At 33.0% G+C, this 72,089-nt stretch overlaps 2 protein-coding genes across 2 annotated transcripts; one reads left to right on the plus strand and one right to left on the minus strand.

Annotated features, from left to right (window-relative positions):
- Positions 1-5,872: 5,872 nt before the first annotated feature.
- LOC133334503 (cAMP-dependent protein kinase catalytic subunit 3) lies at positions 5,873-40,654 on the minus strand (the record flags this gene model as incomplete). Its single annotated transcript, XM_061542819.1, has 7 exons — positions 40,139-40,654; positions 13,944-14,112; positions 13,142-13,251; positions 12,768-13,013; positions 12,511-12,692; positions 6,981-7,031; positions 5,873-5,983 (listed from the first exon to the last, which is right to left on the minus strand). Coding segments are annotated over exons 1-7 (1,326 nt in total), but the record flags the coding sequence as incomplete, so codon positions are not given.
- A 19,344-nt stretch (positions 40,655-59,998) lies between these two features.
- On the plus strand, positions 59,999-71,720 carry LOC133334504 (group XIIA secretory phospholipase A2). Its single transcript, XM_061542820.1, has 2 exons — positions 59,999-60,260; positions 71,302-71,720. Exons 1-2 carry the CDS (start codon positions 60,014-60,016, stop codon positions 71,718-71,720), a joined length of 666 nt encoding a protein of 221 aa, XP_061398804.1. The 5' UTR covers positions 59,999-60,013.
- The last annotated feature ends 369 nt before the right edge of the window (positions 71,721-72,089 follow it).

A 72,089-nucleotide genomic window follows, 5' to 3' on the forward strand; every position in this document is an offset into this window, starting at 1 on the left:
AATACCGAAAATCGGTAGATATCATATGGGTGCTAGGCCTAAATGCGAACCGATATATTTCATTCTCGAACCTGACGTTTTAGTTTTTTATCTCGATATCCTTCGAAGGTACAATGATTGCAACAGATGGCTAAATTGTCTTAGATGTCAATACTTTCGGGTACAGAATCTCCCCTTCAATGGTGAAATACGGCTATATAGATATAAACCCCAAACGCGGAAGATATCTGATAACTATTTTAATATAAAAAGGGTTTTTAATGGGGACCCGTAAAAGGGGCGAATATTAATAATTTTTGGGAGGGAGATTTGTTACCATATACGACTACAAAAAACAAAATTGCAGCCAATTCGGCCTAAAAATACGCCAAAACAAAACCCCTCAAATAGTGAAAATTGGGGTACCGTTATAGGATGTTACCAGAAAAAGTGGACCTATATTTATAATTTTTAGTGAAAAATTTGGTTCCCTTCACCACACTGTGGTACAGGGTATTATGTCTTTGTGCATATGTTTGTAACAGGCAAAAGGAAACAAAATACCAAAATCCTAAAAAAGTTGACTTATATCTATAATGTTTATTGAAAGGATTTGCTATTCAATTAGAACTCAAAGTAATAATTCGAATTCGAATATTTGGTGGTACCCTTATATGGGACTATACCATTATCGAACTTGATCTGAACGCATACAAAAGACAAATCTATGCAAAATTTTGGCTATTTATCTCAATTTCGTGAGGTAATCAAAAAAGGCATGGCAAAATATTCCATTTTTAACACATTAAAAAGCATTCGGATTAGGATTTTTCGAAAATCTTGCAGTTTAGGTATATGATGTATTTGGTAATACTAATGATATAATTTTTTTTATTATAAATATTATTTTTGTATAATGTCATATATAGTTTCGTCAGATTTTATGTAAATGGTGCACCAAAGTCCCTATATATCCTTCCATTTGCAGGAAATTTGGCATAACGTACTGAATTGAGCCTAGAGTGATGTCTACCAAGTTTTGAAAAAATCGGTCCTGATTTAGATAAAGCTCCCATATATAGTTTCCTGATTTCATGTAAATGATGCACCAACGTCCCTATATATCCTTCGATTTGCACGAAATTTGGCATAACGTACTGAATTGAGCCTAGAGTGATGTCTGCCTGGTTTCGTGAATATCGGCCTAGATTTAGATATAGCTCCCTTTTATTATAGATTGATTTTAAGTAATTGACGCACCAAGGAACCAATAGGAACAAAACGTTCTGAAGTTAGTATAACCTAACCTGTGACAAGTTTGTTTGAAATCGCTTAATATTTGGATAAAGCTTCCATATATATTTTCGCATATATAATTTATCATAACTGCTCATGTTATAGATTGACATCAAATTTTGCACAACTTACAAAATTTGCAATTATTTTCATAGAAGATATAGCCCAACGGATGACCTATTTATATTTGTTTGAAGTCGATCTACATACTTTTGTCCCATTGTAACAAACGAATGACATGTTTATGGATAGATCTAGGTGTTATGGTAGATCTAAATGTGAATCTACATTTAGATAAATATCACATATTTTATTTCATCCAATTTCATGTTAATAGTCCTGTTTAATATACCCATAGTGGTGAAGGGTATCAAATCACAGCACTTTAAACTGGTTTATTATAAATATTATTTTTGTATAATGTCAGGAATATACAACTCTTTGAAGGGGTCTTTTCATTCCCCTCCTTTCAAAAATTTTTGAAAACTCTTTTAAAAATCTTATAAATATAAAAACTCATTTTAGGGATAAACCCGATCTTATTCCCAGTTTGCACAATTTTTTCTTACTAGATGTCGTTTTAGAAAAGTGGCCTAAGGGACAAAAATATTTTCCATTAAATTTTAGTAGATGTCACTGAAAATGAGCAATCGGTATATATATATTTTATATAACGAATATACAGACGTCAATTTAGGACAAAAACAAAAAATATTTGCATATATTCTCTGAAGAATTAAAATGCTCTATATCAAATTTCAAACACTACGCGTCCTTTTCGGTATGTTCAAGGTAATAGTCCAACTTGATTGTGTGTATTTTGGTAATACGTTTTCTCTTAGACCGCAATATTTAACACACCTCTGAAAGAATTACCTAACTACAGAAACTTGGACCTACCAAAAAAGACGCGCGATGATTGAAATGATGTCTGAAATTAAAAATAAATAAATTTCGAATGGTGTAATATTTATTTCACGAAAATCCATCTATCAAATTTAAAAATCGATTCTTGTCTTTGCCCTCACCCCGCACCTTTCCAAAATTCTACAATAAATTTATGAATCACGTGGACGTCAATAATGCAGATGCCTTCGTTAATGTTGATGTTTGTTAAAATAATTACATGTAATAAAATAAAAATCATTTAGTGTAATAAAAATACACAAATAATTAAATGTAAACAATTCTAAAATAGCAATTTTTTTGTTTGTTTGCTATATATTTTTCGGACATATGTAAACATTTGCATATAATAGTTGGATCGTGAAATTATAAATTTGAAATATTTATAATTGAGAAACATTGATATGGCCAAATGAACAATGTAATGGTCGATGTGATTAATAGCATAACGAATGGTAAGAAGTGCATCCGACCAAGAATAAGACGCTTGGCTCTGGCAGCAGTGAATCGAACGTTGCAATATTTTAATATATCTAGAGAATCGGGGAAGAGAGCAACATTTAAACATTTGAAAATATTTTCTTTTGTATTTCAAACATTGTTTATGCCATACTATAATAATTTTCAATTTAAAATTCAATAATTTTAAAATATAGAAAACGAATATATATATTTTTGTTTAAGTTTGAACGTTTCTGCAATATTTCGCATCACTCATCACGGTGTGTGTGTGTGTGTGTGTGCGAAGGCTCTCCCTTGTTAATTGGCTCACGCCACTTCATTCTGCAGCCCAAAAGGCAAATCGATGTGGTTTCAGTGTGAAAAAAACTAGGGAGGGTAGTATTTGCAGAAGAAAATACGTGGGCAGACATATTTACGTATGTCTGTGTATAAAACAAAAAAGAGAAACACGTTTCAAAACAAAAATATATATACATACATATACGTATGTATAGGAATATACACAATCAAAACAAAGATCGATGTATTACTCAATTTTAAAGATTGGAAAATGGAAAACCCTAGGGTATTAGTTTATGTGATTTATACAAATATTTATATAACCAATATCACTGTGTGAATCATCAACATTATTTTATTGTAGACCTGATCATCTTTTAAATGAGATGAAGTGATTTATAAACGATGGAAGGTTAAGCTGGTGCTTAAATTCCTTTAGTGTATTGTAATTTTGAGTTCCGTGAAGATCTTTGACACGTTTTCAACCGGATTATCTATAGTTGGATATTTCGGTTTCTCATGGAAACAAACAAATGAAACATCGAAAAATGCGTAATTATTGCAAGAGCTCCATTCGGTTTATACGAAAACCGCATTAGCATCAACTGATTTCAACGAATACGCGAACTATATGATTTTATTTGTTGATAATTTTCATATACTGTAACTGTATAATGGTACGACTTCAACAAACCGAAAAATACGCGAGAAAAAGATGTTTGAAATTCTCAAAATATCTCATGGTGGGGCTACCGTTATATGCGGCTATAATGAAACGGAGATCAATATTGATATTTTTGGTAGTGAGATTTGGCAGCCAATGAGAATATAATATACAACACCACAGTCAATTCGGTTGATATTCAAATTCGGTTTCTCAAAATACTAACTTGGGTCAATATTAATAATTTCTAGTGCGGAGATGTGGTGGTACCGTTACGAGAACTCAAAATATCAAATTACAGCCAATTTGATTATACAACGTGTCAAAAACCCCCACATTGCGGGCCTACAACAATTAGAATACTTAGGGGCACCGTTATATGGGGCTGACTCGAAACTTGGGTCAATCTTAATAAATTTTGGTACTGGTATATGTTATTCAATTGGAACCCAAAATATAAAATTACAGCCAACTGGGTTGGAAAACCTGTCCAAAATCCCTAAAAGCACAGAGTATTGGAGAGTACCGTTATGTGGGGGCAATCCTGAAGCATGCGTCAATATTAATAATTTTTGGTACGGAGATATGCTATACAATGCGAACCCAAAATACCAAATTACAGCCAGTTCGATTGGAAAAAGTGTCCAAAATACCGTATATTTGGGAGTACCTTCGTATAGGGGCTACCTTGAAACTTAGGTCAGTGTTAATAATTTTTGGTACGAATATGTGTTATTAAATGAGAACCCAATATACCAAATAATAGCCTTCATATGGTGGCTATCCTGAAACATAAATAAAATAGTTTTAAATGAAAAGAAAAATAATTTGCAAAATTTGGTTGTGGCTGTTTTGTTGTTGTTTTTGGTGATTAAAGAAAAGTCCTTATATTTGATGGCGGGCATGATAACTCCTCACTGGAACATCGGAATCCGGAAATTCCAAGGGTGTTAGAAAGAGATCATGCCAGGCTCTCGTATGAACTAGGATTATTGACTTCGCTCAAAAATTTACAAAACGGTAGACCTTTAAAAAATGTTTTTGGAAATTCGGATATTTTTTTACCATAAACTATGTTAAAAAATAAGGAAGTTCTTTATCGATTGGTGTTATCATAGTTCATACGAGAGCTATACACTCCCAGAGAAACGTGTAAAAATTTGGAACCGATTGAATTATTAGTTTTTGAGTTATCGTGCCCGCCATTAGTAAAATCACTTCTTCGAGAAAAATGCTTTTATAGTTTTAGAATCACTCTTGCCCTCAATTGATGCTGACACAATAAATCGGCTATATCTTAAAGAGTTTTTGAGATTTTCACTTAAATTAGTGTAGTTTCGAAAAACTAAACTAAAAAAATTCCCAATTTGCATAAAATGGATAGAAACCAATTCCAATATATTTCGTCATTGGACCAAATAAACGAGCTGTGCGACCTGTACTTGGTTTACAATTTTAATTATATCAACAGACGACAGACATGCATATATGGACTCAGCTTACTTGTGAGTGAGTTTTTGACCAAAAACAACCCCGTTGTCATGCCTCAAGCACAATATTCATCGGACTTGAACCACGCTGTTTTTTCTCTCCAAAACAAAAGACACCAATGAAAGGAAAGCCTTTTGGTGCGATTAATGAGATAAGGAGTACTTTGAAGTAGGGCCGCCTGTTTCTTCGGTAGAATTGGTCTTATGGCGACTTTTTGCGTGCAGTCTTCGGGGAAATTCGAAAACCGAACTGGATAAGACGAATTAAACTAACATCCTTTTGGCGAGGAATTTATGGGTACTTCGACGTACAGCCTTAAAACGCAGCCTGAACTAAATTGAAATGGCAACCGTAATTAAACTCTTCGATATACAAAATATATAAATTTAGATACACCCTATATAACTTCAATGAATCTTGTTCTAAATATTCCGGAAAGAAAATATTTTTAATTTATTCAAATCATACTGACGTCTTTCAGTATATAATCGATGTAACATGGAACACTTTCTTCTGCATATGAATATTTTATCATAAGCTAAAACGTTCATATATACATATAAATATAATTAAGAAAATAGCCACTTGAAGCCTATTAATCATTTCTAATAATCCAATACCTAAATGGATGCACGTGCGTACATCTTTTTGTTATAAACAATTAATTTTTTTTTTGAAAAGCAAAATGTTTTTCTATTTGTGGGTGTGTACTAGATTTTATTTTGGTTATTTTTTCGTGTTAGCAAAAGCATTTCAAACTTAAAATTAAAATCATAGAATAAAATTAAATGTTATTTTTGTTGTTGATAGATTGTTCAAACGCCATACCTTAAGCTTTTTGTTGTAGACGTCATCCCAATTCAAATCTTTAAACCATCGATGCCTTTTAACGTCATCAGCCCCATTCTGCAAAGATAGAAAACATGGCAAATACAATCGGTTATACATATATGTATATATTTAAATCAATAAAGTAAATAAATAAATAGAAAAACATTGAACGTAAATGGAAAAGAAAACATAATTTAGAAGCCGCAATCATCATTAATTATCATTCGGACAAGTCTAAGTATCTATATACGTATGAATGAAATTCATCTACACATCTAAGGATAACTTTTTTTCTTTCAGTTTTGAGAATGTTATTATACAAATTGTTTATCTGTCATTCTGTCAAAGTGAGAAAGATAATGGCTCAAATATTTAAAAAAATATTATGCACTGAACTTTTGCATAATATTTTTTACAACTTATGATATAACTAGCAAGTGAAGCTGTATGGTCGGTCGGTTTACACAATGTTATACCCTAGAGGGCAACCTCTGAACTATATATTTTTGCTGATTTAAATATGTAGACCTCTGTAAAATATAGTTGATATCAAAATGTCCACTTTTATACACTGTCACACTACGTATATGAAGTTCGAATATCCGGAGGGAACATAAGAGTAAATATATGTTTACGGAATAAAAATGTTGATAATTGACCTACTAAATGTTGTCCATATAATCCCTAAAATATTAACCGATGATTTCAAAAAATAAATTCAATATACAGTGACAATTAAAATTTACAAAAAATTACATTCGAAAAAATAGCAATCCATTTAAGAGTTTTGAAACATATATATAAAATAAATAAAATTCGATTTATGTACTGAAAACTTAATCATTCGCTTGATTTAAATTAGAAAATCATGCAAAAATTAGACTTAAATTAAATTTTATTTCTTTAAGACGTGTACTCTGCACTTCAACACATTTGCGAATACTTTTACTTAATTTCACCTAATAATTTAATGAATTAAGCCTCTTTCACATCGAACAGAGTACTTGCCTTCCGATAGAATTATTTACATTATTAAAATAAAAGCTCGATAGATGTGTCAAAGTTTACTCACTTTGATTCTGTTCAATCCAGAAGCAACTGTCGTCGCAGTTTTAAATTTTTTCTAAGAAAAATATGAAGTTCAAATTATTTGTCTAATGTGATTTAAAAAAACAAACAGAATGAATGAAAAGGATTCTGAAACGTTTGGATTGTTTTTATTGACAGCTGGTGGTATATTTACACTTTCAGTTTTAACTTCAGGTATTAATATACATGACGGATCAGAAAAGAAAATTTTATAGTCGGATGGTGTCAACCATTTGATACTCTATCCATTGGACCTCCAAATACTGACCTATCATTCAGAAAAAAGGAATGCTTATGCCTACAACAGCTCTGATGTTTAGTGTAAAACATTATATCATAATTGAAGGGAAATATAAACATATTTTATCCTTTGTTTATATGGGAAAATGAAAAACCAAATAATAGGTTGGAGAACTGGACTAGGAACACCAACGTACGGAAAATTAATCGGGGGCCTTTGCATGTAAACCGATAATGGGGTGATGGCCTTATAACTTGGACCGGTATTAATTTTTTATGGGAAAAGCTGATACTCCGTAATTAGCAATCAAAACCCACCCCAGAGATTGTCATTTCTCTTCCCAATGTGACCAAAATATTAGATTGGAGCTAATTCGGTTTAAAAACGTGCCAAAAATAACGAAAAAGGGGTCCAATATTGATAAGTGACCCAATAGGAAGATGCGCTACCCAATGGGCATTCAAAGGGCCTAATTACATCAAAATTGAAAAAGTGCCCAAACTCCATAAAATACTGAATAATGGGAGTAACTCTCTATGGAGGCTTCCCCGAAACATGAACTAATATTGATAACTTCCGGTAGGGAGATTTTCTACCCCTAGATGGAGACTATCCTAAAAGATGAACCACTATTGATCATTTTCGGTAACAAGATTTGCTACCCAATGAGAACTCAACATATTAAATTTCAATTGCAGTAGTAACAATGTATGTGCAAAATTTCAATTCTCTATCTTAAGGGGACCGCCCCCCATTCTCGGGGTCAAAAATTTTTTTGATTTAATTCGAATCTACACTAATTCAAGAATGTCCCTGGCGGGCACGATAACTCAAAAACTAACAACCCAATCGATTCTAAATTCTTACACGTTTCTCTGTGAGTCTATAGCTATTGTATGAACTAGGATAAAGCCAATCGGCAAAGATCTTCCTTATTATTTAACTTGGTTTTTGGTCAAAAATCGGCGATTTTCCAAAAATATTTTTTCAAAGGTCCGCCATTTTGTTAATTTTAGAGCGAAGTCAATAATCCTAGTTCATACGAGAGCCAGACATGTACTCTAACACCGTTGGAATTTCCGGATTTCGATGTTCCAGTGAGGAGTTATCATGCCCGCCATCAAAAATAAGGACTTCTCTTTAATTACAAAAAACAACAACAAAACAATTACAAAATTTTTTTTTGTAAATTATTTTCCTTCTCTTTTAAATCTTCAAATATATATGTGCAAAGTTACAAACCTTAACAAGCATTGGTATTGATTTACCAGCACATTGAAAATCTTGAAAAATTAAAATCGTGAGAAGGGGGGGGGGGGGTTCCCTTAAATATTCTCTATCGGACAGACGGACATGCATAAATCGACATTGAATTTTATTTTAATCGGTAGACAATCTGCTTTGAAAGGACTTACTCCATTGTAAGATTTTGGGAAGTTCTGAGCGTCAATACTCTTAACCAACTCTACACTGGTGATACAAAATTCGCGTATGTATTTTCCAAATTATTTCGATATATGTACATGTTTAATACAATATATAAAACAAGTGTTGATACGAACAATAAACCCAACTGAATGTTTAACATTGTATGCTTATGATTGTTCTAACGATGTAGGACATGTAAGTAAAAAGAAGAATGGAGATAAGACACAAAATCAGAAGAAAAAAAAAACAGAAGAAAAAAACCAAAAATTAAAATAGACAAATTAAAACGACCAGAGTTTCTGTGCCATAGAAACCTGCCATAAAACAAACAACACTCCAAAGAATGCACTATGCAAACTATTCATATAATATACTATTTTTTCTATGTACAAACAAACACGCGATTCCTGTAATTTAATTATTTTATTGTATCGCAGGCCAAAACTTTACGTTGCTGTAATAATTGTACATATTTTACCATATCACATTTATTTAATAAATGTTCAGGGTTTCAAAGGTTTTTTTATATTATTACTAAACTCCAACTTATTCAGGAGTATTAAAATTTACACTTTGATAAAAAGTACCTATTTCCGCATAATTTATATTTTTGTTTCTATATTTCAGATTTCTAATATAAATTTCTGTTTTTGTGCTTGCATTAAGAATAAATTTAAAACAGCATTGCGGTCAGCTAAACATTTCAACAACACCTTTTGTTGGTATTTGCCTGATTTTGTTATGACTGTAAAACAATATTTTTTCTTGTTTTAATTGGCAAATAACAATTTAATACGTTAGTCTAATTATTACTGATAAGCTTTCAATTTGAAAAATAATAACAGAAAATTGATTTAATTGGAATTGTAGAGAGGTCATATTTTATATTTAAAAATATATTAGATAATGTAGTTTCAATTTTCCACATCGCAGTTTCAATTATTTCATTTTTGTAATATTTCAGTATTATTGTTTATAATATTTCGACCGGCCACTGTCTACAATTAATTTCAAATTTTATAAATCATATGAAAATGTTCACAAAATGTTGTAAAATAAAAACTATATACATATATTTTGTGTACATTAGATGTTGCACACGTTTTCCTGGCATGTTACAATCGTTGTGATTTTGTGCTTCATGGCCTTTGATGGCGGTCGCAAGCAAATATGTGCCAGCGCCGCTTACATATTATCAAAAAAAAAAAAAAAAATAGCCTGAAATTATATTAGAACATCTATTTTTGGTCTACTGCAATAAACACAATAATTAATTATAGAAATGATTTGTTAAATCGATGCATTTAACATCTTCATGTGTAGGCTGACATATGGAAGCAGGTTTGAACTTTTGTATAAGGTGTTCAAAATAATATATGGGTGATACAGATAGACATGTAAAATGATGTAAGTAGACAAATTGTTATGTCAATATCTAAGAAGGTGTTAAGTTCGGCCAGGGCGAACTTTTTATACCCTTCAACATAGGGACAGCGATATTTATTTGAAATGAAGTTTTCAGCCGCTCTTGGGGTTTTTCGTTATTGCAATGAATATTATTGGAAAGTGTAGCTAAAACATCAGAAGAGAAAACATGGATATATATATATATATGAAGATACACCACAATGTGGACTTAAACCTACCTTTATTTTTTCAAATGTTGTAACCCACTGGCACATTATCTTTTGATTAACATTTCACCTTTTCAAAATATCGAAGCGCTTCCAAATGTAAGTTCAATCGTTTGATTAAAACAAAAAACAGTACTATTATTATTTGAAAATCCCCTTCAAAGATTGTCGGATCCGCATTTGCTTTCGCAAATGAATGTTATTAATGTACATCGGATAATGAGAAATATTACATATTTATGGTAAATATTTCAGACGAATCCGACACTTCTGTATAACCTGGAAGTTTTTCGTACAAGGAAAAATGATGAAAACATACGAATATCGTTTTCTTGTCTTTGAGGACTCAATCTAAAATTATATGAGCGCCATTTATGTAATATATTTGGATATAACAAATCTAGTCTTGTGATAGTTTGCAGTTTGTGATAGTTTAGTTTGAAAATTGGGAAGAAAAATAACCTGCAATAGCCACAAACAAATATATAAAGCCTTTTGTTCATGAACCTAGAGTTAACTGTGAAATGCTTCTCACGTCATAACTCAAAACTTGACCTATGACGAATTTGCCCGTCTGAGGTCTTTATATGTTCACCAAGGTCTTTCTTCGCCATAATGACTTGTCCACCCCAGACCATGAGCTTATTTTTGTGTTACAGTATAATAGAGGAATCTGGATAATTTATGTAGGGAAATTTATTACCCAAAAACCCTAAAATATCAAATTACAACCAATTCGGTTGAAATATGTGTCCCAATTATCGAAAATTGGAAATTCTCAGCCTAATTAGAATTTTAATGTAGAGTCGTTCAAATACATATACAATATTTTTTGGTTAATTGCACATCAAAATTTGCACAATTTTTTGTTCAATTAACCGAGAAACCAATTATCCGATACCCGCTTAATTGAACTGCTTGTTCAATTATAGAAATCACACCTTCGCTTTCTCGCGGTTTTTCCTTAGCAATAAACATATGTTTTCAATTAGTATAGATGTACCCTACTGTTATTCATTAATGATGTCAAATATGTACGTAAAACGAATAAGGAAAGTAATAAAGTCGGACTGGGCTTACTATATGATAACCTTCAACACCTTGGTGTGTTCTACATACATATCCTAATAGACGACGTTCTTCGAAGGAACATCGACATGGATATTATGTGAACCGACTAACATTATATGTCATTCTACAACCTATGCTAAATTTCAAATTGGGAGTTTGATGCTCCATTTACATAAAATCGGTAAATGGGAGCTATAACCAAATTTGAACCTATTTTTCCCAATATCAATAGGGTTCGTCTTTGGACCGAATATAAGAGGAATATAAGAGGAAATTTATTTTTGATGACACGAATTTTGAACCAATTAAACGGGAAAATCTATTAACAGGGATTAATTTTCCGAGGAAATTTATATGTGTTTTCGTATGCAATATGTTTTGCCCCATCATGAGGTTCAATTAAGCATGGAAATCAATTAACCGTAGGGTCAATTAACCGAAAATTACTGTATCACATATCATTCTAAACTCAGTTCAGTACGCTAAATCGAAATACATATAGGCACTTTGGAACACCATTTACATTAAATCGAATATATGGAAGCTATATCTAAATCTGAACCGATTTTCACCAATTTCAATAGGGTTCGTCCTTCGGCCAAATAAATGTGCTCTACCAAATGTCATCCAAATCGGATTATAAATGCGATCTGTGCTTTGTTTACAACTTAACAATAACAGACGGATGGACATTCATAAATCGATTGCAAATGTGATTCTATGCATATTCTCAAAAGGAACTATGCGTCTATCTCGTTTCCTTTTGCCTGTTACAAACGTATGCACATAGAAATAATACCCTGTACAACAGTGTGGTGAAGGGTATAAAAAATGTCTGTGCAAAACTTAAACTTTGTAACTAGATTTCTTCGGTAGTTTATTGTTTACAGCGACGACGCACATTCGTATATCGTCTTACGCATTTTCTATTAATGCTTCATGTAATTTATTTAAAAATCATAATCTGTCGATGTATACAAAAATAAAATGTTCAACCTTCATCAACAATAATTCCCTTATCATTGAAAGAAAAACAATCATGCAGACGATTTAACTTAATGTGTAAATATGTTGTATGTAAGTTGTAAAAAACAACGAAACATAATTACAAAAGCAACTAAAATTTTGTTTATACTGACCTTCATGTTGCCCAAGCGTTTTGTTCGATCATTTGTTAACAGTTTCTTAACTAAGTCTTTGGCTGAGGGATCTATGTGACGTGGCCATTCAATTTTGCCGCCCAATATCTTTTCATAGATACCAAATGGATTTTCATCATAGAATGGCGGATAGCCAACCAGCATTTCATAAATCAAAATGCCTAAATGCGAACATAAAATTGAAATAAATAAGAAAATAAATCTACAATTATTTCACACACACCACTGATACGTACCCAATGCCCACCAATCGACGGCTTTATTGTGTCCCTTGGATTGTATAATTTCAGGTGCCAAATATTCGGGTGTGCCGCACAATGTCCAGGTTCGATCCCTCAACTTTTTGGCAAAGCCAAAATCTGTGATCTTCAAATGGCCATCACGATTAATGAGTAAATTTTCTGGCTTTAAATCTCTGTACACAATTTGCAATGAATGTAAATATTCTAAGGCCAATACGATTTCGGCGGCATAAAAGTTTGCTAAATATTTCAGAAAGTGAGAAGGAGAAGAAGAAAACAAAATAGAACATGCCATTAGGGTTTTATTGCTAACAGCAGATGACGTAAATGCTAATGCACTCTTAACCAAGTGATAATTGATAACTTACATGTGGATCTATTAAATTTACCGGCATTTCTTAAATATGTGAATAATTCACCACCACAGACATATTCGAAAATCATATACAGACAACAATCGTCTTTAGTGGACCATTCTCTAAAAAAAGAAAAACAAATAATTAAATATCTATGCATGATTCAAAATATTAAACGTGAATTAAAACGATCGATCAATTGGAAATTTTTTAATCAGGCCTATATATAAGGAGTGGATTTTGAAGGGCATTCATAAGGCGTGGATTTTTAAAAGAATATTTTTAAGGACAAATACAAGGCGTGGATGTTTAAAAAAATATTTTTTAAGGACAAATAAAAGCCGTGGACTTTTAAAAGAATATTTTTAAGGACAAATACAAGGCGTGGATTTTTAAAAGAATATTTTTAAGGACCTATTTAATGCGTGAATTTTTAAAAGAATATTTTTAAGGACATACATAATGTTTGGATTTTTAAAAGAATATTTTTAAGGACATACATAATGTTTGGATTTTTAAAAGAATATTTTTAAGGGCCTATATAAGGCGTGAATTTTTAAAAAAATATTTTTAAGGACATACATAAGGTTTGGATTTTTAAAATAATATTTTTAAGGACATACATAAGGTTTGGATTTTTAAAAGAATATTTTTAAGAAAATACATAAAACTTGGATTTTTTAAAAAATGGTTTTAAGGACATGGAAATATGCATAAATGATTTTTGGTAATAAATATCAGTTATATTAAAATTTTGACAATATTCTCAATATATAAATTTTAAAAAATGTGTTAATTTTTTCAAAATACTTACAAACTTATAACAAAAGGATGTCTAATTTCCCGCAATATGTTACGTTCATTTTTCACATGTTCAATCTGTTTCAAGCGTATAACATCGGCCATGGCCAACAATTTCATGGCACAGTACTTTCCAGATATTCGATCACGACACAGACATACCCGACCAAATGTTCCGGTACCTAAAAATAGATAAAATGGAAAACAAAAGCCATTAGAAAGAAATTCATTTTGCTAAGAGTGGGTAGAAATCGGAGATAAATGCTAACGTTAATTGAAATGTGGTGAAATATTGTGGTCAATACATACAAATTGCCATACACTTTATGTACATCAACATAGCGAATTATATGAAAAACAACAACAACAAAATGATCAACGAATTAACAATTAAAATGACCACAACAATAAATCGGTCAAGTATGGAGATTTTTTTGTTTGTCTTTTTTATTTGTGGTAAAAATGTGGTTTTATTTCTTAAAAAATATAAGAATATGTGCGTATATATGTATGATTAGGAATTGAACAATTTTTATAGAGATTTATAGGTGTGGTGACAGGAAAATTTGAAAATATTCCAGACACATTCGAAATGAGACAACATAACCAAGGATATACCAGAAGGAGGAGACCAATGAGTCCCATCTTCAAACTTGATCTAGGCTTGGTAAAGATATTACGATGTTCAGGGTTTGGATCAAATTTGGCATTTCATTCACTTGATATTGGATTTAAAAGATTTAAAGATTTAGACTCTTTATGGGTAGGTACTGGAAGGAGTTGATCGATAAACCCCATCTTTTGTTATTATTACATTATAAAATTAATTAATTCATATTTTACTAAATAATAAAAATAATGAATATGTCGTTGAGAGGTTTTTTTTCCAAAGTATAAATAATTAAGACGATTTCCGAATAGTCTAAAAATCGAAAACTTTAGGTATTGTCCAAAATCGAAGCAAAAAAAAAAACAACAACAGTGAGCGGAGCAGTATTGTTGGAGCCTGGGCATTATTTCGAGATGTCTGGTCCCCCTTGACCGATTATAGGTAATCAGCTCCACCTTATAACCCTGGCATATTTTCCAAATATTGTTTTCGCGAGGTGAATATTTGCGCCATAAAAAAATTTGGTCACTTTAGGTTTTGGTTGATTTGACCCTCGGAATATTGACCGTTTTATGAATTTACAGATCTCTTCCACCATATAAATTATGTGATGTTCTGCACATAGGTAATAGTATCCAGAACGACTAGAAAATCTGACAAAAGCTTTCGATTCATTGCACCCCTAAAAACCATCTTAACATCACCGAACATTATAGGCGTCGTCCGTGGCCATTACCGCAACTTCATGTAAAATTTCAGAAAGCGATCAGCGCGACATTTCCGCCCTCTAGTGGGGTAATAGTAATACTAAACAATATCATAACACATAGACACCTTTAAATATTTACGTATAACTCCCACATCCGAGTACATACAAAATGCAAAATGAATGCAAATTTTGTCATTTTCACACAAAAGTCTTGCTCCATTTGAACTGCTATATATTGACCGATCTTGCTCAAAACAGTCATATTTATTCTTTGTCCAGATTCCCTTCCTGGTGTAAAATTTCTTGGTGTTTGGGTCATAAGAGCGGCCAGAAAAACATACAAAAATAAAGTTTTTGGTCCACTTCTTCCCCTTAATATTATCCGATTATTGCCAAAAACAATAGGGGTATTTTTTGGCCAGAACCAGTCCTACATGCAAAATTTCATAGCGATTGGTCCTTAATTGTAACGTGTTTACAAATAATAATGGACAGACGGTCGCACACACATATCTAGATAGACTCCGCCAGCCGAGATATGACGATCGAGTCTAGGACCAATTTTTCGCGGCGTAGTAAATTCTTGAGGCCACACGAAGCTACGATACCCTGTAGGGTACAGTAGTTGTGTAGGGTATAAAAATAAATTGTGTTGTCGCATTTTTTTATTTTATAACGTTTGCCGAAAAAAGTCGAAAATTGCTTTATAACTGATTTGACAGATGAAAACGACAATCCAACGGAAATATATATGGAAGTTAAATTTAAATCTAAGCCGATTTCAAACTCAACTCAAATCATGCTAGGCTCAATTAGCCACCCCGAGCCAAAATTCGGCTCAATCAGGCTGCTCCATTTAGATCTAATCGGTTGACAATATGTACAAGAGCCATACCTAAATTTGATCATTTGATTGAACTGATTTCAATATAAATTAAAAACGACATCATTTAAGACCTATTTCGCTACTCTGTGCAAATTTCGTCTCGTCTTACATAAAATCAGACCAAAATATATATGGGAGTTATCCAACAAACTTTGGATCTTTGGTACATCATTTACAAACATTGTGACTTGGTTGAATTATTTTGAGTCGGGCAAATCAATATATAAAAACTATATCTAAATCTGAACAGATATTCTTCAATTTCGATAGGGTTCGTTCTTAAGACAAATATAATGAGTTGTGCCAAATTGTGTAGGGAGGTTTCCCATTCCGCAAGATTCCGCTCAATACCGGGCGATAACATTATAAAATCATTATTTTAAGCGGTCATTTAGAAAATCAGAAAATGTCTTCCATCATTTGGCAGAGGATTGACTTCCCAAACATAAATAAATAATTTAATTTTTCAATGCCGAAAGTAATTCATATTCATATAATTTATTCATATTTTTGACAATTCAATTTCATGTATTATTGATCGGAAATTGATATTTCGTTCAACTCTTTTCGTTTCATGCAAATTTTGGATTTCCAATCGATCACGTTCACTAGATATTATCTTTGTAATACCAAAGTATTTTTTTGTATTTCTTTGTAAAATGTTCATTAATTTTCCTTTGTCATGGCTGAGATGAAAATTCAATTCAATTTTCTTGCCATTAACATCAACAACAACTACAAAACAAACAAGAAGATTGATTCGAATCGTATTGTATTTCGCTCGCTTAACCAAATTTTCTCAGCCTTGAATTGCCACCAATTAAATGTGGCAATGCATTTTCGATGATGCTGTTCATGTGTGTGAAGTTTATGAACTTGAACACAATTCCGAAATCGTATTAGCAACGCTTTGTTTCAAATAATAGGTAAAAAGAAGGCAATTAGACTATTTGTTTCTATGCTGTATTTTCCACAATAATTTATGCCCAGATTTAATAATGCTACTTTGCAGGAAATCTGCTTTATGTGAACAATACAAATATATTTATGATTACTTTTCGACATTAATTGCAATTATTATTTAATAGAATATAAATTGAAATATGCTGCTTGTGTGTTTTTCGGATTTTATTCGCTCGCGTAATTGGATTGCCATAAAATATTAAATACAAGTTCTCTACAATGTTGTAATAAATTTTCAATTATTCGTTCGTTCACTTGAGAATTTCTCACGGAACACACAGACCAAAAGTCGACCGGCCGGCCGATCGAACGGTGCAATGTACTTTTTCATAATAATTAGATCATTTACGTAAATAGCCAATAATTCAAAATAATAGGAAATATTCCATAAGGTTCGTTGTTCTATATCATGTGAGGCTGTTCAATATATCGTTGGCTAATTGCAAAAAATATAAATATTTTGTTTGCCACATAGGGTAAAGATAATTTGTTAGTATTTTTCTTTTATTTTCTGTTTTCTGAAATATACTTCAAAAATTTATTTACAAAGTTTTCTTACTATTTTCTATAGAAGAACGAGCAAACAGTTTGTAGGGGACTGTCAAATAATTTTGTTGGATGTGATAAATTAAGAATGAGCGGTGATTAATTATCTTTTAGTTTGTAAAAAGCTATATATATATATATATATTTCAAATAAGAAAAGAAACTGTATTCATAAAAACTATTTTCCCCTTTGAACATGACAAACTTCGAGAATTATTTGTTAATTACGAAGAATTGTAATTCTTTAGTTACAGATTTAGGCTCATATTTAAAACATAACTATTTTCTTTGAATCGAGTGACCCTTTACCAGATGTTTCTATTAGAATATTTGAATAAAATATGCGCACATGTTAATAACTAATTCTTCGCGCAAAAAAATCACAAAATGTCCGGTTTCTTAAGCCTGAAGGTCTAAAAGAATAAATAAAAACAATAAATAATATATATGTACGCTATTTTTGTAAATGTTCTTTTGCAAAATATATTTATTAAAAAAAAACAATACTTTGTATGTATAAGTTAACGGTTGACGTGGATAGCTTTAGCCGGTAAAGCCCTGTCATTCATTCATCCATCAAAATGTGTGCTAAATTAGTGACATGCGAGACATTTGCTTTAATTATTTTAAACAAATGACAAAGGAAATTATTTTGCCAGCATCTATAGCTAAAATTATATTATTAATATATTCATTTGGTAAGTAGTCGATAATTTTTGGAGACATAAAAATGTCGAGGTCATTTATGTGATATTAAGTCCAAAATTTTCATTCACACTTATTTATGGAAATTTTTGAAATTTTAGTGTTGAGAAAATTTGGATAGTGATGGTGGATAGATATGGTGGTACTCATATCCCTTGCTCTTGCTGACAAGGTGAGCCATTTTAGATGTTAGGTTAATTTTCGACAGTTGTTTTAAAATCGTTAGCGTATGTTTTGGCATTTTTGCAAAAAATGTGCCAAACACTATAAAAATAATCAGAAAAATCGTTTCTTAGAGCCGATTTTACACAGCCTTGACTCATATGACGAATTACTTTGAGAAACCTTCCATAAAATTGAGAGAATAAAACAAAATACGCATTAAAGGATCCTACAAAAACTTCATACAATTGTTGGGGTGAGTCAGTCATTACTTTGAAAATGTTTGTTAAATTTTATTAAAAGTACAAACCATATTTTAAGTAAACCCCAAAATTCGGACGAAGGTTAGCTGAACTTTTTAAAAATCGTATCAAAAAGCGATTCAAATTATATTCGCTAAAGATACTGCTCTACACTGTACCCTATACTTATCGAAAGTAAAGAAAACACACTTACACATAAAATTACAAAGTACGGTACAAGTTTATTTCATGAAAATTTAGATTCGGTATTTTGGAGACGTTCCAACCGAACTGGCCGTTATTTGGTATTTTGGGTTCTCATTGAATAACAAATATAAGTTCCAAAATTATTTATATTAACCCAAGTTTCAGGTTAGCCATCATATAACGGTATATCATATAGCACCATATAATGATAATATTAAAATGACTAAATAATTGGTTTGTTTAAGGTGGTTCACTTACATTGTGACTTAAAAATTATGTTGTTAACAAGGACAAACCCTATTGAAATATGAAAAAATCGGTTCAGATTTATATATAGCTTCCATGTGTTTGTCCGTTTCCACAATAGTTCGCCCAAGTCAGAATATACACAATTTGTACACCGATAGAATGAAATGTATAATTTTTTCTCAAAATCGGTTAGATTTGAATTGACCCTACAATGAAGTGTAAGTTTCAATTTATCGGTTCTTATATATATTTTTGTCCGACTTCCAATTTCATGTACGTAGTCACCAAATAACCAATGTTTCTCCGATTGACATGAAATTTTGGACGGAGCGATTTGCTAAAGCATACAGAATGGCGTGCGCCAGGTTTGCTTCAAATCTGTACATATTTACATAGAGTTCTTTACACTTAATTTTGTTCGATTTCATACAAATTGTACTCCAAGGCTCATAAGTGAACCGACGGAAATTACATTTTGCATAGACTTTTGAACTTTCCTTACTGGTTTGTTTTTGTTTTATATGTTAATTTTGAAAGGGTAAAACAGTTTTCACTTTCTAGTGGCTCACATTCAGTGTGCCTACCAGGAAATACTTCATTTTCTGAAACTAGATATTATAGCCATATCAACTAAAAATGTGTCAATGACCATCAAAATATGCAGACATGTATATCCTGTTTTCAATATCAAATATACTTCGATTACTACCTGCGGGCGACATACATATTTACAAAAATTTCCTAAAAAAATCTGATTAATATATATTTTTTTTTAATATATACCTAATATCGAAGTAAATCACAAATTGAATATATTCTATATTGAAATGAATATAATGTATATTATAATCAACCTACATTTATGGGTGAATGAATTCTTAATCTGAATTATTTATTGTTATGACATCAAAGATACGACGTGTCGGCCAAAATATATGCAGCTAAAAGAAAATTCGCAAATTATTTATTGAAAAACCTGATAAAAAAAAATAAACATATATATTTATAGATACACAAGCACATATCCGATAAATAAACGATATTTAATAAATAAAAGTTATCACACAACCACATAGTCATTGAAGAAAAGTTTTTATTTTTCCCACACAGTCAATCGTTGCAGATAAAAAGAGTTTATTCACATGGTATTATATACTCGTACATAGGCATTGTAATAATAATATGCATTGCTCCTATTTAGCAATACTTTGTTGATGGATGGAGTTTAAGTTTTTGTCATGGTGATTTGTCTCGCCGGTCATGAATTTTCCTCCATCAGTTTTCCATCCAACAGTTTTTTTCCATCGTCTGTCTACTACATCTCAAACCCAAACAAACAAACAAAAAACGAAAATCCAAAGTGTGGAAACCAGTAACAAGTCATTTATCCAACCATTAGCCTGTCGCAGACAACTAAACAACGTAAATTTTTTGTCTCTTCTTTTCTTTCACGCATGCGCAATAAGCGACTGGAAAACTTGTTGGCCGGTTCAATGGTTTAATGCCTGAGTGACAATCGACATTACGAGAGTAAATAATTGTTGTGTTTTGTTTCGTTTTTTGTTGCTTCTTGCATCTCGCTGTGGTTTTTGCATAACTTTCTCGAAAGTGTTGTTTAAAGAAATGCTCGTGTAATTATTTGTGTTTAAAGTGTTTTCATGATTATTGTAGTCTTTATAGTTTTTTTTTTAATTTAAAGTTTAAACAATCAATATTTATACATAGTTAAGATGTAAAATTAATATGCATTTACCATTTTATTAATAGTTAGATATTCAATTTTACGATGTGAAATAAAACATGAATTGTTTAAATATGGTTGAGCGAATATAAAAATGAATACATCTTAGAAGGGAACTAAGTTGTTTTCTTGAATTGAACCACCGACAGTTTTAAATATTTCATTAACTAAAAGTTCACTATAATACAAACAGTTAAAGTGCAGGGGTTGTTGTGTCTGGATTTACATGTGCATAGTGGTTACTAATTTTTGTGTGTGTTTTTGTAATCAAATATGTAAGATAAGATAAAATCCATACTCCGAGTGCGATATCTTGTTCCGTAGTTGAAGTGGAACGTTTCCGTTTGTAACTAATCGAAATAATTGGTTTCGATCTTAAACAGAATATACATATTCTTAGAGCAGGATAATTCATCCATATGCGATATCAATCTAATTTGCGATTGCATCGATTTACAAAGCTAACCTATTGTAAAGACTCGACTTTGTTTGTATACCGATTAAGTTTGAAGACGGGATTATACCGGCTCACGTTAGGGATAACATTTCCGATATGTTTTGGATATAGCGCCCCAACGTTAACTTCCGATTATTAGTATTTGGAAAGATTTTTCAACGGAATTGAAAGGAAGGAAATATAGATAACGACTAAACAGCCCCCCAAAAAGCGAAGTGTGAATTGAATTTACTATTCATAAAATATAATTTGGCATACCGAATGTAGGCTTGACTAGAAAATTATTAATACACGTCCATTTTTTGTCATAGCCCCCATAAAAATTACCCACACAATTTTCGGTATTTTGAGGGGTTTGGAGGCATTTCCTACCGGAAGGCTTTGAAGGCATTTTCTCTGCCCAGAAAATGATCCCTAAAAGACTATGCTTTGACATATAAAAGCGCCTTTCCAATTTCGGTGTGTTAACCGCACTTTCCCTCCATTTGACATTTCGGATGCATACATCTGCACAGAAATATTTTTTCTATGGGTGCATGTTTTAATATAGCTCCCTTATAAATGTCACACACAATTCTCGGTATATTGATGATATTAGCCGCATTTTCCAATTTGAAACTGCAGGATCTTGATAAAGGAAATACTTTTTCCCAGAATCGCTAATTTTTTTCTTACGTCAAAGTTCCTAGCTAAGTTATTCAAACATAGTGTCTTTTTCTTACGTCAAAGTTCCTGGCTAAGTTATCCAAACATTGTGTCATGTTCGGCCGGGACGAAGATAGCCGCTTTTTTATTCTGCTTGCAACACCATAAAGTATATATTCCGTCTGTTGAAATCACGATAGAGATCGCAACATTTAAAGCAGAGCTCTGAAATTGTGCACAGGCATTGTAGCTGTAATTTGATATTTTGGGTTCTCATTATATAGCACATCTCCATACCAAAAATTATTTATACTAACTCAAGTTTCAGGGTATCCCCCATAGAACGGTACCCCCAATTATTCTGTATTCTATGGATTTTGGACACGTTTTTCCACCGAATTGGGTGTATAATTAATATTGACCCAAGTTTCAGGGTAGCCCCGATATAACGGTACCCCGCAATAATCGATACTTCGGGTATTTTAGACACGCCTTTCAATCAAATCGGCTTTCATTGTATAACACATTCTTGTACTAAAAATTAATAATATTGACCCAAGTTTCAGGGTAGCCCCAATATAAAGGTACCACTTAATATTCGGTATTTTGGACACGTTTTCCAACCGAATTGACTGTAATTTAGTACTTTTTTGGGATCTCATTGAATAAAATATATCCGTACCAAAAATTACTAATGGTGAACCAAGTTTCAGGGTAGCCCCCATATAACGGAAAATTGTCCGTCCACGTATTTTGATTTACCCCTATTATATCTCCCCTTTACATCACATCGGAATTTTTTGCTACACTTCTCATAATATTTTTTTTTTGCAATTTTGATTAAAAAGAGATTGAAGAGACTATTACACATTATTCAATATCACACAAGGGCGTATCGGCAATGGTAGTTTAACAGTATTGTGTATGGACCCATTAAGTAATATTTTTCATGTTTTATTTCCAAAAAGAATAAATGCAAATGCCATAAGTCAAATTTGTTAATTGAATACATAAATTGTAAAAACAATAAACTAGACGAAAGTAAAAAAATACACCCAGACATCTAAATCTAAAAAATAACGATTTGGGGTTTCTATAAATATTTCGGAAATTCCCCTCTATAATAATTATTTTTGCTTATAAATCATATATTTTATGTTTCTTCTTTCATTTTTTTTTAATCTTCAATATATAACATCGTCTATATATATGTTCCGTATGTTATATATGTATGTACAAAATAAACAAATCAATCAGCTGAAATTTTTATTTGTTTATCGTTTTGAGATTATTTATTTTTAAGAGATTTTATGATTTGAAATCGCATAAGAATGTGGCGGTGGTTGATATACCGCATATTGGTTTTGCAAAATAAAATAAAAATGAAAATGACAGTTAACACCTTTTCAAAATTTTCTAAATTAAAGAATTTTTAAGAATATTTAAAACGTGCAATCATATCTGATTTTATTTATATTCTTTGGACTTTCAGATAATGTTGATGTTTTTTCTTCTTTGTCCGTCCGTCCGTATATATGGCTTGTGTTTATGTCTGCTTCGAATCAATTTGACAATACAATTTGTTTGACAATAAATTTAACAAGAAAATGAGGCCCGAAAATTTCGAAAAAAAATCAGTTTTTGAGGGAGACGAAAGCTAATAAAAATACGTTGTTTTTTATTTTTGTGTGTGAAATGGGGAAGTGCTGACGAAATCATTTATTTTTTCCACTTCATAGTCAACATAAATAATTCACTATGAAAATCTCCTTGTGGTTCCATTAGATATATTTTGTATTATTAGTTGTTTTGTTATAGTTTCGAGATTTTTTAGTTTTATTTTAGTTTGTTTGTCTTATTCTTTGACACTACATCAAACATGCCGAGGATAATATAAACGGCAACATTTGAAAAAAATGCTATAAAAATACATTTATATTAGGCTAATTTCTTTGCTACATTGTATTATATGTCAGGGGTTCCAATTTTTGTGATTTGTGGACAAAATTTCTGTGATATATGGCACCTATATTAAAATCTGGTACGAATTGAATTACATTTGACAGAGGTCTTTCTAGGCCATATAATGCAAAATGTTGGTATTATTTGTAAATTTCATGCTGGAAAGTTTGAAGGTGGTTTCACGTTTATATATAGCCCCCATAAAATGGTGCTCCAATTTGTCGCTTCTTCGGACAGATATTCAACTGAAATACTATTGATTTTATACTTTTGGTTCTGGTGGGGTAGCAAATTTTCACATCATTATCAATTTTTGATATAGCAACGATACACACTAATTCTGATATTTCGAGATTTTAGGAACATTTTGGATCAAAATTATATGAAATTTAGTATTTCTGGTACCCAGTAGGTTACAAAGTATTATTGGGAAACATTGTTAATATAATTTCATTTTGTACACCCCACAAACGGTATTATACATTTTTTTGGCCCCAGGAAATATTGTTCCTAGACCAGCGTAACTAAAAAACAGCAGGGGATCTAGTGTGACCATAGATGGTCCGTCAGAAATAGTTACGTAAATAGTTACGGTATATGGTAATAATATTCGAATAAATGACGTTTTCTACATTTACTACATTTTATATAGGTATATGACGTTTTCGACGTTTACACCTTTTTGACAGTCGAAAACCTAAAAATTCGTCATACGAACTATCCCTGAGTGTGACTATCCGCCCGCCTGTCTATGCATTACAATTTGTAATCGAAATACAAGCCTCAGATGTGTGTCCGCTTGTGGAACTTCTGGAATTATTGTCATATGATAACCGACTTGTTTGCCTGCTATTGAAGAATACGACTTGGATTATATGTGGCCTTATTGGCCGTGTAAATTCTCGTTGTAGCAATATCAACTGGCGAATTGGTCATGCGATTTGACACCATTATGGGGCGACGAAAAATACTGTGTTTATAAAAATTCTCCTGGGAGAAAACTCATGTTATGATCATCCCTTGAGCACCTAAAACCAAAATTCGCCAAGTTATGGCTCAAATACTGCCCAATATGTGTCAAAACGTGGCCGAACATTAACTCAAAAGAATCAATGCTTGTAATAGTTCGCGTGGAGGTCATTTAAAAGGTTTATTGTTTCATACATAAAACTTTGTAAAACAGAAAAATCCCGATAATTCGTAATGTCAAGGGACCGACGGTATTATACGAATTAACGAGGTTTTCGAATTAGCGGGGCGAATTAACGAGGTTTTTATTCAATCGTGAGTATACATACATATTTACGTACGTATATTTGTTATTTTTATTTTTTCAAAACAAATCATCTTAAAATCAAATCATTGTGACCAACAAAAAGTTAATTCTTATTTCACCATGGCACGTATTACTCTTCAAAGACATTGTTTTCCTGAAAGCTGTGCCTTTTCTTAAAGCGATCGACCTATCCTTTGTTGACTTTGAAATTGTGTAAGCCCAATCTAGAGGCAAACGTTTCTCTCATAATCACTCCTCCAATTAGCATATTCGATTGACAGCTTTGCCAAAACCATGCGACAAGTGATTCCTTAAGCTCCATAAATTTACCTATTTTTTGCGAGATGTGGTAGCGACTCGCTACATCAATTTATACACTCATTAATGAGCTTTATGGAAATATATAGTGCCTTGTAGTGCGACCGTTTTGTGACATTTGAAATAAATTCACTGAGCTGCAGAAAAATGTGAATAGCCCGATCGATCAACGTTAAAATAATAAAAGTTACGAAATATCGAGGGGACCGAAATGTATGGGATTTTTACGAATTATCGCGGTTTGTCTAAGGGACCGGCATTTTGTTACGAATAAGCAGGGTTTACGAATTAACGGGGTTACGAATTATCGGGATTTTACTGTACCAGTAAAAATGATGTTGAGTTCGGTACGGCCAAACTTTTTATACCCTCCACCATGAGGATGACAATCAAAATATCTAAAAAATAATAGGGGTTCCTAGGACCTAGGTAAATACCGACAAATACTTTAGAAAAAGATGAAAAGAAAAATATATCTAATGATGGGACTACCGTTTTATGGGGCTATAATAAAACGGAAATCAATATCGATATTTTTGGTAGTGAAATTGGACAGCCAATTTGGATACAAAATACCAAATTAGATCCAATTCGGTCGAAAAACGTATCCAAAATTCTCAAAATACCGACTTGGATCAATATTAATATTTTTTAGTACGAACCCATTATGAGAACCCAAAATACCAAATTGCCGACTTTTGATTAAAAAACGTGTCAAAAATCCCCATATTGGACCACACTTAAACGTGGGTCAATATTAACAATGTATAGTAGGGAAATGTGTTATACAAAGAGAACACAAAATTACAGCCAAGCTGGTTGGAGAACGTGTACTAGCAATGCTCTGCAAAATTTCAGAGCTCTATCTTAAATATTACGACCTCTACCGTGATTTCGGAGTGACAGATAGACGCACATATGTAAATCGATATAGAATTTTATTCTGATTAAGAATCTATACCATATGGGGTCTCCGGTCAATATTTCGAGGTGTTGCAAACGGAATGACAAATTTTATTTAAAAATCATTAACAAATATTTTATATGTGTTTTATTTATATTTACTTTTGAAACCACCTAATCTATAAATCCATATTAAGTATTTAAAATAGATTTTTTTAATATTACCATTACCACCCCAGAGGGTGCAAAACTACCGACATTTTGCACAGACTCACAAATAGAAGTTATGTTTGATATCTTTGGATCGGCCTCATACGAATATATGGCTCCGTTAACTAACATGTTACATCCCATATGTAAATATTCGCGCAATTTTAGTTATGATAAATTTGTATTCATATTTTTTCCTGACATACACAATAATTTATTGTTTAGGTTATTACAGTAATACATATTATAAAATTTCCCTTTCTCAAGGTATGGCATATCATTCTATTTCCAATTTTCGTAAGTAGTATTATAAACAAAAATAACAAGTTCCTTGTTTCAAATATGTTATAACGATAGTCCTCCTTTATATTTTTATCGATTCAAAAGTCATAAAATTTTAAATATCCACCATAATCCCATTTCCTTGCATGATGCTAAATGATGTCAAGGAAAATACCGTTGGCCCAATTTCCACAAAACTTAACCCACATAAAGATAAAAACCACAAAATAAGAATAAAATTGCAATATTTGTCCATCATCGCACCACACTTGTGAAACGATAACAACTCAATATGAATTATATATTTTCACACAACGATTATTTGGCAATTAACAATGCGAAATCCGTTGAAATTCTTTTGGAGTAATAATAAATATTTTTTGGTTGTTTTGCCGTTGTTGTTGCTGTTGTATCAGAAATTTAATGTCGTCAGATTGTCTAGATTGATATGTCTCCCACATGGTTGATAGTCGGTTGGTAGGTATGTAGTTGTTCGTTGTATTAGAATATTTGGCGCTTATACTATAGTATAGCTTTGATGCTGCTACTGCTGCCATTTTTCGATACACGTTCTCAGGCCATATGGCCGAACTGATGGCATGGATGATGATGGTTTATTTTTGTCAGTTTCACAATTATTTTTTTTTATTTTTGAGTGTCTTTTGTGTGTTTGCGTATGACGACGATTTTCACTGATCAATATTTGCAGCAACAGATACAAAAGATAGACCCCTTCCCATACGAATGTACTAGGAACAAAGCGACACATATACTAGATTTTAACGCGCGCACAGACACTCACACCATCAAAGAAATCTTAATGATTGTTGTTCATTTCTGAGAAGCCATATGCCAAATATTAAAATATATTAAATTAAAATTCAAAAACAGAGACGAAAAAAACAGAAACAGAAACCAAAATATTAACTAACGTCTGAAGCATTGGCATATTGCCCATTGCACTGGCTGTCTGGCCGTGTGTTTGTCTTGTTTGGAAGAACTGTTGCCGATCTTTGCCACCGAAATTATACTGTCGTCTAACGGATGTAAAATCGCCGAACATGCTCTGTGTGAGAGAATGGAAATTTATTTATTAAAATAAAAATGACCTAAAAACGCATTTAACAACATCAACATTAATAATAATGAAACGTATTTAAATGAAGAAATAACAAAAAATCAAAATTTGACAAGTGAATTTTGACACATTCGGCCTTTACAGCCGACCGCAAAACGAACGAACACCTCTTCAATTGCCTTTACCATCGATACTTTCATACGTTCGTTCGTCTCCGTCTATTTTTTTACAAAGTATAGTAGCCTGTCACAAGTTTATTTACACGGTCCCGACAATTAAGTGAAATATTTTCGCGGTGTAGGAATCACGTTGCTTCATAATGTGTATAAACAAACAAACGAACATATTTTATGGTCTCTATGAAAATATTGCAAAGACGAAATCTTGGAGGTAAACAAACTATTGATGCGTGTTTTCATTGCATTTATTAAATAAACAGAACAAAGAAAAAAAAAACGAAGCAAACTATTATTGAAAACGATTATTTATCCAAATATTTACAAAACATGTCAATTTAGTTAAATGTAAATAAGTCGGTCAAAGCTCAGCAATGTCCCTGATTATTGTGAAAATGGTAATTGTACAAAAATGTAATTTGGAAATGTTTAAAAATTGTTTACTAGTTTCTTAATGTATTGAAAAATTAATTAAAATGGCATTCAATCATCATGAGAACGAAATCAAAAAATCCATATAACGTACATTTGCCCCAACGTAAATGCAGTAAATGTTTAATTAATACGAAATGTTCCATTCAACTCAGAAACTTCCGTTTCCAAAAGTTTAATGTCATTTCACCTTATACACCTTACATATTTCACGTAATAAAATATAATTTTCCAAGAAAATCACAAAATTAAAAAATCTACAAAAGTCATATATTGAAATTTTTTTGTTGCCGTTAAAAATAAATAAACACCGGAAAAATTTTTATTCAAGTAAATTCCAATTTTTGCAATAAAGAAACAATGATAAGAAATCGATTTCATGAACTTTCCACATTTTGTAGGTCGTAGCTTTGTATGGCCATAGTGGTTATATAAAGGGTTATCCATTTTGTGGGACTGAAATTGGTTATCTGTTAGACCAATTTTTTTTCTTGAAAAATTATCAAAACCTACTACAAAAATTGTAATTCTGCCACACCCACATATCGTCCAACTGACAACTCTCATGTAATTGGACAGTCACCATTACATCCAGAAAAAGTTACTGTTTGGTGTGCTCTTTGGTCCGAAGGTGTCCTTAAACCTTCCTTCTACAAAAATGATTATAAAACGACTGTCACAGTCAATTCGGAGCGTTAGTGATCATAGGATAAACCACTTTTTTGCCTTGCCTTTTCGATTTGGAGAATATGTGGTTTCAACAATACGGTGCCACATGCCACACAACTCGAGCTAATATGACATTGTTGCAAGATACATTTACTGATCACGTAATTTCTCGTCGTGGAAATATCAATTAGCCACCAAGACATTAACATTTTGTGTTTAATGTACCTTAAATTTTCTAATCGGTTCGTTGAAGCTCTGCAGAACATACAGTTATGTTTGTCATTACGTTTTGCAGAGCCCCAGCATACTGATTTGAAAAATAAGTATAGTAATACACAGACCAAATACATATTTTACGAGCGCCTAGAAACCGCATATGACCTATTCGTTGACTATAAGGCCGCATTCGACAGCTCAATCCGCTCAGAAGTGTTGAAGGGCATGTCTGCGATTGACATTCCTACAAAATTAATACGACTATGCAGGAAAACATTCACTGCCACAAGTTCAGAGTCGGAATGGACCTCTCGGAGCTCTTCAAAACTGAACGAGGATTCAGACAAGGTGACAGTTTGTATTTTGACTGTTTAACATCCTATTGGAAAAGGTCATAAGAGATGCAAAGGTGAACATAAATGACGCTCTGTGTACCAATCAGCATACATGTATTACTGGCCTACACCGATGACATCTACATTATGGGTTGAACATTGCGAGCGGTAACATTCACCTTTGAACGAATTGAGATGGCTCAAAGTAGTACTGGCAGTAAATGGTGAGAAGACCAAACAGATGGTATCAACGCCCAAGACGTCGAATAGACTCGGACCAACTGTGGAACTTGAGAATTACAGCTTCGAGGTAGTGAAAGATTTTATATACCTTGGTAACGCCATAAATAAAACGAATGGCATCAGTTTTAAATTCGGAGAAGGATAGTGATGGCCAACCGATGCTACTATGTTCTGAGCAAACAACTCAAAAGCAAGGCCACCTCCCGCCAGACCAAACTCACACTCTACAAGACGCTGATACTACCCGTGATGTTATATGGATCTGAAGCATGGGTACTTACGCAAGCAGATGAGACAGTTCTTAGAGTGTTTAAGAGAAAAATTCTCCAAAAAATTTATGAGCCGATCTGCGTCTACGGTGAATATCGCTGTCGAATTAACCATCAGTTGTAACATCTATTCTCGGACATCGACATAGTCAGTCGTATCGAGCTGCAGCGACTCACAATATGACCTGGTTAGGTCATATTGTGAGGACGATGCCCCTGCTTAAAAGGCATATAAAAGCGAGCCAATGCAGAAGGGCCACGAATTCAATTAAAAGAAGTGGAATACAACATTTCAAAATAAAGCCTTTAAAATTGGAAAAACTGCACACAAGACCGAAGCGTCTGGAAATTTTTCTTAAGCCCGACTTATGGACAAATGTTCAAGCCAAAAACGTACTCATCACCCCTAAAATATTCAACATTAAGTGGGCGTGACCTTCCTATTTTTTCTCAAATTCATTTTTCTATCACACTACCAATTTGGTGAAATGTTTATACCGCTAAAATCGCAATTTCAGTCATAGTGCTTGGAATACCCTATTGTCCGTTCAACTCCTTAAAATGTTTCTATTTAATGTAAAAAATAATTTTCTTTGAAGTTGATGTTTGAATAATAATCTTTATCTTAATTGTAAACTGATTTTGTTTGTTTTATTTCTTCTCAGAATATGCTTGTTTTTTCCCACAGAAAGTTGTTTATGCTCACTTTTAAAATTTATTGGATCTAATTTATATATTCTTGTGGCTGTTTTATAAAATGCAACTGTTTCACGTTTTGTTTTACAAAATGTTACTTTTTCTGTTGGCCATAAATAAAAATGACATGTGTTGCCGTTGATCAATTCATGCAAGATGCGTTTGAATTGGGGTCAACATCTTTCTTAATAAACATTTCAAAATTCTGCATAAATGTTCTTCAGTGTTATACAAAAACCAAAACACAACAACAATAACAAAACATTTGCAATGTGTGCGGATAGGTTTGGCGATTTGTGCGTGGTGAACATTTTTTATTTGCTTTTTATGAATCTCTTCTATGGAACATCAACAACATTTCCCACACAACAATTTTCAACAATGTACCTCCGGCACACCGATTCGGATGTGCGAACGCTGTTTGTGTTCTACGACACTACTAAACAACATTGTTTATTTTTGAGGTGATGAATGTTGGCTTTACTTGTGTTATGTTTGACATTCATTCTGTTTGATACTCGTTCAACCGGGGGACATTCCTTCAGAAGTCAGTCAATCTCTTACAGTACAGTGTCGTAACAACGCAAAAAGAAAACATACATAATAAACAAAATGTTTCCGTCCCCTTTTAGGATTCATTCATTCAGTCGTCAGTCATTCATAACCGATTTCTATGGCCGCCCAACAAGTGTTTCAATTTAAGTTGGTATTGCTTTGGGCGTTCGACACAAGGCCAACATAAATGGGACAACTACAACTACAAAATGACGTATGTACATTCATTTGTTTTACTATTTTGCAAAATGACATCGTCATTCAGGCATTGGACAGGAGTGTCAGCATTAGCCTTGTATTTATGCCAATAATTATTTCAATTTCAATTTTGAGTTTTACCGAAAGATGTCTGTCAATCATGAAATGGAAATATGAAACAAAAGTCATCCGCCGGAAGGGACCTTGTTAACCACAGAGTAAACTTTTCAAATGACTTACGATTTATGACGAACGAACAAACGAAGGAAGAAAATAAAATTGTAAGTGTTGAATGTTGGACTATTCTTACCTAGTATTTCAAAAATATACATACATATATAATAACATAGTGACATTTGAAAGAACACAGCATATACTTCTTAGAATTATATACATTGAATTAAAATAAAACGAAAGCAGAAAGGATAGGACTTCTTATAATATGAAGAATATACAAAAACGTTGACCGATTAAACAAAATTGTGTCTGATCGACTTAGAATTTAACGCCGATCAAGGATAAATACTTTATGAGATCGACGACGAATATGTCCAGTTATTCCGACGACATAATTGTGATTGTACTATATGCGATGGTCTCTACAGTCTTCATATAATGGATTATCCCTACCAAAAATTATTAATATTGAGCCAAGCTTCAGGGTAGCCTCCATATAACGGCACACCAACCAGTATGTGGTACTTTGTAGATTTTTGACACGTTTTTAACCGAATTGGCTGTAATTTGGTATTTTAGGTTCTCATTGTAGAGCACATTATTAAAATTGACCCACTTTGGAAACATTAACAAACAGCTATTGGATACCAGGACATTGCGACTGCGAGGATAATGAAAATACAGAAGAATTAGCTAGACGAGGATCTAAATGTACAGATCTAGCAATCGCTGACACAATCAAACCAACCATTTGTTCTTTGGCGAAAGAGCCAATAAATTTTGGCACAACGAACCTAAGTGCAAGGTGTCAAGATCTGTATGGCCGACACTGTCAGCCAAATGAACAAATTCACTGTTGAACTCGAGGAAAACTGAAATTAGAGTAATGAAGGAAGTTATTACTGGGCACTGCTATATCAGGGTTTTTACCATTAAATGGGACCATAATGTTGCTGATTTCTGTGTCATTGTCCAGTTCTGGCCTACCGACGGCAATGTGGGTGTTAACTTTCCATCGTGTCTAACTATGGAACCTGCTATAACCTATAACATCATCAGAAACCTAAAATGGTTGGGGTAGAGCAACCTGAGCACGTGGTATGTTTTTTTCTAATTTCTATAACCATCGACACATTCTATTACCTACTTTCTTTTTTACATCATTCATTACTTCTTCTCTCTTTCATTCTTCTTGGATGATCACAATGGACCGGAAAGTCTCCGAGTGTTGCAGTCATAATTAGTGTCTGTACATCCCAAAGCCTAACCTAAAACCTTTAATTTTAATTACAATTTGACACCCCATGAGAAGCCAAAATATCAAATTATAGTTAATTCGGTTGAAAAGAGTTTCCAAAGTCTTGAAAATACTGTATGGACCAATATTGATAATATTTAGTAGGCAAATTTTCTACCCAATTAAAATCCAAAATGCCAAACTGGAGCCAATTCTGTTAAAAACCCCTGCCAAAAAATACAGAATGTTGGGGAATACCACTCTATGGATGTTACTTCGAAACATATATCGTGTCGAAATTCCAAAAAAATTACCGAAATTTCGTACCAGGTTATATAGGGGCTACCCTCAAAATTGACAAATATTGATCATTTTTAGTGAAAATATTACATTTTTAAACCCTCCACCACAAGGTGTATTACATGATTAGCAACGGAAGGTTAGCAAATGATATCATCTTCGTATTTTCTTTACGTTCCATGTTTTCTATATGTATTTTGCACACACTTTTCAAAAATGCATTTCAACCTCTCTTTTCAAAAGCATTAGTGTTTACTTGCAATTGTGAATGTTTGACATTTTCCATAAATTTCACCCAACATCGGTTGTAAATACTCGCGAACACACACACACGGCATGTAAGTAAATGGTGGCAAATTACAAATGTTTCTTTAACAAAAACAGAAAAAACAAACAGCATCGTAAAGACACATTACAATAAACGGCTCCTTCCAGCGTTTATGCCATCTGCCATAATAAATTTCATGGTATGAACTCTTTCACCGTAAGAACAACGTTTCGTGTTTATATTCACGTTTTTGTGGCCAACAAGCATACATACGTACGAACAAACGATGCCATAAAGTTGCAACAATGGATATATACATATATACTTTTTGATGAGGAGTACTTGACCTGGATATATGTTGATGCTATTGATGTTGCCACATTTTGATCTCGTATAGTTCTGGTTTGTGTGTATATATGTGTTGGGGATTTAATTGAAAAGCATTTAAAAACGAACATCGACCTTCATTTTATAGCCTTAGGTTTACTTTGTATAAGATTTTAATTATATTTCAGGGTTATAATGGAATCTGTTATTTTATATTGAGCAATTGTTTTTGTGTGCAGAATTTTAATTTATGTTTTTATTGTGGAAGGTTTTTTAATTTTATAATTATTGTATAAAATCACTTCAATTATTTTATATTAATTCGATTAAATATAATATTTGTTCTCCATAATTTAATATAATGCCATACTGCAGCTGGGTTGCTGACATAAGGCACACACATACAATGGAAATTGTATTCTATAGCAGAAAATAAAATGAGAATTTAAAGTTACTTTGTTGGTAGCGTTATATGGGAGCTATACCAAAACCTGGGCCTGTTTTAATATTTTTAGTGGGATGATTTGAAACCCCATGAGAACCCAATATATCAAATTATGTTAATTCGTTTGAAAACGTGTTCAAAACCTCGAAAATCCCATATAATACGGGGTACAAAAATATGCACCAATTGTGATAATATTTACTAGGGAGATTTTCTACCAAATTATAATCCAAATCCCTACCAATATTAATCACCCTTTTACGATAGCTTCCACATAAAAATACCTCCAACATTTCGGTATTTTAGGAAGCTTTGGCACTTGAGTTTATTTCATCCTTATATCAGCTATATTTATATGCACGTAAAATATAATTATCGGCATACTATGTAATAACTTTATAACATTAAACGCTATGATTAATGCTTTCTCTTCCAACGTCAAATATTTAATGTCTCAGCCAACACTCAATTCCCAGGAAAGGAAACTTTAAATGCAATGTCTAAGCCAAAAGCAAATAAAATCCGACATGAAAAATATTTTCGAACGCTAAACGATCGCTAAGCCACTAGAGAGACATTTACAGAAAATAATGTTTAATTGTGGTGGCCAATTGATGTGACACACTATTAATTGCTCTTCACATCGTAATGAATGAATGAAAAGCATATCTTGTGCACTCAACTTGTTTTCCTTTTAAATAGAAAACTTAAAGATATCAACGTTATTTATGTTAAAAAAGATACATACGTACCACAAAGAAGATATAATAAATTAAAGAAACCAACATACAAGTGAAGAAGAAAAAAAGATAAAATAAAAAAGGCTCATGAACTGAAAACTACCCGAATGTATTGGATATCTTTGTGACGATTTAAAATTTTGAAAGGTTTATCAAGATTTATATATATATATTGTTATAAATATATTTATATGAGTACATTTGTCTTAATTCGATATCTTAAACTTAAACTTCTAGAACGACCCATCTTAAAATAATAAATTTGCCGATTATCCATTTGTATATGGCTGTGACTATGAAAACACATTCATTCATTTATATAGCTGACTCAACGTATGCATGTCTGCATTAAATGGTAGATGAAAAACAAAAGCCACAAATTGTATTTTCCTTAATTGAATATAAAACTATCATCACTGACACAATAAACATGGGGTGTCCATGCAAAAACCAAACAAGAAATTCATTTTACCTGACACATAAACAAAAACAAAAAAATCCAAAAAGATATCATCCAACACAACACAAACAATAACATTTGCGCACTCTATACCTCAGCAGGAAAAAATTGCAATAGATTTGTGGTAAATAATAACTTTGGTTTGGTACACTTTGTGCCATTTGTGTTACAGTGAAGATGTGAAATTAACGCACAGTGGAATTTTGAAATTCAGTCATTAAAATGTTGTATTTAAAGAATATTGTTTTTCTTTGTTTTTTTTACTACATATTTTGTCTTCCACTTTTTACACCATGTTCAACTATGTTGTAAGGCTATTATAAGTTTGTGCAGCCCAGGAGTTTGTAACGCCGTGAAATACTGGTCCTAGTTCCACATTTCACTTTTACCTATCATATCTCGACCAACTGAATTGATCTCGACATTTGTGCCCGTCCGTGGAAAATTTTACATGTAGAGTCGGTTCTGATCATAATCTGGTTGCTCTGGGGGCTCCAATTTTTACCCGAATATCATGAAAATTTACATGGGGAAGGACACTTTACTACTACAAAAATGTGTCTCAAAAATCTCATAAGGAGCGAACTGAATATCCACTTTATTCCAATCTTAGCACATCATAATATCCATTCTTTCTGGAACCTCCCCCACAAAGTGTCAAGTGTCACAATTATTTTCCTACTTCGCTTTTCTTTTCCCCTATTAGCGCTCATTATTCTTCTCCCTCTTTTTCACAAAATCAAATGTTTTTTCTCCCAAAGAAAAAAACATGCATAATGTTTGAAGATGAGACTTATCGGTCCACTTGTTCCATTACCTCCCACACAAAAAATAATATTTTCATAATTTCATTCATATTTTTTTCATATTGTACCTGTCTCGCTATGATCATGAAATAGCCACTACTTTTGCCAAAAAAAATCAACATTTCATTAATATCACCACTATATTCCTTAGCACAATTTGCGATCATTGTTTCCCTCTCTCGCAAAAACAAATGTATTCCTCCAATAAAAAACATATATAATTGTAGAATATGAGACTTATCGGCCAACTCGTTCCATTGCCTCCCACAAAAAAAAATAAATAATGAATATTTTCATCATTTTATTCATAGTTTATTTTTTCCATATTGCAGATGTACCTCGCTTAAAATAAAAATAAAAAATGTGTTAATCATAAGAAAGCCACTTTTTTCCAAAAAGAAACACCTCGACCCTTCATTATTCAGCAATATTTTGCTTTTGGATCGTCCTCCGTCTCTCCCCTCACTAGGTGGTTGTTAGTTTTGCAACCGTTTGACTACTGTCTCTTTTGCTAACAATCGCCGTCTCATCACTCACTCGATTGTGTTGTTAGTTTTGCATTCCATTGTTTCTTCTTTTTTAGACACTGTTACTGACCTCTGCATTGTGTTATAAAATTCGCATATGTATTTTCCAAATTATTTCGATATAAATGCCATATACAATATATGAATCAAGGGTTCACACGAAAAACAAGCCCAACCGCATGTTCATGGCATAATTATGGAAGGTAGTCTCATTTGAGAAATTGATAATGGCTACCCTTTTTAATATGGAATTCATATACAAATTTCAAATAAAATATAAAATAAATTCCATAAAATTAATTTGAAGCGATTTGATCCATTGATATCAGGTCGTAATATTTTATCAACCAATAAATATCGAGTTTGTATTTCACGCAGATCTGTTTACTAATTTCTATGACCTCTTTGAGTAAAATTGCCTATAATCATAGGCAATTTTACTAAATAGATTCCCTTTCACCAGCAACCCTGATTTCTCAGATTTAGAAGGTTTGTATTACTCCATGGCATAATTATTTCATGGTATTACTCGTGTATGACGAAATGGCTTTCTTGCCATAATTTTGATAACAAACATAGCAATATTGCGCAAAAATTTTCCATAACAAATATGTGTGAAAATATTTCAAAATGACCGTTTAGCAAAATGTCACAACAAAAGTTCTGGGCGATTATTCATACATGCTCTATAGAATTTATCTTCTCTCATAAAAAATAACGAGTAGGAGTATAAATTGTGACGTATTCTCAATTAACGGATGAATGACTGTCGCAATCTAAAAACAGACATCACACTCGTGTGCATACGCCCAAAAAATTTTTCCCCAATTTAATGAATCCAATCAAAGGCAAATCGAATCGAATGATATTTACTAACAGCTTGTAGAATTTTATAAATCTTATTCACTCTATAAAAAAATCGCTATTATTACCTTGTCCTAAATAACTGTATTGCGCAAAAATGATGTGCAACAATTAAATATCCCCCCATGATTAGGTGAGATGAGGTGTTCCTACGTTCGTTCGTTCATTCTTACATGAAAATGTTTACATCTATGGCACACGGCATGTCTTCACACTTCAACACGACCCAAAGTCTGGAGATGATCATGCAATTCATTGGAAAAATAAACCTCTATGAGCAAGGGAGACTGACAGGCAGCAGCAAGGAGCTGGCCGACTGACTCATCGCTGGGGGAACTCACAATGAAAATTTACAAAAACAAACATTTAAATATCAAAATATGTTTCTGTTTTTTTCCCTGTTTATTTAAGATTTTTCATACGATTTCATGGAATATTGGACAAAGATATTTCGTTTAGTTGAAAATAACAAGAATAACTAAAATAATAACAAAAAATTCAAGGCCTCAAGATCATTCAATCATTTTGCAATCACAAAATGTATTGAAAGATATATATGCGACTGAATATGAGTGCTGCAGCTGAAAAACTCCCGATTGGAAATATGGAATATACAATATACATATATGTAGATGTGCGATGTTTGTGTGTGGTCAATAAACTTTTATGGGAGAAGATAAACATTTAGAGAGAAAAAAATAATGAATCTATGAATGTTGATAGCTCAATTAAAATATAATAAACTGCCACCACTGACTGTGTTTATGATCTCCAGCGAGCCAATAAATAGTATTACACAATGAAGTTGTTGTGGGGATTCACAAACCGCACAGTGTTGAGAAAGAGAAAAAGTTAAATTGTAACAATAAACATTGGGTTGAGGCTGATGTAAACCCTATATATGGTTTTATATATCTATATAAATATTGAGGGAGTCATATCGATAATGATATTTTTAAGGTTTTGGAACCTTTTCCAATAAAATTTACCGTATTTTGACTACATATTGATATGCAGAGGACAACAAATCATAAATATTAATATCGTTCCTCTACGTGATTTTTTAGCATAAGCGTACCTAGAACTTTTTGGCGTAGTGTTCTACTGGCCTCTAGAGCAATTAGTAATCCAGATAAATATAAAGTTTGCTGTCCATTTGATCCCCTAAATCGATCATCACTGAAAATTATAAGGGTCGCCCTTGACCATAACCGGAACTTCATGTAAAATTTGAATGCGATCAGCGCGACATTTTTTGCCCTCTAATGTGGTAATGGTAATACTAAACAATATCAGAATAGGTATACCCCTATTTACGTATAACTCCCACAATCGAGTATCCATTTGGATATAATGTCAACATATCCAGACTATGTCCTTCATTTCCATTTTCACACAAAAGTCTGGGTATATTTGACACGCTAAATATTGGCCTATTGTCATAAAAAGAGCCATGCTCCAGATCAAGATGACCTCCTAATTGCGACCTCTAGTGCGACAAAAAAAAATGACAAAACCAGTATTTTTTATTTATTAACAGATTTTTTCATAATACAGTTACAAAAAATACTGGATCAAAAGTCGGGCCGACTATATGATACCCTTCTCCACTTTGGGTACATACAAGATATGAAATTTAATTAGTGATCTACATAGATATTCTGAAATCTATGAAAATGTGAATACCAATCGGGCAGACTTGGATTTTTTTGGTGTACCATTTGTACAAAATCGATCAAAATTGTTTTTGTGAGCTATATGTAAATCTGAACCAACTTCAACAAACCATCACAGACTGGACATAATTCAGTAGCTGTGCAAAATTTTGTCTCAATCGGAAAAACATTGGGAGTTTGGTGCACAATTTACATAAAATTCGACGAAGCTATATATGGATGTTGTATCTAAATTTGAACCGATTTCAACAAAACTTCACAGACATCAAACTGAACATAAATCTATACGATGTGCAAAATGTTGTCTAAATCGGACAAATATTGGAAGTTTGGTGCATCATTTACTTAAATTTACTTAATTACTCTATCCCACCCAACCCATTCTATATACACAATAATTTCAAATAATAAATACATATTCATACATACAAATCAACTTACCAACTGTTTTTATAATTTGATAATCATCCAAACTATATTTCCTAACACCTTTGGCTGTTTCTACACTGCTATTATCTTCTGTGCTATCATCTTCTTCATCGTCTGTTTCATTACCATCATCATCCTCGTCGTCTTCCTCTTCCTCATCGTCGTCGTCCTCCTCATCATCATCGTCCTCTTCATCGTTATTATCAATGTCTTCATAATTGTTTTCAGTACGATTACTGTGTTTAGTGTCCTCCTCTTCGTCAGCCTCCTCACTATAGTCTGATTCTAGGGGATCTGAGGATTCGCTGCCGGCGTTTGTGCTACGACCGTTGGTATAGCCATTGGTCACACCACCACCACAAAGACGACCCAGTTTTATTGTCGATGAAGTTTCTGTGCCAGAGGTTGTTTTCGATTTGTTGCTGGGACCCATTTTAGTCGTTACGCGGGAACAAGTGGCTGCTGACATTTATATTTGTTGACGTCCTTTATTGCCAGGCAATCAGAGTCGTCGGAAAGTTTTTCTTAGCGAAACTAGAAGAAACAAATGGAAATTTTTAAAATGAAAAAATGTTGTTGTTATTTTTCTATTATTTATATACGACATAGTTTTTCATTCCATGTATTTATGTCATTATTTACTTTGCCATTAGCCAAGTTCATATTCATATACTTGTTCTAGTTTCATTTCACCAGTTGAGGACATGTGTCATATATCCTTCCAATTCAGATGTGCACTCGCACATAACCACACACCCAATCACTTGGGCATAACATTTTAATTAAACCATTGGATATTTTAAGTGTCCCTTCAATCAAGAGTCCTTGTCTTGTGATCGGGGGTTAGTTGGTTTTGGGGTCGTTTCGATTACTTATTGTCTTTTTGCATTGTATTCGAGCGAAAAGCTAGGATGATGCATCAAGCATTAATTTTGTGGGTTAGTCAATTGCCATTGGTGGTAATTGCTTAGCAATAGCTTAATGTGCATAGTGATTGGATTTAGTAAAATTCTGAATCGTATTAACAATAAGAGTAAGAACATCTGTTCAAATCACGATAGAGCTCTTTAGATTTAATATTGAGTTTTTATACCCTACACAACTATGTTGTCAGGATATTGTAGCTTTGTATGTATATTTGTCCTTGACCCACCATTCAGTATCTCGACTAGCTGAGTGTGACCATCCGTGTGTCAAATTGATTGCACCGCGCTAATTGCGACCTGTTCGAAGTCATTGCATTCGATAAAGTTAAGACAATCGATTATTCTTACCGCGCTGGATTAATTTCTAGTTTTTAAGACAAGCCCTTGCAACAGAATTGGACAATACCGGCATTTTGAAGATTTTGAACATCTTTCCATACGAATTCATTATATAGTTTAAATTTCATATTTTGGGTTTAGATTTGATAGTAAATTTCCCAACAAAAATTGTCAATATAAAGTAAAGTCAATATAAAGTTACATAAAGTAGATGTATTGATTTCAAAATATTCTAGGTCAACGAAATTTTTCATTTCGTCGGATGTTTACCACACACTTTTCGAAATCATTACAAATATATTTGAGAATCCTTATGGTCTGACAATAATTTGTTATATCTGAGTATCCCAAGAAAAATCAATGTATCCAGTCAACGTTGGGAATTTTGGTCCCAAAATACCAACGACTGTAAAAAATGTCCCTCGAAAAACTAATATTCGAGTTCAAACTCTAAAAATATTAATAATAGTTTAGTCTTATTGGCCTATTGTCAAAATGATTTATATTGGGGTTAGACCCTCCCAGAAAATTTCGTTACAGGTTCCCAATTTGTTAGGAATTTCCAATAAGTTCTTAACCCTCCTACTTTTCATTTAAATTTCCTACACATAACCACTGTGCATTCTGGAGTATTCAATACAAAGTACACACTCAGCTGCATTTTGTAGTTGTTTTTATTGTTGATTTATACATTTGTTCATAATATTCATATGATTCCATTTCCAGATAATGGTACTCATAGTATTTTACATGTAATCGAACAACCACTACTGGAGCTTGCTGGCATATGTGCATGAGCATCAATATGCCTTTGAATGCAATAGGTTAAGTGCTCCAATTGTTGGGTGCATGTGTGTGTGCGTTACTTTGTGTTGAAAGGTTTTGATTTCATATTTCACATTCGTTGTAAATTTAATTGAAATTTCCACTCAAATAAAGTTCACACACACAAAGGGGGAAAATTTTTCACACACACATAATCTGCATAGCTCCACTCAATGGGATTTAACGAATGAACAGCTAAATCCACTGGGAGCTAATTAAGCACTCAATGAAATGGTTTGTTTGTATAAACAGACCAAACTAATATAAATGTTTTATTTTTTTTGTGTTTAGAATTATTTTTAAACATTCATACATATTTAAAAAAACAAAAAACAATAACAAATGTGTTCCTACATAAGTGTTTAGAAACGCATACACACTGGCAAGCAGGCAGGCAAACTGCAAACAAAGACCATGAAATAAATTGGCTGAACTTGATCGTGTCTTACTACACCTGAGTGCATTCATTTTCCGCTCTAGGTAAAGGTTACCTCAAGACTTTTTGTTAAATTATTCCAAATAATTAAATTGCGTAAGACTGTGAACATACATGCACATTTTCAACTCTGATGAAAATGCAGTGGGCCATCAATGAGCATGCTTGCACCGGTAACACAAAATTTAATTCAATTAATTGAAAATCACAGTGGGAGAGTTGGTAAACAAAGGTGTACATTTTTTATTACATTCTAATTGGGTTAGGTCAGTAAGGTCGGGAAGTGGACTATGAAAGTGGATTAAATAAACTAATATTATAATTTTCTATGCAAAAGTGCAATGTAAGCGGGCAGGATATGCACATTGGGAGTGGATTCTAAATTATTGGATTTAAGATCAAGATCGTTCTTTGCGAATGGTGGACAGTATTACTAAAAACAATATTAAGATCTTCCGTTTTTTTAATTGATTTGCGGTCGAAAATGGGCGATTATCGAAAAACAACTATACAAAGGCCTCACATTTTGTATCATATTTTGTTAATCGTTTTAGTTCATACCAGAGTCAGATATGTACTCAATCCCGATGTTCCAGTGAGAGTGGCAAAAGAAGACAATTTCTTTAATCACAGAAAACAACAATTAAACAACACCAACAACAAACTTCTTGTAAATACCAAATCATAAATACTTAGATTCGAAAATTCGTCTATGACCTTCAACAGAATGAAAATGAGGTGGAATGTATAAACACGGACCTGTATTGAACATTTTCTGCAAAGAAGTTTCGAACATCGAACATTATCTAAGTGTTTTTCAGTACATACATTTCTATACCCCACACAACCACGTTGTCAGGGTAGTATATCTTCGTGTGGCCCAAGAGTTTGTAACGCCGTGAAATATTTGTTCTAGACCCACCTGTTAGTACATCGATCGTCATATCTCGACTAGCTGGGTCGATCTAAACATATGTGTCCGTCCGTTTGTCCATTATAATTTGTAAACAATTAGAGCTCAGTGGTAGTTGAGTAGGGTGGCAGATGGTCGGACCCGTCCAACTATAATGCTCTGCTCACTGGGTTTACTTATATCTCTGGTGCACAATAGTAAATTTTTTATTACATTCTAAATGAAAGTGGATAAATAAACTCCCATATTTAGGAGTTTGGGCACGTGTTTACGTAGCGGAGGTATGAAGCCTGTTACCTCTTTTTAGGGTAGCCCCGATATATCGGTACCCCCATTATTCGGTGTATTTTGATTATAGGAGCGATTCATAACTGAATTGGCTCTTGGGTGCAAATTCTTCATCTGCCACTCCACATATTCATATTCACCTGATCCTTCAACGAAAATAGCCCACAAGAAAAATAAATAAAAATCAAACAGAAAAACCTAATAAAAATCAAACATGATGACTATTCAATTGTCTATCCGACAAAATGTATGAAATGATATATTAATAGATTATAACGTCAGAATATCTATGGATACCTAAACGTGGGATGAAGGTGGCGGGCGTATCTTGTTGTTCTCCATGCCACGACAACGTTCACGACGGCAAACGGCGGACATTTATATCAGCAACAACAAAAATTACAAAATACGAGTAGTCAGTTCCAATAAATTTCTTAGACTGTTGCGTTTATTTTCCATTCGAAGATTCAGGGATATGAAATCACAATCAAGACCACCATTATCATCGCGAATGACCAGATGAAGATGAAAAGAATATGAAGGAGGCAAAAATATGGCAATAATTAAGAAAGAAATAATAAAACATGAAAATAAAAAACATACAATAAAGACAAAAGCAATTAACATGTTATATTTAAAAATTAAAAAATTCAAAGAAAATGAAATTGTTACAGATATTTTAAAAATATTCACAATATTGTTACTAAATGGTACATAAATCAACATCCTAGTTTGTTTTAATTATATTGTAGTAAAAACTGCTATAAAAAATGTGAATTGATTTCCACTGAAGTAGATTCATAAAATGAATATTTATGATTTAGTCACATATTTAAAAAGTGTTTTATATCGATGCGTTTCCGTTTTAGATATTATAGTTATTTATATGTTCACTGATGAAAAATCTACAGAAATAAAAAAACTATCAAAATAATGTTGATGCATTCTGGAGGATGTGGCCATCTTAAATGTACTTGTTTAAAATTTGGCCAATGATTTTATATTAAGAGCATCGCGAACACATTTATTTTATTTATTATTATTATTATTTTGTTTTTGCAAAATAAAAAACAACAATGTATGGCATTCTCCGCCGAGGGGTACGGCAGGGAAAACTATAGTTTCGCATCTCGCCACTGATCCTCATCAGTTCCCTCAGTTTTTTGTTGAGATATTTTGCCAGAAGCTATTTATTTATTCTTTACAAAAAACCTTTCATACCCAAATGTCTCTTGTGACGAGACATTTGGGTATGACCCCAATCCGAAAATGGAATTACCCACTCTGCTACCTCCCCTATAATGTATCAAAAAGTTTGAAAATTCATACCAATCGAATGAGTATCCGTTTTCCCAAACATCGCATAAAGTAATATTTTTAATTTGTGAAATTAGATCGATTTTGAAAATTGTGAAAATTGGATCAGTCCACGTTTGGGGGTATCCCCCATATAACCTCCTACCTCATGATTTTCGGTATTTTTCGACCGAATTTGCTGTGATTCGGCATTTTCTTCTATGTGAATTCATGTTTTACTTGCATATTCTGATCAAGAGTAAATATGTTTTCTAAGGTCTCCGATGAACAAATTTAGTATGGATGGTATAAATTGTGTTGTAATATGGTACCTAAAATTTCACTAAAAATTGTATGTGAGTATTTTTTCTTCCAATAAGCACCGATCTCAAAAATTATAATGGGATGTATCGTTATATGGTGGACTTATACACCAACTTTCTAACCAAACTGTCTGACTTGGGGTTCTCTCTTTTTATACCCTTCACCTCACTGTGATACATGGTATGGTGTCTTTGTGCATATGTTTGTAACATGCGAAGGAAACGGGATAGATCCTTGCTTCCTTTGTAAAATATGCAATCGACTCACTTTCTGAGTCGATTTATACCAGGGCTGTCCACACTAATACATTCAAGTTTTGTCATTGTATTTGTTTCAAATACAAAATTAATTTTCAGAAGTTATGTTTCTATGTCATATACTGTGAGAAATTTTGTAAAAATATTATTTTTAAATTATAAGGAAGAGAAACATTTTATTTTTAATGCAAATGTGTTTGTTGATGCTACATTTTCCCATATAAACATATATTTGTTCCTGTTTTGCCCTTCCGCCATAGTATTGGTCAAATATATTTCGACTTGTTCCAAACTAAAAACCAGTAAGGAAAGTAGTAAAGTTGGACGGGGCCGACTATATGATACCCTTCACCACTTTGGCTATATACAACAGATGAATCTTAACAGACGTCGCATTTTTGAAGAACCAGTAAAATGAAATTGGACCCATAAACATGTCTTTCTGCAACCTATACTAAATTTTTCATTTCAGATATAGAGTTAATTCTTTTCAATGGGACAAAATTATGTAAATCAATTTAAAGCATATATCAATCGGATAACCGTTGATTATTTGGATACACATCTGATAAACATGAGGAGTTTGGTGCACCATTTACTTCAAATCGGAAGAAAATATGTATATAAGCTATATAGGTTATATAAACTATATAACTTTGGGTCTTTGGTGCACATTTTACTTAAAATCTGACGAACCTTTATATAGGAACTATATACAAATCTGAACCAATTTCAACAAAACTTGCCACACTTTATCTCATAATAACTTCTATAAGTTGTGCAAAATTTTATGCCAATCGGACCCACCTGGGGAATTCGGTTCAGTTCATATTTAACTTATACGTTATACTAAGTTCATTACGAAAGATATATGTGGACGAAAATGTATATGGAAGCTATATCTAAATCTGGAGCGATTTTCAGGAAATTTAAAACAGATCATACATACTTCTATACTTCAATCAGTACGATATGCCAAATTTCGTGCAAATCGAAAGATATGTAGGGACTCTGATGCACTATTTATCTAAAATCAGACGAAAATATATATGGGAGCTATATCTAAGTCTGAACCGATTTTCAGGAAACTCAACACACATCATTCTAGACCCAATTCATTATGCTGTGCCAAATTTTTTTAGGGACTTTGGTTCACCATTTTCCTTAAATCGGACGAAAATATATATGAGAGCTATATCTAAATCGGAACCGATTTTCACGAAACTTAACACACACCATTCTAGACTTCATTCAGTACGCTATAACAAATTTCGTGCAAATCGAAAGATATTTAGGGACTTTGGTGCACCATTTACATGAAATCGGACGAAAATATATATGGGAGCTATGTCTAAATCTGAACCGATTTGCTCGAAACTTGGCAGACATCACTCTAGGCTTAATTCAGTACGATATGCCAAATTTCGTGCAAATCGAAAGATATATAGGGACTTTGGGGCACCATAAATCTGAACCGATTTTCTCAAAACTTGGCAGACATCACTCTAGGCTCAATTCAGTACGTTATAAAAAATGTCGTGCAAATCGAAAGAAATTTAGGGACTTTGGGGTACCATTGCTGAATTGAGTCTACAATAATGAGTGGTAAGTTTTACACATATTAGTCCGATTTTAAGTAAATGGTGCACCAAAGCCCTTATATAAATTGAGTCTTGAGTGATGTGTGCTAAGTTTTGTGAAAATCGATGCAATGGGGTTTATTAAATATCGGTTAAACTTGTCCATATTTCGATAAAGCTACGATATATATTTTCGGCCAGTCCGAATATTTGATACCCTTTCCTTACTGATTTTAATTAACAATTCCAAATTTTAATATGTCATTTAAAATATGTCTTTTTAAAAATTTCTACATTTTTCCCTTGTTTGCACATCACTCTGATTTGATCAAAAATCGGGTTGCTATGTTCATATATATAACACGGTGTATATGATTTTTTTAATGTAAACAAAGGCATTTTTCACTGAAGATGTCATCATTAATTTATATTTCCAAATAACAATTTGTTTTTGGATTATTTGGCCACCATTTAGCAAAAATAAAAAGAGTCTCATCATTGAAATGCCCAATTTACTGTTGATTTATAGGTGTCGCCCGGGTTTAATGACTTTCGGTCGCTGCATTTCTCAAACGTTTAATTGGCCATTTCTGCAGAGAGCAAATGTTGATTGTTTGTTAAAAAAGAAAAACATTTAACTCAAATTTGAGCATAATTTATTCATTTGACTTTTAATTTACGCATTGGCCAAAAAACTGGGCGAACAGGTGACAGGTTATGCACTATTGTATTTTTTTATTTTTATAACCAAATAAATGCAAAATATGTTGTTTTTTAATTTGATCAAAAAAATATTTTGTTTTTATTTTCAATCAAATTATACATACCCTATTATTTCGTAGAATTAGATTTTATTTGTGTTTACTGCACACGTCGGGGAATAACTTTTTCCGAGTTGTGTATACTTATTGCGAGTAGCACACGTATATTCTCCACTTGAAATATCTGCGTATTTCAAAAGTAAATTGTTTTGCTAGTACATGTATTATTTTATTTTTTATTTCTTGTTTGAAAAACAATAGAACGTTTTCATATGTTCTGCACTTTTTTCTCTTCAGATCTGTGGCAAATGATAATAAATTGTTTAGTCATACAGCAAAGAGATCAATACTATCGTGATGGCACAGTGCAGTTTAGATTTATCAACAATACAACAATATAGTGTTAGCATACCCCCCAATTCCAATCGAGAGGTTGGATTGAAATAATTTTGAATCTTAGTTGACTGTTGACGTCGCAGCACGAGCATACTATTCTGCCAAATTACTACAAGTAATATTTGAATACACGTCCGAACCAATTGAATAATATTTGGCCAAGAGAACAGTAAACAGATTTGCTGTAATGATGTTTGTAGTTGAAAACAAACAAACAAACAATCAAGTAGAAATCAAACAGAAAAACACAAACTAGACCAAAAACCGGCCAACTAACTACCACTAAACAAAAATTGTATATAAAATCGAGAACAATAGTGGAATAAAACGAATAAGGAATATTAAGTGAGTGCAGCAGATTTAACTAAGAAAAACAAAAGAACGACAATAAACATTGGGTTGAAATAATGGCAATGTATGTAAATGAATAGAAGTACAGGTAAACGTCGTTGAATAAGCACATACTCAGGACGGCTTGGCGTGCGACCATATGTTGCGTTGTTTACAGTATTTTGAAAAATCAAAAAATACAATAGTGAATCTAAAACAAATAACCTTATAAACTTCACTTTTCTCGAAATACCAAATTACAGACAATAGGAAATTGAGAAATTTGCTTAAAATCTTCAATTGGGGATTCAAAATACCAAATTAAAGCCAATTCGGTTTTTGATTTTTTAAGATCTTCCAAGTACCTATCGATCCGTATCCACAAGGTTTTATGACTATAAATAACTCAAAATATAGTATTGCAGCCAAAAACTTTAAAATTCGGCAGTAAAGTTATGTTGTTAATTTAGTATTTGGGATTATATATCGATAAATTCCCTACAATATATATCTGCTTTTTGTTATTGGATTACGCTCTTGTATTGGTCAAATTTTGCACACTTATAAAAATTCAATAAAATTGTTTTGTGCTATTTATTTTGTGGTGATATTGCCCTACATTTCATGCGCAAACAGCAGCCAAAAACTTTAAAATTCGGCGGTAAAGTTATGTTGTTAATTTAGTATTTGGGATTATATATCGATAAATTCCCTACAAAATGTATCTGCTTAGCATTACCAAAATTATAATAGGCCCTATTCACTGACTTTATGTTATAAGGCTCCATTATATACTACACAACTATGTTATAGCCAAGAACCTTTTAGTATACCGATTGTCATATCTCTACTAGCTGAGTCGATCTAGCCATGTGTGTCCATCCGTCTGTTTGTCTATTATAATTTTTAAACACTACACAGATAACAGTTATGGACCAATCTTCACCAATTCATGTAGGTTCGTTTTGGACCAAAGAAGACCCCTGTTGATTTGGACGCCACAATTATGACCCGAACATCACGAAGTTTTGCATAGAGAATGGAACAAGCATGGCTCATATCATGATAATCAATAAATATTTAGCGTTTCAACTGTAAACAGACTTTTGTGTGAAATATGACAAAATTTGTATTTTATGGAGCATTGAGTTACTACTGAAGGACGTAGATTCAATAAGTTGATAGTATATCCAAGAGGAGTTGTTGACCTTCAAATTGATACCAATTATAGTGATGTATCTTCTCGCATGTGTCAGTTATACTTAAATATTTACAGACGTCTATGCATTCGGATGTTATTTAGAAATATAGCGCTGATCGCTATGTAATTTTGATTTGAACCAAACTTTGCACAACATAGTATCTTAACAAAGCCTAGATCAAGTCCGAAGATGGGACCCATTGGTCCACTCTTTCTATTACCTCCCTACAATGGATCAACAATGTGAAAATTTTTAATCCAACAGCAATGGTATGGATAGACCGATTTGATGCCAAATCGGTTCCATCCACTCAAAATAGTCAACATTTTTCTGAAAATTACTTTTGAACTAAACTTTGCATAAAATAAAATTTTAACGATGCCTATATAATGTTGGAATATTGGACTTAGCGGTCCATTGCTTCTAGTACCTCCCCTACAAAGGGTCAACGATTGGAAAAATTTCAAAACTCATATGGAACGAATGGAATATCCAATTTCATTCAAACTATGCACATTGTAACATCATTTCTTTTATAGATCAAAAATGGAGATTATCGAATTCCACTCCTTCTGGTCTACTCCTCCACAAAGTATAAACAATTTGAATATCAAGATAATGGAATATCTGATTTGATCCCGGAAAAACTGTCATGTCCGTCCGTATAGCCGCTACTCCTTGGGTGTTTAGCCACTACTCCTAGGATGTTTGGTACCAAACTAAAGTGAATTCGGATAAAAACGAGCTCTCACGTACAGAATAATAAGGTTACCGTTATTCGTTATTCAAAATAGAGCTTTGCAATTTTGCACATATATAGCCACTATTCCTAGGATGTTTCATATTTAAAATGGAATATATCGGGCCACATTTTGACATAGCAACCATACCACGTTACCCCCGAATATTCTGTATTTTCGGCATTTTAGGAATGTTTTATGTTCAAATTGGTTGTTATATGGTTTTCTAGGTTCTGATTGGATATCAGGAATGTACCATGTCAAACTCCCCATATACATTTCCGACCGATTTTAGGTCAGTCCGGTTGCATTTTATTCACTATGTATTAATACTGTATACAATTTATATATCAATTGCAAGGGTATTCATTGAAGTATTGTTTTCTCAACATCCATTCATATATGTTTCTCAAAACAAAATGATATTATTTAAATATGATCCTAAAAGCACCAGACATTTCCCAATTCTTCTGCTCCAACAAATCTATTAAACCTAAAAATAAATGTTTTCTTGTTGCGTGTTATGAGAGTTCGTTCTGTGGCTATTCGGTTAGTGGTACTTATGGTGGTCTGTTAACAACGGTATCGAACAACTGATCTCGAATTTCCGGTTTGTTGCAAAACATCTACGTTACAAGAACTTAAACAAGAATAAGACTCAAAACAAAGAAAAAGAAAAAAGAAGAATATAACCCAGACATATGGTGTAAACTTGATTTCAACGTCGGATTTTACTATTACGTCGTTTTATGCGCCTGTCAGTTACTCAGTCAGTTAGTCCGTTAGCATATCTAGCAGCATCTAGCCGACTGTGCCTTTGGATAGTATTTATCTCTGCAGCATGTTAAACTTTTTATTGCCAGTTGCAACATTTCAAATGATTTTTCATGCAATTCATGGTTACACTCCAAAGGGGAAACAACAAAGTTCACTGCTTTACAATTGCACTTTAACACTTTCTTCACCTTCAACTCACTTGTACAAAGTTCACGTGATCGTATATTTTCTTTTATTATTTTCAATTTTTTATTTAGCCAAAATTCATAAATTTTCTTTTGGGCCCACACACTTTTGAAACTTTTCCTTTTTTCTTTTGTTGTTTTTGGTAAACGCGAAGATGTGAAAAATTGGAATATTCAAAAATTGTTCAAATAATATCTGTTTTATTTTCGTTTTTGACTTTTGTATTGGATTTTTTCCGTTCTGTGCGAACCGTGCGATTCCACGTTCTAAATGAAACTGAAACGCAAAAATATGAAAAAGTGCGACCACAACGAATGCCGCCGTCGCCGCAACTGCCGATTAGTTGTTGGCCAAATGTGTTTGGATGCTGAAATGGCTGGCTGGTTGTCTGTCAGTTGGTTTGTTGTATCCCCACAATCGAATGTGTTGCCTGCCTGCAGCTAATGTCGTCGCCCGCTATTGTAGCTCTGCCGGAATTATTGTTGTTGCTGCAGCAGCTGCTGCTACTGCTACATTGGACGTTGTTGTTTATAGCTCTTGGCTAAGTGGCAGCCGTTGTCGTTGGTGTTTCTTGTTGCTGTGGTGGCTGTTGTTGTTTGTCAGTCTCCCACTTTGTCTATAAAAATTAAAAACAACAGCAAAAAACACATAATGATGTTTGAGAGTCGTGTGAGAAACATCAGACGTGGACTATGAGAAAAAGATGTGTTTGTCGTGCGATGATACATTTGAAGAAGAAGAAAAAGTAGTATCAGCAACATTCAGCATTAACTGCAAACAAGAAACATGTACTCTTGACACACACACAGTATTTGGATTCGATGCTATATTTTTATTAAATAATCTTTTCGGCATAATGCAATATGCATTTTCTTTATCACTCTAAACCTATACACATTTTTAAACACATCGAATGGGATCACGATTATAAGAACCTACAAGGAATGTGTTTGATTATGAATCTCTGTGCGTTTATCATGGTCGTAAATGTCTTGATTTTTCTTACTTCTAGTACATTTCCAATTTTGGATATGCCATTTTGGACCATGAATACATTGAAGACCTCCTCATGGCGATGCAAGGTATCTGAAAAATGCTCAACTGAATGTAGCTAACAGGTAAGTTGACCTCATATCAAATAATTCTTAATATATAGTTTAATACTGATTTTAAGGCAAACATTTAGGTGGTACACACTAATTATTTTATTGGCCGAAGGATTCAAATTTTGATATAGCTCCCATATAGGGGAGAAGGAGGCTCCTATGAACGTGTCAAATGTATCCACTTGGGTTTTTATATAAAAAAACGCTAAAAGTAACAAAAAATTCAATATAAAAAATAATGATTCTTAGACAAAACCAATTGTAAACCCACAGTTAAAAGTATCCTAGATAAAAGTTGTTTAACAAACGATCTTTTTGGGTGTTTAATATTTAATATCCCTGGTTTTTTTACAGCTTTCAACCTTGCCGACATAGATCTTACCAAGATCTTAAGATGTCTGAATGTTCCCCATTCTAATTGTAAAGTATTTAGCAGATTTAGTATGGTTGAGTTGTTATGGCTTCTTATATTTTCCTCGAAAACACACCATAAGTTCTCTATAGGATTCACATCCGGTAACTGAGGAGGTGTTTGAATTACTTTTTGGCAATTATAAAGCATCCATTTTCGAACGATCTGGGATTGTGCTTGGGGTCAAAATCTTGATAAAATTGAAATGTCCCAAATAGCAATTTTTCAGCACTACATTTCAACTTATCTTTTAGAATATTTAAATAAATCTTACCCATAATTCCTTCAATAAAAACGAGATTTCTTACTCCGGTAGCGCTCATATAGCTCCAAACCATTGGGGGGCCTCCTCCGTGTTTTACGGCCGGAATTGTGTGCATAGGCTTTATTCGCCCTTTACCATACCTTACTTGGTCCATCCGACCCAGAGAAGTTAAATTTACTCTAATCAGCAAATATAACAGATTTCCAAAATGTAAAATTCGTTTTTTTTTTTGTGTTCCTGAACGAACTGCCACTCTGCCATGAAGACCATGCTTACGCAAATTCATTAAATTGTTTAGGGGTTAAATATTTTCCACATATTTCTCTGTGATTTTCGCAAGTTTAGGTGCACTAAGCTTTGGATTATCGACCACCACTTCTCGTCTCTAATATTTAATTGCAAAAAGGCGAAAACCAGCGAGAGTTTTCGGCTTTCTACAATTTCGGTTCTCAATTTTGTGCCTCAATACAACTTTTTGGACAGCAGATCGAATAATATTGAGTACTTCCGCTGAGATTTTCCTAGTTCAGCATGGTGAAAAAATAATTTTCTCTCGGCAATCGTTGTGTGGCATCCCATGGTCTCAAAAAAGCAAACTCACGCGGAAAGTGGGAAAAAATCGTATGCAACATTTAACTTTATATTCCATTATAAGATCGTCTTTTAACCTTTATAAAGTTGTAAATAATACCGGTGAATAATTTGCAATCACTCTTGTTTAACGATTTTTATATTGAACTAGCGAAGTGCCCGCTACTTCTTATGCGGAAGGGGAATACAAAACACATGAATAATATTTTATATGGAAATCGTGAATACTGAATGATTTGATGTACCAGCTAAATCTAATATCAAGTTTATTACCATTTGGTACTCTTTATACACATTAACACTAATTTATGAAAGCTCTTTCTTATTTTCATTATACATATTCAAAAGTGATCAGAATTCAAATTATATATTTGAGCGAATACCTACTGCTTCCACATTTGGTTCTATTCAGCACATTTCGAACACATTAGTACAAATTTTTAAGACATCCCCCATATCTCAATTCTTCGCACGAATCCAAATTGTACTAAATTTAGTATTATTTACTACTTTTTGTACCCATAAGTACGAATTTCCAAAACTACCCCTATCCTACACACAGTCAATTTAATTCCTAATTTCAAGGGTCCAGCTTGTACAAAATTTATATTTATATAGCCACCACGATCCTGTACTCCAATAGTAATCATATTGCAAATAGTACCAAATTTAGTACCATTTAGTACTTTTCATACACATATGTACAAATTTAAAACCATTTCAATATATCAACACAACTTCCCAACCTTTATTCCACATAAAATTTCAAGATTCTAGCTATATATGTTCAATTTATATACAATTAGAACTAAATGTAGTAAAGTTTAGTACTTTTCGTAAACTTATAGATCGAATTTCCATTTGTACATCTTTCTTTATAACTTTACATCAGTGACCCACATTCAAAATTTCAGAATTCTAGCCCTTCCAGGCAAACGGGAAGAGTTAGAATTCTAAACAGGATACAAAGGATACTATATTTTGACAGGCTTGGGGATAATAGGTTGTGCAACGTTTGGGTAGTCCGATCGCATGATATTATAAAATTAATTTCAAAATGTTGACTATTTGTGGGGAGTTACCCGAAGGTGTGGATCGATATTTCCCATCTTCAAACTTGATTTAAGTTTAAAAAAATATTACGATGAGCAAAGTTTGGGTGAAATCGGTTACTCCTTCGAGAGTTATCGTGACTCGAAACTCCTCCAAATTGTCTGAAACGGATTTGGTTCAAAGAAACATGGGGTATAAAACCAATATTTCGATGAGGCATATTTTTGCAGTAGAAAAATCATTAGCCATAAGGCTGAGTGTATAAAAATCTTAGGAGCCGCTCTTGTGTATATATAAATTGGTGTAGGGTATCATATGGTATTTTTGCTTTCTTATATAAAACAATACGATTTCTTGAAGTTTTTCAAAAATCGTAAGATTATTATTCTCATAACAACCTTTAAAACGCGTCAAGTTCTCAAGATATGTACAGCGCAATGTATGTGAATACACATCATTTCACGATTAATTAGCCGTTTTTCCTATGGTATAAAAATACGTGTGTGTGAACTTATTTAGTACGGGGCACATAATTATAAATTGTGACCATCTCTACCAACACCACTATTATATTATTTAATCTATGTTATATCGTACACGTTATATTCATTTTTCTCTTATTTTTGCTGTCACTAACAAATGTCCTCAAGGGACAACAACTCTTCAGCTATTTTAAGTATATTTTCTCAGTTTACAGTTTCTTCGTGTTAACGCTGACCTTTAAGACATTTTTAGTGTTAAAAGATGGATATGTGTGCATAAACATTGACCGTAATAGTAAATAAGACATATATATTAAATCATAAATCTTTAAATTTTAGTTAAACAATAATTTTATATTGAAAGAAAATTCACGTCTTCAAATTGTTATTTTAAGATTACTGTTTTGTATTTTGTTAACGCAAAATACACTTCATTTTCAACAAGAGAAGGGACTATTAATGGAATTAGAAGTACATAATAATTATATACAGTTTCTACATTATTTAATAAAAGGAATGATATGATATAAAAAAAAGCAATCCTTCGAATGCAAGTGGGTGGTAATATATTGGACTGGACATTGACTATCCTCTTATAATCGCCCTGCTCAAGTTCTTCCAAAATGTTGCTGAAAGTCAACGGCAAACTTCTGTTCTACATTGAAAACTGGCAAAATAATAGTAGGCTATTTTGCCGCCGACCTTTTAAAAGACAGCAAACTTAGCGGGGGAATACATCTCTATTCATACATTATAATTACCTAAATTTTGTTGTGGACATAACTTTTAATAGTTTTCTACCAAAATAATTTATTTCGATTAAACTAAAACATACATTAACTTTTTTGTTCAATCATAAATATTTAAAACAAAATTTTTTGAAAGGGTTTATTTTTTCTTTAAAAATACGTGAAACTTTCTTTCTGCTTTAAATGCAACTTTCGGATTATGACACAAAATAAATATGAATAAACAACTAGAAGACAACTTTTCTAATTCAACAAAAATAAAATATTAATTATCAGATATTGATAGAAAACGTTTCTTACATATAAACTTTATTTTTATAAACCCAGCCTTACGGCTAAAATATCTGTCTGGCTGGATGCTGCGCACGATATCTCTTGAAAGAAACAATGGATTCAATACAAATTTGAATATCGTTATATTTCTTCCTTACCTAACTAAAGTTCGAAGATGATGAATGTCAGATCACTCCTTTGGGAACCTCCCCTATTTTGCTGAAAAATAAATTTCCACTTAATAATAAATAACATCTACTTTGATCCCAATTTTTCAAATCCTAATATTTGACATATTACAGCTACAGTGGTGGTTACGTAATTGAAACATTAATTGTGGTAAAAAGGTTTTGATCAGCCCTTGATTCATTGGAAATATTTATATATATATTTTTTTAATCCAGAACACATAGATATACAGCATTTAAGAGATTTAGTGTGAAAATAGAAAATTATTGCGTTGCAATTTTTTCATAAATAACTTTTTTTATGAAAAAATGTTTTTAAAAAACTCATTAATTTTGTTAAATTAAATAAACTTAGCACCGATAAAATCATTTTCAGATAAAAAATTTAAAAAAAAATCCGCAAAATTGGTCAAAATTGGCAACAATTTGTACAGTACACTTAACATTCGGAAAATCACCCTTAATATAGAAAATAAAGGCCCGAATCGGTTCAGATCTAGATATAGCTCCCATATATATTTTCGCCCGGTTTAATGTAAATGGAGTACCAAAGTCCCTATATATTTCGATTTGAACGAAATTTGACATAGCGTACTGAATTGAGTCTAGAATGATGTGTGTAAAGTTTCTTGAAAATCGGTTGAGATTTAGATATAGCTACCATATATATTTTCGTCCGATTTATGGTAAATGGTTCATCAAAGTCCCTATATGTCTTTCGACTTATTTAGATTATTCAGATTTATATATAGCTCTCATATAGAGTAACTTCGGGTAATGTGGACCACCATTTTCTTTTTTTCATATTGTGGGCGTAACAACGGTAAAAAATAATTCTCATGCAGTTTATGTCGTTGGTCAGCTAAGTACTTCGCTTTGTTACAAGAGACATTTGGGTATGAAAGGTTTTTTGTATAGAAGCAATAGCTTCTGGGGAGAATATCCCAACAAAAAACGAAGGGAACTGATGAGGATCAGTGGCGTGATCCGAAACTATAGTCTTCCCTGCCTTACCCCTCGGCAAACAATGCCATACATTCCCCACTAATAAATAGTTGTTTTTTATAAAAACAACAAACTGGGATTCAGCCTGACTATTTTGCAAAAACAAAATACAAATGGTATCCCAAATAAACCGCCAACACTACTGAAGTTGTAGACGCAGGCACGGTTAAACTGTTTGGTTTGTTGCTGTACACTAGCAACACCAACAAAGTCGTTGTGTGCATTTGTCGCGATGTGACAACACACAACAGTGGGAAAGGTGTGGTATTGTTTGTAAATGCCTTGTTAACCTCGAAGTGAGGCTCCAGCGAAATTCTCATGCAGTTTATGTCGTTGGTCAGCTAAGTACTTCGCTTTGTTACAAGAGACATTTGGGTATGAAAGGTTTTTTGTATAGAAGCAATAGCTTCTGGGGAGAATATCCCAACAAAAAACGAAGGGAACTGATGAGGATCAGTGGCGTGATCCGAAACTATAGTCTTCCCTGCCTTACCCCTCGGCAAACAATGCCATACATTCCCCACTAATAAATAGTTGTTTTTTATAAAAACAACAAACTGGGATTCAGCCTGACTATTTTGCAAAAACAAAATACAAATGGTATCCCAAATAAACCGCCAACACTACTGAAGTTGTAGACGCAGGCACGGTTAAACTGTTTGGTTTGTTGCTGTACACTAGCAACACCAACAAAGTCGTTGTGTGCATTTGTCGCGATGTGACAACACACAACAGTGGGAAAGGTGTGGTATTGTTTGTAAATGCCTTGTTAACCTCGAAGTGAGGCTCCAGCGAAATTCTCATGCAGTTTATGTCGTTGGTCAGCTAAGTACTTCGCTTTGTTACAAGAGACATTTGGGTATGAAAGGTTTTTTGTATAGAAGCAATAGCTTCTGGGGAGAATATCCCAACAAAAAACGAAGGGAACTGATGAGGATCAGTGGCGTGATCCGAAACTATAGTCTTCCCTGCCTTACCCCTCGGCAAACAATGCCATACATTCCCCACTAATAAATAGTTGTTTTTTATAAAAACAACAAACTGGGATTCAGCCTGACTATTTTGCAAAAACAAAATACAAATGGTATCCCAAATAAACCGCCAACACTACCAAAAATAAAAACAATTTGTTTTCACAACATAGTAGATTTGTTGGCTAAATGTATTCCAGGTCAAAGATTATATATATTTGTTTATAAAAATGTTGTTGCATTGTATTTCAAAAACTCTAAACTGCGAATAAAAATAACTTGGCGGATAATGTGGACCAGTATGTGTGGGCAATGAGGATCAGTAAGTTAAAGGTAGGTTGTGAATTGGTTGTGATCAATTTCAATTTATTGCACTCTTGGGTAACAATGAATGCAAAAATATATGGGTTTATGTTTTGGAATAGGCAAATATATATAATGTTCGACCTGGAATATATTTAGCCAACAAATCTACTATGTTGTGAAAACAATTTGTTTTTATTTTTTACCGTTGTTACGCCCACAATATCAAAAAAAAAAGAAAATGGTGGACCACATTACCCGGAGTTACTCTATCAAATGTTCTATAAATCGATGTACATAAATTGTCTCATTGTACGTAAGCGACTTTAAATCCGAATAAACTGAAGTTTAGCATGTGCATTAATTGATGTTATTCGTTTGTTATATAGATATAGGTCACATATTTAAATTTGTTCAATTTCCCTCGAAGGAACATTAACATGAAAATATTGGGATACATATCACCAAAGCGGTGAAGGGTATCATATAGTCGGCCCAGCCCGACTTTACTACTTTCCTTACTGGTTTTATTTGTATTTGATAGATGAGTTACATATTAATTTCTTTAAAAAGACTACCTTACATAATTACACCATGAATTGTCCAATAGATATAACATTAATATTTTTAAATCAAATCTAACGTTAAATTAAATTATATGTATGCTATTTGAAAATAACAGAACTATTTTTGGTTTGTAGCTTTTCACACAAAAGCTTAGTGGTGGAAATAAACGTCTGCTGGTGAATAATATCTGCAACAGCTGTTCAAAGGTGCTACAAACAACAAACACACCGAATTAGTCAAATATCGTCTTCTGCCGCCCCATGCAACGAAAATAAAAATAGTCGCAAAAGATAAGTGAAGAAGATAAACACAACTCAACTTGTTAAAAAGATAAAAAAACACCGGAATGAATTTTTCGTACATGAAAATAGCAATTTATGTATTAACATTTATTACGTACGCATATTCCGGTTACGGCTCCAGCACAATTGCCCACTTAAGAGATGCTATTATTGCCGCAGAGGCCATATTTGGAGATGTGTTCTCGAACTTCATTACCCTCAGTAAAAAGTTCCGCACCGTCCATGAGGTGTTTGATGCTGCTGTAGAGGAAACGTGTGTATTTAAATGTCCAGTGGAGGAAGGAGCGCCGGGTATGTATTTCTAAACATCAAAATTAATGACGTTGTTGCTTTTAATTACGTAAATATTATTAAAAATCATGAAATCTCTCAGCGTAATGAATTTTTGTGAGCTGTCATAAATCGTTTGTGCCCTGCCGTTTGTTTATTTTAAGCAACATCGCTCATCATTTGAGGGACGTCCGACCGACCATACTAGAGACTCTCATCATCATGTACGTCATTTGTTTACATGTTGTTGTTGTTGTTTTTTTTTTAATCTAACAGAAATATTCACATCCAGCATTTTCATATCAGCTGTTTATGTTAACGCACTATTCTTGTTTTAGAACAAACTAATTCCAGCAAAAGCTTTTCACATTTGCTAGTAAAATGTAAACCGTTAGCACGTTGTATTAAATATAAATCATGAGTGTACACATCCTGTGGTACGTTACTTTAATGACGAAACAGCTGACAAGAATAGCATACGTGGTTGAATAGTCAAAGCGAACGTGTTCCAATAAGAATTATTGCAAAGTAAAAGCTTATATTCAATATGGTACAGAAAATATATAATAGATGTCGCTCTTAGGAAGATGTATACAACAAAATAATTTCAAAGACATAGAAACCGTAAAGACTCGACATTTTGTGTGGGAGGTACCAGAAGAAGTGGACCGATATCCTCATCTTCGAACTTCAAACTATGTTTCGAAGAAATATTGCGATGTGAGAGTTATCGTGCGCACCAGCCGGCCAAACAGACGAACGGTCATTTATAAATCGATTCCAAATAGTCTGAAACGTATTTGGTCCAAAGAAACATGAGGTCTAAAACCAATAGTTCTATGAGGCAAATCATAAGGCTGAGGGTATAAATATAAAATAACAGGCAATTTGAATAAAACACGTGCCTAAACAAATTTCGAAATTTGGGATGTAGGGCTACCCTAAAACAGGACCAATATTGATAATTTTTAGATTTTCTACCCATTGAGGACCCAAAATAAAAAATCGTTCCTAAAAACTCCAGTGAGAATTCAAATTACAGTTGATTATGTTGAAAAATGTGCCCCAAAAGGTCAAAATACCGAATTTGGGAGTAACGTTATATGGGAGCTGCCCTAAAAAGTGGACCGATATATTCCAAACAAAAATCCTAGGGGAATGGGACATAGCTCCCGAAATACTAACTTCGTAATTCTAAAATACAGTCACTTCGGTTGGAAAATGCGACGATGACCATCAAAATTCTTATCAAGGGATTATATCTTTATATGGGGTCTATACCCAAAGACATATCTGATTTATTATACCAACAGTTAAAAATCTTGTTCAAAGGAACGATAATCGTGCTCAAAATACTGAGCCGATTTTATCATTGTTTAAGAGATGTGGTTGTAGGTCACACATTAGTAGTGAACTAACGTAAGATATCGGACTGCAAGCATGTTAATTAAACATTAATTATAGGATTTTATTTCTGTAGAAATTAGAGTAACTTCTGGTAATGTGGACTATGCGTCAAATGTGGACCACCCCCCATAGCTAAGAAAATGCTTGAAATATGTCAATGCGGCCTTGATAATTGTTTTCCTAATTAATGAAAACAAACATCAAACTTGGTTTTTAATATACAATTGCAATTTTGAATATGTAGTAATAGAAAATGTAGCTCTGATTGTAAAAGTGTGATTTGAGCATTTTTTATACCCTCCACGGGTATGGAGGGTATATTAATTTTGTTTTTCCGTTTGTAACTCATCGAAATAATCATTTCCGACCCTATAAAGTATATATATTCTTGATCAGCGTAAAATTCTAAAATTCTACGATATAACCATGTCCGTCTGTCCGTCTGTTGTAATCACTCTATCGTCTAAACGAGTTGAGATAGATCGCAGGCAGGTCAAGTTCGAAGATGGGCTTTATCGGTCCACGTATTTTTCGGTATTTTGGGGTTCTTGAGCGCTTTTTTCAACCGAATTCGCTGAAATTTGCTACATTGGGTTCTTATTGGGTACTAAATGTCTCCACAAAAAATTATAAATATAGGTCCACTTTTTCTGGTAGCCCCCATATAACGGTACCTCCTAATTTTCAGTATTTTTTTTTTGGGGATTATGATCATATTTTTCCGCCGAATTAGCTGTAATTTAGTATTTTGAGTTCTTAATAGGTACTACATCTCTCCACAAAAAAATATGAATATAGGTTCATTTTTCGGATAGCCCCATATATGTTGTTGTTGTTTTTTTTTTAATCTAACAGAAATATTCACATCCAGCATTTTCATATCAGCTGTTTATGTTAACGCACTATTCTTGTTTTAGAACAAACTAATTCCAGCAAAAGCTTTTCACATTTGCTAGTAAAATGTAAACCGTTAGCACGTTGTATTAAATATAAATCATGAGTGTACACATCCTGTGGTACGTTACTTTAATGACGAAACAGCTGACAAGAATAGCATACGTGGTTGAATAGTCAAAGCGAACGTGTTCCAATAAGAATTATTGCAAAGTAAAAGCTTTTATTCAATATGGTACAGAAAATATATAATAGATGTCGCTCTTAGGAAGATGTATACAACAAAATAATTTCAAAGACATAGAAACCGTAAAGACTCGACATTTTGTGTGGGAGGTACCAGAAGAAGTGGACCGATATCCTCATCTTCGAACTTCAAACTATGTTTCGAAGAAATATTGCGATGTGAGAGTTATCGTGCGCACCAGCCGGCCAAACAGACGAACGGTCATTTATAAATCGATTCCAAATAGTCTGAAACGTATTTGGTCCAAAGAAACATGAGGTCTAAAACCAATAGTTCTATGAGGCAAATCATAAGGCTGAGGGTATAAATATAAAATAACAGGCAATTTGAATAAAACACGTGCCTAAACAAATTTCGAAATTTGGGATGTAGGGCTACCCTAAAACAGGACCAATATTGATAATTTTTAGATTTTCTACCCATTGAGGACCCAAAATAAAAAATCGTTCCTAAAAACTCCAGTGAGAATTCAAATTACAGTTGATTATGTTGAAAAATGTGCCCCAAAAGGTCAAAATACCGAATTTGGGAGTAACGTTATATGGGAGCTGCCCTAAAAAGTGCCCTATTCTTGATCAGCGTAAAATTCTAAAATTCTACGATATAACCATGTCCGTCTGTCCGTCTGTTGTAATCACTCTATCGTCTAAACGAGTTGAGATAGATCGCAGGCAGGTCAAGTTCGAAGATGGGCTTTATCGGTCCACGTATTTTTCGGTATTTTGGGGTTCTTGAGCGCTTTTTTCAACCGAATTCGCTGAAATTTGCTACATTGGGTTCTTATTGGGTACTAAATGTCTCCACAAAAAATTATAAATATAGGTCCACTTTTTCTGGTAGCCCCCATATAACGGTACCTCCTAATTTTCAGTATTTTTTTTTTGGGGATTATGATCATATTTTTCCGCCGAATTAGCTGTAATTTAGTATTTTGAGTTCTTAATAGGTACTACATCTCTCCACAAAAAATTATGAATATAGGTTCATTTTTCGGATAGCCCCATATAAAAGTACCCCAATTTTCGGTATTTTGGGGTTCTTGAGTGCGTTTTTCAACCGAATTTGCTGCAATTTCGTATTTTGTAGTCGTATATGGTAACAAATCTCCCTTCCAAAAATTATTAATATTCGCCCCCTTTTTGGGGTAGTCCCCATATAACCCCCTTTTTATACCCTCCACCATAGTATGGAGGGTATATTAATTTTGTTTTTCCGTTTGTAACTCATCGAAATAATCATTTCCGACTCTACAAAGTATATATATTCCTGATCAGCGTAAAATTCTATGACGATATAGCCATGTCGTCTGTCTGTTGTAATCACTCTAGAGTCTAAAGGAATTGAGATAGATCGCCAAAATTTTGCATAGAGTCTTTAGTCTGCAGGCAGGTCAAGTTCGAAGATGGGCTTTATCGGTCCACGCTTAGGCATAGCTCTCATATAAGGGTACCACCAATTTTGCGGTATTTTGGGGGGTTTGATCACATTTTTCCACCGAATTCGCTGAAATTCAGTACTTTGAGTACTTATTGGGCAGAAAATCTCTATATTAAAAATTATAAATATAGGTCAATGGCCCTTATATGGGGTAGCCCCCATATAAGGGCACCCCCAATTTTCGGTATTTTAGGGTTCTTGAGCGCGGTTTTCAACCGAATTCGCTGAAATTTGGTACATTGGGTTCTTATTGGGTAAAAAATTTCCCCACTAAAAATTATAAATATAGGTCCACTTTTTCTGGTAGCCCCCACATAAGGGTTCCTCCCAATTTCCAGTTTTTGGGGGGTTTTGACCGGATTTTTTCACCGAATTGACTGTAATTTAGTAATTTGAGTTCTTATTGGGTAGAAAATCTCTCCACGGAAAATTATAAATATAGGTAAATTTTTTCGGGTAGCCCCCATATAAGGGTAGCCCCAATTTTCGATATTTTGAGGTTCTTGAACGCGTTTTTCAACCGAATTCGCTGAAATTTGGTATTTTGTAGTCGTATATGGTTACAAATCTCCCCACCAAAAATTATTAATATTCACTCCTTTTTAGGGGTAGTCCCCATATAGTTATCTGATTTGCTTAGTGTGTTGGGGTTCGGTAGTCGTTACGGGGAATAGTCAATTTTTACTCTACAAAGACTATTTAGCTATTGTGATAAAAAAAATCAAACATATCGATAATGAAATATATCGGCAGACATTTAGGCATCTCCTCAATATAGTGATACCTCTTGAAGGAGAGAATCGAGATAAACAATTAAAATATTTGGTCAAAATTGGCATATACCGGTCATTAATTAGGCATAGCCCTCATTTAATAATATCCCCAAATATTTACTATTTCCTTCACTATGTAATCAATATTGGTCCCCCTTTAGGCATAGCCTCATATAACTTTGTAATCTAAATTACAGTAGTTTGAGGATTTTATACTCTATCGTGCGTTATCAGTATCAGTCTACTTTTAGGATCTTACAGATTTTAGGAAAAATCCCCATTAAAAATTGCTTAAGTTTGTATTTGGTGTACATAATGGTTTACATAAATCGGTTTGTAGAATTATTGGTATATGCCCACTTTTTAGTATGTTCCCTATATTTTCATTGCATGTATCAGTCAGTATAACTATGGTGGTGGGTATCCAAAGTTCGGCCCGGCCGAACTTAACGCTTTTTCACGTTTTTGCAAAATAGTCACACTTTGTTTTTCTCGAATATAAAGAAGTTATGAGGTTTTCTTGTTTTCTTTAACAAAAACATACGTTCGTGTTGTATATACAATCGGTGATTTGAAATTTTTATTCATTTTTGAAGCCGATAATTATTTTTGAATAAAAATATTGAATGTCGGGTAATGTGGACCACTATAAAAAAGTGGGACCTTCTTATGAGGACGAGTTCGAAACATGGGCGCATTTAACATGGGAGGAGGTATTCTATCCTCTGAAAACTCGATATGCGAAATCACAGGTGCTTCGGTTGGATAATGAAGCAAGGACCTGAAAAAACCCTTAAATGGGGGCTATTCCAAAACATGAACTAATATATTTTTGCATTCATTGTTACCCAAGAGTGCAATAAATTGAATTGAAACTTACTGATTCTCATTAACCACACATACTGGTCCACATTACCCGCCATGATATATTTATACGTCGTTTAGAGTTTTTTGCCGAACCCGTGGCACTTCGCTGCCCCTACTAAAGTGATTGACATATGATAGTTCACGTAGAAAACTTTTTATTAAGTTTAAAATCCACTATTTAATGGTATTTGACACTTGTGCCAAACTTACTGCAACATGGGATTGAAAATGGTCAAATACAGTGAGTGTAATAAGTATTTTGTCTCAATATAAATTTGACAAAATTATAATATATACGCCTAAAGCCAGCATACTAAAGATGTAAAATGAATTGTGTATGATGGGATATGTTTGTGGACATATTTAGATCTTATTTCTGCAAGAATCACTGCGAAAGACCTATTGGTCACGAAGATATCGGCCAAAATCTATACCAACACAAAAATGATTATCACAAAAAAGTATTTTGCTTTTTATTATCATTTTTGAAAAAATCATTATATAACACACGCTTTGTCTTTTTATAGTTACCATTGCGGGTAACCACATACTAAAAGCGATTTGGCGACGATTCCAATAAACCACGGCATTTTTTCGCGAATATTTTCTCACATTTACGTTCAATACATTCTCCAGCAAATTTTTCATTTAATATATGGTAATTTCTCGTCCTAATCTCAAAATGAGAGTATTAGATATGGTCGTCGCGGCTTCAAAACATCCCAAATAACTTTAGAATAATAAAAAGGAGGTTTTACAAAATAAATCGCGAGGACAGGACCTTAAAAACTATTAAAACCAAAATCCGACAAACAAATTATTAAAAAAAATATCGCGAAACCCCATTTTTCTGACTTTGAAAACCTTATGGTTCATTAATATTGATCTAGGAACCAATATATGCGATTAAAATAGCAAAAAGGTGGTCAGATTCAAAGAAATTAACAGTTCTAAAACAACAGAAACTACAAACAGTACATGAAGTTGGGAGAAAACATCATTCTTCGTCAAATACTTTTGCGTTTTAAAAAACTGTGGTAGCTGGTGACGAATACGCAGTCAATATTTTACATCCGTTTAACACCATCAGTTACGAATAAAATGCATCAGTGAATAAACTGGTCGATCTATTTATTTTCGAAATTTGATGTATTTCTATTGCCACAAAACCGTTCATATCTTAGAATCTGACCTTCTTATTGCTATTTTCATCGCATATATTGGTTCCTAGATCAATATTAATGGACCATAAAGTTTTCAAAGTCTGAAAAATGGGGTTTCGCGATATTTTTTTAATGATTTGTTTGTCGGATTTTGGTTTTAATAGTTTTTGGGGTCCTGTCCTCGCGATATATTTTGCAAAACCTCCTTTTTATTATTCTAAAGTTCTTTGGGATATTTTGAAGCCGCGACGACCATATCTAATACTCTCATTTTGAGATTAGGACGAGAAATTACCATATATTAAATGAAAAATTGCTGGAGAATGTATTGAACGTAAATGTGAGAAAATATTCGCGAAAAAATGCCGTGGTTTATTGGAATCGTCGCCAAATCGCTTTTAGTATGTGGTTACCCGCAATGGTAACTATAAAAAGACAAAGCGTGTGTTATATAATGATTTTTTCAAAAATGATAATAAAAAGCAAAATACTTTTTTGTGATAATCATTTTTGGGTTGGTATAGATTTTGGCCGATATCTTCGTGACCAATAGGTCTTTCGCAGTGATTCTTGCAGAAATAAGATCTAAATATGTCCACCAGGGACGCACGAAATGAATTTTTTTCACAGTAAATTTATGTTTGCAACAGCGAATTTTTTCATTTTGTACTACCGGGCCCCCCCCGAAATGAAATCCTGTGTACGTTGCTGATGTCCACAAACATATCCCATCATACATAATTCATTTTACATCTTTAGTATGCTGGCTTTAGGCGTATATAATATAATTTTGTCAAATTTATATTTAGGCAAAATACTTATTACACTCACTGTATGTACTTATAGGCAATATATAGGTATTATAGTAGCCCCAAATTCTCAGCTGATTCCCATATGTGGCATGTAATCTAGGATGATAACCCACCACAGATTTCCGATTTTAGATTTATCTCATATATTGCTGATGCATACTTTTATTGAATTTATAGTCATTTTCGAATTGTCGAATTATTAAAATTCAAAAAAGTTTCAAAATTGAAATGTTTTTTTCACAAACTGACAAAATGTAAAAATGATAATGTCAATAATTTTTTAATTTTACACAATTTTTATTCCAATGTGTGATGATAATGGAGAAATGAAAAACAGCAGACGTTATTGGAATTACTGAACTGTTGGTTATTATCATTACTGATAATGTCATAATAGGGCCAAAAATTATGTGTCCAAAGTTCTTAGTTTGAAAATTTTCTATGTATAGATCGATGCAATGCAATGGGGAGTACATTACCGCCATTGTACCACGCCAAATCTTATTGGGATGATGCGTATTTGTAAGGAAGATAGTCAGAGAAATTTTTAAGTGGAAATCTGAAACCTTCTTAAGATATGATAATAGCTATATTATCTAATATGTGTGATTACTTTTGATGCTATAACTCCGCCTCCACGCTGAATTTTACAATTTTATCTAGCCTATGTTACTTCTATCGGATATGATGAGGTACTGTAAAAATTTCTGTAAAATCTATTTAGTTGGTTTTGACTCCTCAAATAAAACTTTTTTATTCTCTATATGATTATTTAAGTACAACGGGGAGTGCATTTATCTCCAATCGTACCGCGCTCATTTTTGAATGGATGATGTGTACTTACGCCTACGTTATTCAGACAGATTTTGAAGACGGTATCTGTAGTCGTTCTTAAGATATACCCATATTACTTGTTCAGAAACTTTGAGGTATGTTCATTATTGATGATATAACTCTTAATCCACGCGGAATTTTTAAAGTTTATCTAGCCTATGTTACTTTCAGGGCATATCATTACATACTGTGTAAATCTCATTAATATCTGTTCAGCGGTTTTTGCGTCTATCGGCAACATACAAACAAAGAAACAATTTTTTTCTATTTTATATATTCTATTTTATAGATATATATGTATAATGTTTGACCTGGAATATATTTAGACAACAAATCTACTATGTTGTGAAAACAATTTGTTTTTATTTTTACCGTTGTTACGTCCACAATATCAAAAAAAAAATAAAATGGTGGTCCACATTACCCGAAGTTACTCTATCGAGATTTTAGACATTTCGTACAGAAATGACTGTAAATCGGCAATGGTCATATTACATAATATTTTTATACCCTTCACCACACAGTTGTATAGGGTATTATGTCTTTATACATATGTTTGTAACATGCGAAAAGAATCGATATAGACACATGGTTCCTTTTGAGAATATGAATAGAATCACTTTCGAAGTCGATTTATGCATGTTCGTCTGTCCGTCCGTCTGTTGATGTTAAATTATAAACAAAGTACAGTACGCATTTATAATCCCAATCGGATGAAATTTGGCACAGCTCATTCATTTTGCCCTATTGAATTTGGAAAAAATCGGTTCAGATTTAGATATAGCTCCCATATATATTTTCGTCCGATTTAAGTTAATTGGTGCACCAAACTCCCTATATATCTTTCGATTTGCACGAATTTTGGTATAGCCTACTGACTTAGGTCTAGAATGACGTGTGCTAAATTTCGTGAAAATCGGTTCAGATTTCGATATAGCTCCCATATATAGTTTCTCCCGATTTTAGGTAAACGCTGCACCTAAGATTCATTCAATTTGCACGAATTTTGGCATAGCGTACTTAATTAAGGGAACCCCACCCATTCTCGATTTCAATTTTTCAAGATTTTCAATGGGCTGGTAAATCAATACCAATGCTTGTTAAGGTTTGTAACTTTACACATATATATTTGAAGATTTAAAAAAGAAGAAAAATAATTTACAAAAAAAATTTGTTATTGTTTTGTTGTTGTTTTTTGTAATTAAAAAAAAGTCCTTATTTTTGATGGCGGGCATGATAACTCCTCACTGGAACATCGGAATCCGAAAATTCCAACTGTGTTAGAAAGAGTACATGTTTGGCGCTCGTATGAACTTGGATTATTGACTTCGCTCTAAAATTAACAAAATGGTGGACCTTTGAAAAAATATTTTTGGAAAATCGCCGATTTTTTACCAAAAACCAAGTTAAAAAATAAGGAAGATCTTCACCGATTGGCTTTATCCCAGTTCATACGAGAGCTATACACTCCCAGAGAAACGTTGCAAAATTTGGAACCGATTGGATTATTAGTTTTTGAGTTATCGTGCCCGCCATTCGCAAAAAAATGTTTAGAAAAAAACGCGTTTAAAGTTTGAGAAGCCCTTCAGCCGTCACTTGATGCTGACACAATTAATTGGATATATCTTCAAGAGTTCTTGAGATTTTCACTTGAAATTTGTAGAGACATTCTTTAATCAGTGTAGATTCAAATTATATCAACAAAAATTTTGACCCCGAGAATAGGGGGGGGGGGGTCCCCTTAAGCCTAGAATAATGTGTGCAAAGTTTCGTGAAGATCGTTTCAGATTTATATATAGCTCCCATATATAGTTTCGCCCGATTTGAGGTAAATGGTGCACCAAAGTCCCTGAAAATCATTCGATTTGCACGAATTTTGGCATAGCGTACCGATTTAAGTCTAGAATGACGTGTGCTTAGTTTCGAAGAAGAACGATTCAGATTCAGATATAGCTCCCATATATAGTTTCGGCCGATTTTATTAAGTGGTGCATTAAATTCCCTACATATCTTTCGATTTGCACGAAATTTGGCATAGCATACTGCAGTGTGGCTGTAATAATGTGTGCGAGAATTGGTTCAGATTTAGATATAGCTCCCATATATAGTTTCGTTCGATTTTAAGTTAATGGTCCACTAAAGATCCGTAGCTAGGCCTATTGACAAAACGTACTGAAGTTAATATAAATTAATCTCTGAAAAGTTTCCTTGAAATCGGTTCAGATATAGATATAACAAAGCTTCCATACATAATTTCGACCTATTCATGTTAATTGTACACAAGTAATCAATTGAGATTAAATTTTAAACCGTGCAGCATACCACTTGCTTTAAATCGATTTAAAAAATTAGCATAGGTTGCAGAATGACATGTGTGGGCATTGATGTTATTCGGTTTGCATATACATAAAGATTACATATTTATGTTCCTTCAATTTCACGTCAATTTTCCTTCGAAAATACGAAATCTGTTAGGATACATATGAGGAATGTACCCAAAGTGGTGAAAGGTATCATATAGTCGGCCCAATCCGACTTTTCTACTTTCCTTACTGGTTAGTCAGTCACCTTTGCGATAAAATTATTTTTTTGTATGCACTATACTAGAATATTTTTCTCTCATTTCAGAAATTCGACCAGTACAAAATAAGTTGTATACACCAACATCCGATGGTTGTGGTTCACTGGGTCTTAGAATTAGCACAGAATATTTACCCGCCGCTGAAATGGAAACATGCTGCAATGCACACGACATATGTTACGACACCTGCAACAGCGACAAAGAATTGTGTGATCTAGATTTTAAACGTTGTCTCTATCGACATTGTGATACCTATGACAAATCACTTGCCGCAGATTTGATGATCAAAGGTTGTAAGGCCGCAGCAAAAATGTTATTCACTGGGACGATAACACTCGGTTGCAAATCCTATCTGGACTCCCAGAAACGTACCTGCTACTGTCCACCGCCGAAGGTACAGAAAGACGAAAAGTATTTCAAAGGAAAGAATAAAAAATATGGTTGGAAGAACTCAAACGAGTTTTAGTAACAATGACAAAACCCAAAGACAACTTTATTTAGTATAGTATTTTAGTTCGCATATATATTCAGTTATGTGTTTTATGTTAAATGTATTATTTATTATTAACTGTGAATTATTTTATTTAGAACTAAGTATGTTACATGCATTGATATCTGTATATTGGTACACAACTACATTAAATACGAATTTTTATAGCACATTTGAAATTGTTGTACTTGGAGATATTTATTATTAAAACTATCGGACCCAGCAAACGTTGTCTTGCGTAGCAATATTGTTGATGTATAACTTTCGGCATTTTAGATTTATTTTTATACTTAATTAATTAAATGCATATATACGTTTGACTTTTGGATTTAATTAAAATTTTCT

The sequence above is a fragment of the Musca vetustissima genome, unplaced genomic scaffold (genome assembly GCF_032173495.1).
Source record: "Musca vetustissima isolate MV318-11 ecotype Yass unplaced genomic scaffold, APGP_CSIRO_Mvet_v1 utg129834, whole genome shotgun sequence".
In the NCBI taxonomy this organism is placed as follows: domain Eukaryota; kingdom Metazoa; phylum Arthropoda; class Insecta; order Diptera; family Muscidae; genus Musca; species Musca vetustissima.

Coding starts and splice junctions, on each gene's coding strand:
- LOC133334504 (XM_061542820.1), top strand. CDS start 60,014: ATGAATTTTTCGTACATGAAAATAGCAATTTATGTATTAACATTTATT. Junction 60,261..71,301: donor AGTGGAGGAAGGAGCGCCGG/GTATGTATTTCT, acceptor CTCTCATTTCAG/AAATTCGACCAGTACAAAAT.